The sequence below is a fragment of the Pinus tabuliformis genome, chromosome 1_1, assembly GCF_031772625.1.
Source record: "Pinus tabuliformis cultivar Carrire ecotype Pingquan chromosome 1_1, CPIR1, whole genome shotgun sequence".
NCBI classification, from domain to species: Eukaryota; Viridiplantae; Streptophyta; class Pinopsida; order Pinales; family Pinaceae; genus Pinus; species Pinus tabuliformis.
In genome coordinates, this window is record NC_142297.1 from 22,943,745 (window position 1) to 23,015,833 (window position 72,089).

Sequence of the window (72,089 nt, forward strand, 5' to 3'; positions counted from 1 at the left end):
AATATTAGCTTATAACATGAGAAAATGGCATTAAACTATCTAGCTCTAAACTAATGAATAGCAAGTAAACTCATTTATAAACATAACACTTTGCCAATTAGCTTGAAGATCAATCATCAACTAAAGGCTCTAGAAATATTAGCTTATAACATGAGAAAATGACATTAAACTATCTAACTCTAAACTAATGAACAACAAGTAAACTCATTTATAAACATAACACTTCGCCAATTAGCTTGAAGATCAATCATCAACTAAAGGCTCCAGAAATATTAGCTTATAACATGAGTGACTATATTAAGAAAGAAAAGGTACTGAACAACAAGAAAATCTCATTCATAAACTCCATATTTCACCAATTAGTTTGAGGGTAAACCATCAACTAAAGGTTACGGAAACATGCACTTATGTAATGAGTGACTATCCTAAAAAACATAAAACAACTTGAATTTGAAAACTAAAGAACAACAGAAGAAGTGAGTCTAAAAATGTTACTTGATACAATTTCAAAACTACAACTAACAAGATCGATCATAATCAGATTTAAAGTACTACTGCTACTCTGAAATGCATCAATCATGGTTAGTAAAAACAAGTGACAAGCTGTAATATATATACAATGTTAAAATGATTATGGACATAAACAAAACACAAGAAATATACAGCTGAATGAAAGAAAACACAAATATAAATACACAAAAATGAAAAAGGAACCTCAACCACGCAGGGGCCCTCTACACGGCCTTGGACTAGCAATGCAAATTTACTTCACACGCTCAGGTAGCCATATAAGAAAACAGAGTTTTTGTATTATAAAAACAAAGGACTGTATGTCTCTTGATTACAAATGGAAATCACACTACTTTAGCAGTAAAAAACATTAACTAATTCTGTGTTTCAAAGCTGGAATTTATAAGAAAAATTCATAAATGTTTCTTAGAGGAAAATCTTCTACAGCAAACACATGAACGGGTCATGCATCCAGGAATTTAGTCTCCAGTTGGCATAAACAGTAAATCTCTGAATATGGATGTTGGATATGGTTATGCAGGTGGAAAAATGAATCCTTAGCTTTAGGAACATGCCTTGGACTCATTTGCGTGCCAAAACAGAGTTCTAGCTGTTGTAGGACTTCTCCATTGACTCACTTTTGACTGGGGTCTGATCAAATGAATATGACTCTATCCATGTGTTGATATTTCTTGAGCTACCCATGTGGCTCGTTCCTCTTCTCGACACCTGTAACCTGCAAAAGTATGAAGATTGTTGCGGAACTACCAGTTAGCCATGGAAAGTGGCTACATTCCGTAGCTGAGAAACAAAACTCTATCCAAATAACACACTGTTACAAAACCAGCTCAATAAAATATAGAAAAGATAGATCAATGCCTTAGAATTCAGCCTCTTCGAGGAGGAAACCTCCTTTACATTACATAAATGAATAATTCTTGGATGTTTCAAACGGCAAAACCTCCTTTCTATATATAGGAGTCTAAGGAGTCACAATATAACCCAGCCGACCTAGCAATAATAATATAAAGCCACAAAAATAACAATAGAGGGATTCTGTGGGGCACAGTAATAAAAATATGGGGACAATAGGGGTGTTACACTAAAAAATGTCACCATGACTATTTACAGTTAGTATGGCTCAATCAACAGTCATGCTACCCTCTTAGGCAAGTCTTATGCCTCTGCTATCCATCTCAAACTCAAAGAAGAGAGAAAGTCTTGTAAAAAACGTGTTTATCTCTGGGGACGCAGGTTCTCTCAAGCCTTACCTGCGGGGACGCTCACGATGTTCACAAAGGCTGCGTCCTTAGACGCTCTGTATGTTAAGGGACAGGTGCGTCCTTCTGTAAAAGGAAAAATGTGCGAGTTTCATCTTAAAAAAGTTACTTGTGGTTACTTCTAGAACTTTCTAGAGGTCGGTTTGATGAAATGGATGCGCCTCCAGTTGGTTCATGTATCCCTATTAAGGAGGAACTTATCCCATCAATAAGGGAGCTATCCCACCCAAAGAGGGGGATTATCCCATTGATGGTGGACCTGAATAACCTCTTTACAACACTATAAATAAAGGCATTGGGCCAGAAGGAGGAGAGGTTGAAGCTATACATTTTCTTTGGGTAAATGCTGCAGGAATTAGGACTCCCATTTAGAACCTTGTGAGGAGAGATTGTCTTTGCTTGATTCTACTTGGAAGTGGGTGAGCTTTGTCAAAGTAGAGGAAAACCCTTGATGGACCCTGGGAGGAACTTTCACAACACCAAGGCCAGGTTGTAAGAGTTTCTTTGTTTCGTTATTAATACAAACTGGTTCATTTTTCTCAATAGCTTGTGTTAATGAGTTATTTCATGTGTTCCTTGGTCTTCATGTTGAATATATGTTTTATTATATGAGATGCAAGTGCTTGGTAATTGTTTGATTGTTTGTGGTTGCAGGAATTGATGTGAAGGAGGAGCTCATCCGGATCGGCAAGGACGGACTACATCAACAGCATTTTGGAATAAGGTAAGCCTAAACACTTGTAGTTTTCATGTTTTAAAAGGTGTATTTAGAGAAAGATCGCTCCATTTTGCCTTGTTTGTCGCTAGAGAGTTTAGACTCCTAGGGAGGTCAGTTGTGTCTGCACAAACGACTTTTCCGCCACGACAAATTGGCGACTCCGCTGGGGAATCCATTAATGTGAAAGTCTTTTCCTTTGTGTGAACTTTGCTCTGAGAAAATCATTTTTATTTTTTGGTTTTTGACTGTGAGAATTAGTATTTGGGTGGCTTAGCTTTAGATTTAGTTAGATTTGGTTTTTCTTAACTTTTCCAGAAGGACGCACCCTCTGAGTACTGCACAGTGCGTCTTTGGACGCACTGTTGCTGTTTGCACAGAGCGGGCCCGCGCCTGTTCTAACGGGTTGCCTGCGTCTTCCTGTAAAAATTTAGGAAAACTCCATTTTTGCTTTAATTGCTTTTAGATTTTGTTTTTTCTTAGTGTTTTCTGCCCAGATCCTTTAGTACCCTGTCAAAAATTTTCACCTGAACTCGTTTCATTGGCATTCCTGCTTTTAGCTTTCATCAATTGGGTGTTTTGAGTCTCTTTTTTGAGAAATTCTTAATTTGATTTCCTTTGGTCATTACTTGGAGGTTTCTCTCAGTCTTTTCACAATTTTGCATCTTTTTGCTTTTGTTTTTGCAAAAAAAAATTCCCCCTCATTCGTCGGGGGGGGCTAAATTGTGTATGAGTGTTAATCGCCTTTGAGTGTTTTTATGTTTTGATCTTTGGAACTCTCACCCAATTTTCTCAATTTGCACTTGATTAGTTCTTAGATCACATTAGAATCGTCTTGTGTTTGAGAATTCTTTTGCATAGATCACATTTGCACAATTAGAATTCTCATTTTCAGAATATTATTGAAAAATGTGCATAGATTACGTTTCCATACTTTTCGAGTGAATTGTGCTTAGATTACAATTGCATAGTTTACATTCTGAAAAATCTATTGTAGATTTAGATCAGCTTTCTTTGATTTGAATTTACACAAAAAATAAAAATAAAAAATGGTTTGGAATTGATTTGCATTAGTTTTTCTTGATAAAATTAGTGCATCAATTTTTTGCATTGTCGGAAGTGAATGGAAACTCTCTCCTTACTTTAGTTAGGATTCATCGAATTGAAAAGATTACATTATCATATTCGGTTGCATTCAGTTGAGTCGGGTCATAACACCATTGGTTTCATCTCCATTTACCCCTTTGAGTAATAACAGCCTTAATAACACAGCGCTTAATTAAAATTCATCTAGTACTTTTTACATTTCTAGGGCTCTGATACACCAATATAGCTTAGGCTAGTGTCTTGGAGTAGGTGAGTACTTAACTCTCCAAGACAGTAAAACCAAACAAGTAGCTGATCTTGAGTTAGAATCAAATCCAATTGTTACATTTACACTCTGGGAAAGCTCCTCTTAAAGGAGAAGCACGAGCTCGTGTCCGAACCAGTGAGGGGATCAATCCTCCCTCGTTGGGAACGATGCCAGACAGTACGTATTACAAACGGTAAACCTCGGATTAACCATTGTCGAGGAGCCAGGGGTCACTTATCGGTAAACCTTGGATTATTGTCAAGGAGCCGGTAAGGGGATTGAGCTTGTTACTCTGCCCTTGCGTGCTGTCGGAGTTTAGACTGTTCCCCCAGGTGTACTTGTGGCCATTGGTAACCTTAGTGACCGTAATCTCTATGATTCTACCCAAGGTGACGGTGGAGGGAAGATCCCACTGTACCTGGAGCAGACGTCGGTTATACTCACTTGGATTTTCCGGGGGATTCACTTCACTTCGAGACGGTTAAAGTGGAGGAACTTGTGCCGGTCTATTCATTAAGCAGGTTGTCGGGGTAACTGTTCCACCCACCACTTCTGTACTGAATTCGGCGATGTTGGGCTTCATCACCAACTAGTGTTTTCGGTCCGGAAGGCTACTGTTTGTGTATGGTTTGACTCCTAGATTTGATAGCGCGTGTTAATTTGTTTGTTTTTACTTTTAGAGACCATAGGTGTGAATTGTGAATTTTAGTTGTTAAGTGTGAATTGTGAATTGTTAATTTTAGTTTTAAATTGTTAATAAAATTCACTGAAGTTGAATATAATGGCAAATGTTCCAGAATTTATCAACCTAGGAACCCCTCCTAATGAGAATCCTAGTACTTTTCCTTACTTTGGAAATGTTGGTCCTCCTTATATGGCTACTTTGTCATTACCTGGATTTACAATAGGTTTACCGATATGGTTATTTTCAACTTCGTTGGCCCAAAATACTCCAATTGTTCCATCTCAACCAGATGCTTCACCTCAACAGAGTTCACCATCTCAACATCACCAACCTTCTGTTGACCCTTTACCTTCTTCGCCTAATTTTTCTTCCTCCATTTCTTCCTCTTCGCCTGGTAAAAGCCTTGATGCTAGTAACCAGGAGGCTAAGAAGAAGAAGAAAGGGAAGAAGAAGAAGAAGAAGAAGAAGTAAGATAAGAAAGAAGTCAACCAACCAACCATGGCTGTAAGTGTTAGTTGTGTTGAGGAAAATTCCGACATGCACCGTAAACCCAAATACCCTTGCAGGCTTTGTAAGGGTGACCACTTCCTTGTCAATTGTCCTGGTATTCCAAAGGTCCTGGAAGTATGGTCAGAAAAATTTCATCAACTTTCTATTGATCCATCAACCACTGATAGTCAGGTTCCTGGGAAAAAGGGTAAAGTTAGGTTTCCTTGTAAGTTATGCAAAGGAAGTCATCAAACTCACATTTTCCCTCACATGGATGAAGCCTCAACATTGTTGGAAAGCCTTACTGTTCCACAGCAAGAATTTCCAACTGGTTACCGTAAACTTTCTCCCAACCTACCGTCAACTGACGGAGTGATTGATCAAAATTCAAGTACGGTCGATCACACTCTTCCATTGGAGAGTGAAACTCATGTCACTCAGGTTGATGATCAATTAGTTGATCAAGTGGTCGATTCAATTTCACATTCGGTCGATCCCACTTTCCCTTTAGAGAGTGAACTTCATACCGCTCAGGTTCTTCTTGTTACATCAGATTCTTCTATGCCGGGGGGCATTTCACCTGTTCATACAGAACCCCCTCCAAGTACTGAAGTCTTTTCCTTTGATTGGAATAGACTAACAGAACCTCGTCTTCCTTCCTCCATCCCTTTCCAAATCATTGTCAAGGCTGGTGGTAGGGACATACATCGTACTCAGGTAGATGAAGGTGCTTCTGTTAGTATTTTATCCTCAACTGTTTGGAAAGCTTTGGGTTCCCCTCAGCTTGCGCCTATTACGCAGAATATGAAAGCTTTTAACAGAACCATCAGTGAACCTTTAGGGATCCTTCCTAAGTTTTCAATTACCTTGGAAGGTAAAACTGTCTGTATTGATCTTATGGTAGTTCGAGGTCCCTTGGATTTCAATTTACTCCTTGGGCGAGACTATGTTTATGCAATGAAAGTTGTCGTATCGACACTCTTTCGCGTGATGTCTTTCCCTCACAATGGAAATATTGTGACTGTAGACCAGCTTTCGTTCCCTAGTCTTGCCTCAACTACCAATAATATGACACCCCTAAATGTTCCTGATTCTAAAGTGGTATCTACCCTGCCACGGGTTAATTATGTGGCAACTGGTCCCATGTTTTCAGTTACCGATGTAAGTGAGCCATCTTGCTTTGATTTAGATCCGGTAATTGACATGGAAAACTCTATGGGATTACTTGAACACGATGTTCTTATCCCTTTTGAGTCCCTTGACATGTGTTCCTTCCAGAGAACTAATCTTCCTTCTGATGAAGACCTCTTGGAAGCCATGATCAAGGTGTGTCCATTGACATGTCTTTCTTCCAGTTAGAAGCCATGCTCAGTGTGTCCGAGGAAAGTTCCTTTTACTGTGTCAACCTCGTTAAAAAATGAATCAGTTGATGAGGATATTTCTTTTACTGAGTCAACCTCATTAAAAAATGAATCAGGTAGGTTTTAGGATATGTAGGTAGATTGTAGAAAGTAAGTGTGTGCGAGGACAGTTCCTGTTACTGAGTCAACCTCGTTAAAAAATGAATCAGGTACGAGGATAGTTCCTGTTACTGAGTCAACCTCGTTAAAAAATGAATCAGGTATGAGGAAAGTTCCTTTTACTATGTCAACCTCGTTAAAAAAGGAATCAGTGTGTCCGAGGAAAGTTCCTTTTACTATGTCAACCTCGTTAAAAAATGAATCAGTTGATGAGGATAGTTCTTTTACTGAGTCAACCTCATTAAAAAATGAATCAGGTAGGTTTTAGGATATGTAGGTAGATTGTAGAAAGTAAGTGTGTGCGAGGACAGTTCCTGTTACTGAGTCAACCTCGTTAAAAAATGAATCAGGTACGAGGATAGTTCCTGTTACTGAGTCAACCTTGTTAAAAAATGAATCAGGTATGAGGATAGTTCTTTTCTTGTGTCAACCTCCTTAAAAATGAAACAACTCCCTTTTCAAGTTAAATATTGAAAGTAAACCTTCATTTCATCCAGCCGATTGAATGCAATGAAGCCTGGGGGGCATGTACCTCACTTTGCATCATTATGTTGGGGGCATGCGAACGTTTTGAGCATAGTTCCTTATCTTGTGTCAAGCTCGTTAAAAAATTAAACAATGAGTCTTGAGCATAGTTCCTTGTCTTGTGTCAAGCTCTTTAAAAAATGAAACAAGGGTAGGTTAAGTAGGTAGATTGTAGTGAGTAATCATGAGCATAGTTCCTTGTCTTGTGTCAAGCTCATTAAAAAATGAATCAAGGATTTTAGAGCACAGTTCCTTGTCTTGTGTCAAGCTCGTTAAAAAATGAATCAAGGTTTTTAGAATAGAGTTTTTCTTAGGTAGATTGTAGAGTAGTTATGAGCATAGTTCCTTATCTTGTGTCAAGCTCGTTTAAAAAATGAAACAAGGGTTTGAGGATAGTTCTTTTCTTGTGTCAACCTCACTAAAAAATGAAACAACTCCCACAATTCTTTCCAAGATCTTGAAGGTAAAGCTTCATCCCATTCACCTCATTGAATGCAATGAAGCTTGGGGGGCATGTACCTCGTTTTGCGTCATTATGCTGGGGGCATGTGAACTTATAACAAGCATAGTTTTTCGTTTCAAGCTTGCGTAAACATGAAACCGAATCCGAGCATAGTTCTTTTTCTATGTCAAGCTCGTTAAAAAATGAAACAAATCCTCCTCTACTTGAGTCGAGAGTTTGACTAGATCTCACATGTTATGTTGTATATTTAAGTTAGTTATTTCAGTGTTTTGCATAATTTTCTTACAGTTTTAGGTCAAGTCTTTCAAATGATCTCGTTCATGAACCTTCATTTCATCCAACTGGTTGAATGAAATGAAGCTGGGGGGCATGCGCTCTAGAAGTTATGCTTAGGGGGCATCAAGCACAGTTTTCTCTCTGTTTCAAGCTTGTGTAAAAATGAAACTACTTTGAAGCATAGTTTTTATCTGTTTCAAGCTTTTGTAAAAATGAAACTTATCTCGAGTCAATTTTAGTTATTTTCAAGACTCGTTAAACTCATGAAAATCCCGAGATTATTTTGCCATATTTCATTCTCGTAAAACAAATGAAAATGCTGAGTTCTTTCCGTCTTTTCCTGCTCGTAAATTAAATTGAAAGTCGGCCATATGAGTACATTTTTATCATTTTTTCGAACTCATTAAAATTTATGAAAAAGTGAAAACCATGAGTACATTTTTATCCCTTTTTCGAACTCGTTAAAACTTACGAAAAAGTGAAACCTTGCAGTCATCTTTTAAGCCCTTTTCTGACTCCTAAAATATGAAAAGATTGCCGAGCATTTCTTTTACACTCGTTAAAACGGAATTAAAAGACGGTCCCCTTTTAGCTCTTTTCTGACCGCAAAATCAGGAAAAGATTGCCGGGCTTTTGTCGTTTCAAACTCGATAAGGAAATAAAACGACGTGTCCTTGATCACTTTTGACTTTTCAGGTCAACGACACTATTATGAAAGTACTCCTTGGTCGCAAGATCAAGCGGTTCCCCCAGGTATTATTTTATACTTTTTCGGGCTTGAGGGACACAAATGTACGAAAAAGTTCAACGTGGAGTCTCCTCTAGTTTTTTCAGACTCTCTAAAATTGAAAAACGCCGAGTTTCTCCTGTACTGGGCTCGTTAAACTTTTACAGTAGAGGACCTGTTCCATTACAAACAGGAACGAACCACTCCTTCCTAGGGTTCGAATCAAAACTAGGTTGGACTCATCCGAAGGATGAGCTTATAATCAAGCATATGTTATCCTCCTCAAGCTTGTTAAAAATAAAGAGGTACTTGCCAGAAATGGTGGGGGAAAAGAGAGAAGAATGAACCTATTTGTCACCTTTTGTCTCAGAAGAAACTTTATTACCACTCTTGAACACGACACTTTTCATTCACCTGGGTTGGGAAATCTTTTACCTCACAGTTGATCAAACCACTTTGAAAGTCTTTAACCGGGTTCCGGGGATTAACTTTGAGTTATTCATCACCAAGCCATCTGTCGTGTCGTTATGTGTTCAAGAGGTCTGCGAGCAAAACTTTCATCTGCAAAATACATGTCATCCATTTGACCATCCCTGAGTCAGTCCTTACAGCAACATTTCTTCAACTTGAACAATGATTTCGTGTTGCGGGCTTGCCTGCAACGGGTCGCTTTCTATCGACATCAGCACATTATCTAGAAAGATGACTTAGGAATCGACAGTACCTTGAAGTCTGCATGCATCAATGGCAGGTTTCTCGCCTTTGACGTCAGTTTACATCATTGACTTTCGATCAAAGGATTCTGTGAAGTGTTCGACATCAAAACATCTATTCACATTTCACGGGTTGTGCTTGGTACTTTGAGAACCATTGACATTACTGGTGATCTCTCTCACGCTTGTTAACAGTTTACATCATCGACTGGTAATCAAGTGGTTTCTACCATGTTCGACATCAAATCATTTAATCACATGGCTAGAATCGTACCAATTCGGGAAGTAGAAGTGAAGACCCTGGATCTAGTTTCTACCATCCAGGCTGCGAGGAGTTTTGTATTCATTATCTATGTAGACTAATCATAAACAGATGGCTGCGTCCATACTGTGTCTACAAAAGTCTATAAAAATGATGTACTGCAAGATCATTACTGTATCAGAGTAGTTAGTCCATTAGTTAAAGTTTTGAATCTGAGTATGGGAATGCCTACCTCAGTGATGATATAATCTTATACATGTATTTTGTGTTGAAAATTGCAGGTTCCAACCAGGTCATCCACAAGACAATCCTTGAAATGATAAAGCGCTTCACCCTTCCTAGAATTACAAAACCCTAATCTATTCCAGGCTTCGCACTTTAGGGGGCAATCTGTTACACTAAAAAATGTCACCATGACTATTTACAGTTAGTATGGCTCAATCAATAGTCATGCTACCCTCTTAGGCAAGTCTTATGCCTCTGCTATCCATCTTAAACTCAAAGAAGAGAGAAAGTCTTGTAAAAAACGTGTTTATCTCTGGGGACGCAGGTTCTCTCAAGCCTTACCTGCGGGGACGCTCACAATGTTCACAAAGGCTGCGTCCTTGGACGCTCTGTATGTTAAGGGACAGGTGCGTCCTTCTGTAAAAGGCAAAATGCGCGAGTTTCATCTTTAAAAAGTTACTTGTGGTTACTTCTAGAACTTTCTAGAGGTCGGTTTGATGAAATGGATGCGCCTCCAGTTGGTTCATGTATCCCTATTAAGGAGGAACTTATCCCATCAATAAGGGAGCTATCCCACCCAAAGAGGGGGATTATCCCATTGATGGTGGACCTGAATAACCTCTTTACAGCACTATAAATAAAGGCATTGGGCCAGAAGGAGGAGAGGTTGAAGCTATACATTTTCTTTGGGTAAATGCTGCAGGAATTAGGACTCCCATTTAGAACCTTGTGAGGAGAGATTGTCTTTGCTTGATTCTACTTGGAAGTGGGTGAGCTTTGTCAAAGTAGAGGAAAACCCTTGATGGACCCTAGGAGGAACTTGCACAACACCAAGGCCAGGTTGTAAGAGTTTCTTTGTTTCGTTATTAATACAAACTGGTTCATTTTTCTCAATAGCTTGTGTTAATGAGTTATTTCATGTGTTCCTTGGTCTGCATGTTGAATATATGTTTTATTATATGAGATGCAAGTGCTTGGTAATTGTTTGATTGTTTGTGGTTGCAGGAATTGATGCGAAGGAGGAGCTCATCCGGATCGGCAAGGACGGACTACATCAACAGCATTTTTGAATAAGGTAAGCCTAAACACTTGTAGTTTTCATGTTTTAAAAGGTGTATTTAGAGAAAGATCGCTCCATTTTGTCTTGTTTGTCACTAGAGAGTTTAGACTCCTAGGGAGGTCAGTTGTGTCTGCACAAACGACTTTTCCGCCACGACAAATTACTCTATTCTAAAAACCTTGATTCATTTTTTAACGAGCTTGACACAAGACAAGGAACTGTGCTCTAAAATCCTTGATTCATTTTTTAATGAGCTTGACACAAGACAAGGAACTATGCTCATGATTACTCACTACAATCTACCTACTTAACCTACCCTTGTTTCATTTTTTAAAGAGCTTGACACAAGACAAGGAACTATGCTCAAGACTCATTGTTTCATTTTTTAACGAGCTTGACACAAGATAAGGAACTATGCTCAAAACATTCGCATGCCCCCAGCATAATGATGCAAAGTGAGGTACATGCCCCCCAGGCTTCATTGCATTCAACCGGCTGGATGAAATGAAGGTTTACTTTCAATATTTAACTTGAAAAGGGAGTTGTTTCATTTTTAAGGAGGTTGACACAAGAAAAGAACTATCCTCATACCTGATTCATTTTTTAACGAGGTTGACTTAGTAACAGGAACTATCCTCGTACCTGATTCATTTTTTAACGAGGTTGACTAGTACCTCGTTTTGCGTCATTATGCTGGGGGCATGTGAACTTATAACAAGCATAGTTTTTCGTTTCAAGCTTGCGTAAACATGAAACCGAATCCGAGCATAGTTCTTTTTCTGTGTCAAGCTCGTTAAAAAATGAAACAAATCCTCCTCTACTTGAGTCGAGAGTTTGACTAGATCTCACATGTTATGTTGTATATTTAGGTTAGTTATTTCAGTGTTTTGCATAATTTTCTTACAGTTTTAGGTCAAGTCTTTCAAATGATCTCGTTCATGAACCTTCATTTCATCCAACTGGTTGAATGAAATGAAGCTGGGGGGCATGCGCTCTAGAAGTTATGCTTAGGGGGCATCAAGCACAGTTTTCTCTCTGTTTCAAGCTTGTGTAAAAATGAAACTACTTTGAAGCATAGTTTTTATCTGTTTCAAGCTTTTGTAAAAATGAAACCTATCTCGAGTCAATTTTAGTTATTTTCAAGACTCGTTAAACTCATGAAAATCCTGAGATTATTTTGCCATCTTTCATTCTCGTAAAACAAATTAAAATGCCGAGTTCTTTCCGTCTTTTCCTGCTCGTAAATTAAATTGAAAGTCAGCCATATGAGTACATTTTTATCATTTTTTCGAACTCATTAAAATTTATGAAAAAGTGAAAACCATGAGTACATTTTTATCCCTTTTTCGAACTCGTTAAAACTTACGAAAAAGTGAAACCTTGCAGTCATCTTTTAAGCCCTTTTCTGACTCCTAAAATATGAAAAGATTTCCGAGCATTTCTTTTACACTCGTTAAAACGGAATTAAAAGACGGTCCCCTTTTAGCTCTTTTCTGACCGCAAAATCAGGAAAATATTGCCGGGTTTTTGTCGTTTCAAACTCGATAAGGAAATAAAACGACGTGTCCTTGATTGCTTTTTACTTTTCAGGTCAACGACACTATTATGAAAGTACTCCTTGGTCGCAAGATCAAGCGGTTCCCCCAGGTATTATTTTATACTTTTTCGGGCTTGAGGGACACAAATGTACAAAAAAGTTCAACGTGGAGTCTCCTTTAGTTTTTTCAGACTCTCTAAAATTGAAAAACGCCAAGTTTCTCCTGTACTGGGCTCGTTAAACTTTTACAGTAGAGGACCTGTTCCATTACAAACAGGAATGAACCACTCCTTCCTAGGGTTCGAATCAAAACTAGGTTGGACTCATCCGAAGGATGAGCTTATAATCAAGCATATGTTATCCTCCTCAAGCTTGTTAAAAATAAAGAGGTACTTGCCAGAAATGGTGGGGGAAAAGAGAGAAGAATGAACCTATTTGTCACCTTTTGTCTCAGAAGAAACTTTATTACCACTCTTGAACACGACACTTTTCATTCACCTGGGTTGGGAAATCTTTTACCGCACAGTTGATCAAACCACTTTGAAAGTCTTTAACCGGGTTCCGGGGATTAACTTTGAGTTATTCGTCACCAAGCCATCTGTCGTGTCGTTATGTGTTCAAGAGGTCTGCGAGCAAAACTTTCATCTGCAAAATACTTGTCATCCATTTGACCATCCCTGAGTCAGTCCTTACAGCAACATTTCTTCAACTTGAACAATGATTTCGTGTTGCGGGCTTGCCTGCAACGGGTCGCTTTCTATCGACATCAGCACATTATCTAGAAAGATGACTTAGGAATTGACAGTACCTTGAAGTCTGCATGCATCAATGGCAGGTTTCTCGCCTTTGACGTCAGTTTACATCATTGACTTTCGATCAAAGGATTCCGTGAAGTGTTCGACATCAAAACATCTATTCACATTTCACGGGTTGTGCTTGGTACTTTGAGAACCATTGACATTACTGGTGGTCTCTCTCACGCTTGTTAACAGTTTACATCATCGACTGGTAATCAAGTGGTTTCTACCATGTTCGACATCAAATCATTTAATCACATGGCTAGAATCGTACCAATTCGGGAAGTAGAAGTGAAGACCCTGGATCTAGTTTCTACCATCCAGGCTGCGAGGAGTTTTGTATTCATTATCTATGTAGACTAATCATAAACAGATGGCTGCGTCCATACTGTGTCTACAAAAGTCTATAAAAATGATGTACTGAAAGATCATTCCTGTATCAGAGTAGTTAGTCCATTAGTTAAAGTTTTGAATCTGAGTATGGGAATGCCTACCTCAGTGATGATATAATCTTATACATGTATTTTGTGTTGAAAATTGCAGGTTCCAACCAGGTCATCCACAAGACAATCCTTGAAATGATAAAGCGCTTCACCCTTCCTAGAATTACAAAACCCTAATCTATTCCAGGCTTCGCACTTTAGGGGGCAATCTGTTACACTAAAAAATGTCACCATGACTATTTACAGTTAGTATGGCTCAATCAACAGTCATGCTACCCTCTTAGGCAAGTCTTATGCCTCTGCTATCCATCTCAAACTCAAAGAAGAGAGAAAGTCTTGTAAAAAACGTGTTTATCTCTAGGGACGCAGGTTCTCTCAAGCCTTACCTGCGGGGACGCTCACAATGTTCACAAAGGCTGCGTCCTTGGACGCTCTGTATGTTAAGGGACAGGTGCGTCCTTCTGTAAAAGGCAAAATGCGCGAGTTTCATCTTAAAAAAGTTACTTGTGGTTACTTCTAGAACTTTCTAGAGGTCGGTTTGATGAAATGGATGCGCCTCCAATTGGTTCATGTATCCCTATTAAGGAGGAACTTATCCCATCAACAAGGGAGCTATCCCACCCAAAGAGGGGGATTATCCCATTGATGGTGGACCTGAATAACCTCTTTACAGCACTATAAATAAAGGCATTGGGCCAAAAGGAGGAGAGGTTGAAGCTATACATTTTCTTTGGGTAAATGCTGCAGGAATTAGGACTCCCATTTAGAACCTTGTGAGGAGAGATTGTCTTTGCTTGATTCTACTTGGAAGTGGGTGAGCTTTGTCAAAGTAGAGGAAAACCCTTGATGGACCCTGGGAGGAACTTGCACAACACCAAGGCCAGGTTGTAAGAGTTTCTTTGTTTCGTTATTAATACAAACTGGTTCATTTTTCTTAATAGCTTGTGTTAATGAGTTATTTCATGTGTTCCTTGGTCTGCATGTTGAATATATGTTTTATTATATGAGATGCAAGTGCTTGGTAATTGTTTGATTGTTTGTGGTTGCAGGAATTGATGTGAAGGAGGAGCTCATCCGGATCGGCAAGGACGGACTACATCAACAGCATTTTGGAATAAGGTAAGCCTAAACACTTGTAGTTTTCATGTTTTAAAAGGTGTATTTAGAGAAAGATCGCTCCATTTTGTCTTGTTTGTCGCTAGAGAGTTTAGACTCCTAGGGAGGACAGTTGTGTCCGCACAAATGACTTTTCCGCCACAACAATATTAATAAGGGATACAACTACAATAGTAATGGGGTAATCACTAGTATTATAGGGACCTATCATGACCCTCTCCTTCAAAAAAGTGTTGTCCTCAATGCTTGAGTAGTTCTGGATGCTTCTGTATAAAATTCTCATCCTCCCATGTGGAATCTTCAGCAGATAAGTTCTTCCACTTGATGAGATACTTCGAGATTGATCGATTTCGTAGCTGCCGAGTTCTTGTTTCTGTGACTGCTTCTAGTTCCAATATAATTTTTCCTTCCTCGTCAAGTTCTGGCAATATTGTTTGAACTGGGAGCTTGTCGCCTATAACCTTCTTTAAACATGAAACATGGAAAACTGGGTGCACTCGAGACGTTGTAGGAAGCTCCAATTTGTATGCCATAGTACCAATCTTTTGCAACCCCTTGTATGGACCATTATACTTTGGTGATACTTTATTATCCTTCTTAGCTTGCTTGAGGGACATTTGTTTATATGTTTGTACCCTTAGGAATACCCAATCGCCTACATCAAAACTTCTTTCACTGTAATGTTGATCTGCCTGTTGTTTCATTTTATTCTGTGCCAACACGAGGTTATCCTTTAAGAGTTGGAGGACTTGTTGTTGATGTTTAATGTGATGTTCCACTACTTGAACCTTAGAATTTTCTCTTAAATATGATGTGATGGATGGTGGTTGATATCCATAAAGTGCCATAAATGGGGTCATTTTTGTTGCTGTATGGAAGGAAGTGTTATACCACCATTCAGCCAGAGGCAACCATTTGACCCATTGTGTTTGTTTATCAGATACAAAGCAACAAAAATATCCTTCCAAACATTTGTTTACTATCTCAGTTTGCCCATCAGATTGAGGATGATAAGATGAGCTATGAGCTAACTGAGTACCAAGACAAGAAAATAATTATGTCCAAAAATTTCCAGTGAAAATTGGATCTCTGTCACTTACAATAATCTTTGGGTTTCCATGTAGCTTTTGAATTGTTTCCATAAATGCAGTAGAAACTGTATTGGCTTTCAATGGATGTGATAATGCACAAAAGTTTGCATACTTGGTAAGTCCGTTAACTACCACCATGATGACACTCTTTCCCTCAAACATGGGTAAACCTATGATAAAATCCATTGAAACCTCCTCCCAATGTTGGCTTGGAATGGATAAAGGTTGTAATAGACCCGCGGTCTTAATTGTTTCAACTTTATTTTGTTGGCAAACCAAACATTACGCCACAAACTTTTGAATATCTGATTTAAGGCCATCCCAAAAAGATTCCTTCTTAACCCTGTGGTAAGTTTTTAAAAATCCTGAGTGCCCTCCTAAGGGAGAAGTGTGCAATTCCATAAGAATCTTTTGTTTGAGTTGCGAATTCTTACAGAGGTATAAGCGATCTTTGTACCATAACGAATCATTTTGCCAGCTAAATGTATCATATGTACTGGAATCTTGTTGTAACTTTCAAATAAGTGCCCACACTTCTTCATCATTCTTCCACTCCTCCCTTTCTTCATTTATCCAATCTGGCTAGATAATAGAAATTGCGCACAACAACGCTTCCACGTCCTCGTCCTTTCTTGAGAGTGCATCTGCCACCACATTTTGCTTCCCTTTTTTGTAGATGATTTCAAAGTCATAACCCAACATCTTTGTGACCCATTTTTGTTGCTCTTCAGAGGATAATCTTTGTTCTAAAAAGTATTTAAGGCTATCATGATCCGTTTTTACCTTGAAGTGTCTTCCCATTAGGTAGGGTAGCCATTTCTTAAGTGCATGTAGTATTACCAACATTTCTTTCTCATAAATAGCTTTGTGTAAAAACTTTCCCTTGATTGGGTGGCTTTCAAAAGCAATGGGTCTTTCATCTTGCATTAAAACAGCACCAATTCCATTTCCAAAGCATCACATTCCACAATAAAGGTTTTTGTGAAGTCTGGTGTAGCTAAGACTGGTGCTTGGCACATTTCCTCTTTAAGATGTTCGAAGGCCTTTGTTGCTTCTCGAGTCCATGAAAATGCATCTTTCTTCAATAATGTTGTTAGAGGTGCTGCTATTCTCCCATAATTCTTAACAAACTTGCGATAATACCCTGTCAACCCAAGAAATCCTCGCAGATGCTTTATGGATGTGGGGATTTTCCATTCCTTAATGGCTTTAATTTTGCTAGGGTCTACCTTAACTCCTTCATGAGATACAATATGACCCAGATATTCCACCTCTTGTACTCCAAAGAAACATTTGTATCTTTTCGCATATAATTGTTTCTCCTCCAATAGTTGTAGCACCCTGTCAACATGTTCAACATGATCCTTCCAAGACTTGCTGTAGATTAGTATATCATCAAAAAATACTAACACAAATTTTCTAAGGAAGGGTTTGAAAATGGAATTCATCAAACCTTGAAATGTAGAAGGTGCATTGGTAAGGCCAAAAGGCATGACCAAAAATTCATAATGACCCTCATGAGTTCTAAATTTTGTTTTTGGAATGTCTTCAGTCTTCATTCTGATTTGATGATATCCTGAACGAAGATCCAACTTGGTGAAGTAAATTGATCCATGCAATTCATCCAATAATTCATCAATGACAGGAATGGGAAACTTATCTTTAATAGTGAGCTTGTTGAGCTCCCTATAATCCAGACACATGCACCATGATCCATCCTTCTTGTGCACCAATACTACTGGAGCAGAGAAAGAACTTTGACTATGTTGAATTATACCAGCCTCTAGCATTTCTGCAACCATACGTTCAATTTCACTCTTTTGGGCATAGGGATATCTGTACGGCCTGATGTTTGGAGGAACACTTCCTAGGATTAGATGAATAGCATGATCACGATCATGAATAGGTGGAAGACCTTTGGGAGTCTCAAATACCTTGGAGTGATTGTCCAAGACTTGGAGATCTGGAGAAATAGACGATTCCGATGTGGAAACATCTAGTGAACATAATTGTACAATTACACCTCTTTGTTCCTTTTCTAGAAGCTTTGTCATACCGTTAGAGCTGATTATCCTTCCCGATTTCCCTGCAATACCCCTTAATTCAACTTCCTTTCCTTCCACAGAAAATTTCATGAAAAGTTCTTGAAAATTAAAAGCTATTGTACCCAAGGATTGTAGCCATTAGACTCCTAGTACAACATCAACACCTCCCATTGGAATGGAAAGCATTAGGCTAGTCAATACGTATTCTCCCATGGATAGCTTGATATTATGGCACTTTCCAGAGCAATTTATTGTTCCTCCATTTTCAATCATTACTTGACACTCTGATGCTGGATATAGGAAGCAATTCAATTCTTTTGCTACCTTACAATGAATAAAATTGTGGGTACTTCCTGAATCAATCAACACTATTGCCTTTTTCTTCTTGATTTGTCCTTCTATCTTGATGGTTTGAGGAGTGTTAATTCCAGCCAATGCATTACAAGATATGTTCGGATTCATTTCTTCTTTATCTAGGCTTTGTTCTTGGAGTATATCCTCTTCATTTGACCTTTCTTGCTCCTTTTCTTCTTCCTCTTCACAATCTATGTAGAATAATTTCTTCTCAGCACACTTATGACCTTTAGTGTATTTGCTATCACAACTGTAACAAAGCCCTTTTGCTCTTTTTTCTTCCAATTGTTGTGGTGTCAACCTTATAGGTTGTGGAAGTCTAGGGGTAACAACACTTCCATCTTTATAGTTGTGACCGGTATGCTTCCTGGTTGCCAGAATTTTTCTTTCCATTTTTCTTGCTAACCTGAATGCCTTCTCTAATGAATCAGGTTCCCAAAGGCGACATCATGTTGGATATTATCCTTTAAAGTCCCTATGAACACATCAATCCTATGCTCCTCTGGAATATTTTTTACCCTTATGTTCAATTTTTGGAACTCCTCAATGTGCTCCATTATTGAACCCTTTTGTTTGAGACTTATCAATTGGCTAAAAAAAGTGTTGCTTTTTGTATCCTCATAATGTGCTGTCAATTCTTCCGTAAAAATTGCCCAAGTGATAATTTGTTTAGGAAAGCAAAGCCATTGATACCATACAAACTGATTTGGTTCCAAATATAAAGTTGCAATACGTACCTTTTTTGTGTTTTGCACATTATTGAGATCGAAAAATTGCTCCATCTGTAATATCCATGTTGCAGGATCCTTGCCATCAAACTTCCTCATATCGATTTTTGAAATATGGTGGGTCTTCGATCCAACATTAGAGTCTATGGAATCATGATTAACATTTATTTTGTTCTCATCGTGAGTTTCCTTTACTACCCTTTGACCATTAGTGACCATTTCTTGTAGCAACTTATTCATATTTATCTTCAATTCTTCCATGTCTGTCTTCAAATCTATCTTCAAATCATCCATCTTAGCTTCCACATCATTCATCTTAGCTTCTACGCCTTTCTTTAAACAATCCATCTTAGCTTCTACGCCTTTCTTTAAACCATCCATCCTAGCTTCTACATCTTTCTTCAAACCATCCATCTTAGATTCTGTTCCTTTTTGTGCAAGTGACACTTGTTGCACTTGGTCTCATAATTTTGATATATCATGTTGCATTTCTTCCTCTTCTTCATGAGTCATGCTAGAGCTTTCAGGTTGCCTACTAGGTTTTTGCATTTTCTTTCCTCGGGGCATAAATTACTAATAATAATGCTTTACTATGCCCTTTGAATTCCTTCAAACTAATTTTTCAAACCAAGCTTATGCAAAAATTTTAAAAAAACTACACACCTTTTTTCACTTTGTAGGAGCCTGATATTGAATCTGACGTATCTCTGTAATTTCATATCATCCAGTTTTGAAATTGTGACCTTTAGTATTCCTCTACGTCCTCTTTCCAATGCCACTAGTCTGATCCAAATTTGATTCTCCAAGAAAGAGTTATGCACAATCTCCCACAGTGACTTGATTATAGACTAGTTCAGTAGAGCGAACTTGTACAACGTTCCATGAGTCACTGTTTTGACTTTTGGCTCTGAAAAATATATACAAGAAACTATAGTCCGTCCTATTTCTGTAAATTCTTACAAAATTTCAATCCATTGCTCAGAAAGAAAGTTATGACAATTTTCCCCAGGTCACTTGTTTGGAATGTAATTCAGGAGTCTCCAAAAGACCAACTTCCTCAGATCATATCTCCGCAAATATAGTGCGAAAAGCTCTGAAATTTGGACTTGAGGTTCAACGCGATCTCTTCTCAAATGGTTTTTTTTTTTATCTTCTGAAACATCGTAGAAAAAATAATAAATAAATAAATTAAATTAAATTAAAAAAAATTAAAAAATTAAAAAAAAAAAAAAAAAATTATAGTGAAAATGCCACGATGACCTGTTTGGAACAGCGAAACCCTAGAATCCAAAGATTTGATACCAAATGTTATGAAACCAGCTCAAGAAAAGATAGAAAAGATAGATCAATGCCTTAGAATTCAGCCTCTTCGAGGGGGCAACCTCCTTTACATTACACAAATGAATAATTCTTGGGTGTTTCAAATGACAAAACCTCCTTTCTATATATAGGAGTCTAAGGAGTCACAATATAACCCAGCCGACCTAACAATAATAATATAAAGCCACAAAAATAACAATAGAGGGATTATGTGGGGCACAGTAATAAGAATATGGGGACAATAGGGGCACAACAATATTAATAAGGGATACAACTACAATAGTAATGGGGTACTCACTAGTATTATAGGGACCTATCACACACATAATAATATAATTTTAAAATCACTAAAATGTACTCCTGGAATCAACATGCAATGACTTTTGATGGTTTAGGATGCACTGGCATGGGAAAATAGAGGAAGAAGGGTGAAGAAATTGCTTGAAAAAGAGGCAGTTTTGGGGCTCAACATACCCCCACTGTGAAGTTGTTGCATGTCCTCATGCAACCAAAATTGTAACAATCCTTCTTCTACTGCATCTACTCTGAAACCTCTGCTAGAACATCCAACCTTTTCTTGTTTTTCCTTGCTGCCACTACCATTCTAGGCTTTCTCATAAGGAATCTATATTTAAGGTTGATGAGGGCCCTGCTTAGCTTCCTATTTTTCTTCTTCAATTTTATGTTTTTCTTATGCCACAGACCCAAATGAAGAATGGCATTATCATGAATGATTCTGTCTGGCATGTTTTGTTCCTTCAAAGTTTCATTTTCCTTCTGAATATGCCTACTTAAGACCTCTAATTCATAGATTTCTTGCTTTAGTGAGTGAATCAGAGTTTCCTGTGATGTAGCTGGTTGATTAGATGAAGTCCCCTAATCTGTTGTTGTGTTCTTCTACTCCAATGATTCAATATAATCATAGATCTACTACTGAGCTTGGTCAATCTCTGGAGATGCTTTTCTTGGACTACTTTCAAAGTCTTGTTGAGGAGAAGGAGAATATTGTGGACTTTTCTCAAATGAGGTGTTATCTGGTGATTGAGTTGGAATCTTCCCTCCCAAGTCTATGAATTGGGCTTCTTTTGTCTATGTTTTCTTCGTTTTGCTTTTAAGTCTAGAGCTTCTTCTTAGACTTTGTGAGCCTATGTCCTCTTCTCCTATAACCTGTCTTCTTTTCCCTTTTCTTTTTCTTTCTTGGACTATTCTTTAATGTGGACTAACTTTTTAGAGAGAAATTATTCCTCTTCTGATGAAGGCTCAAGATTTTGATAGATTTCCTCAACTTTCCTTTTTATTTTTTCCTCTCTGTTTTGTTTGCTTCATGACCTCAGTTAGAGATTCGGAGAGAGGTTCTTCCTCACTGTTTTCTTTTGTTGAATTAATAGGAGTATTTTGGATTGCAAGAGTTGTTCTCCTCCTCCTACTCTTCTTTACTGAGCTCCCTTCAGGTAACTCAGGAGGATCTTGGAAAATGTTTCTGATCAGGAAGTTTTCCCATGTGTCTCCTATATCCTTCAAATGATTTTCAACTAAGATTTTTATGAGACCATGGTGGTAAAGGTGAGGTTCTATATCTTCTATTTTCTTTTGCACAGTGGTGGACATCTTTCTTAAGCTATTTAACAGAAAGCAAGGGAGATTTATGGTCCCATTTTCCAAAAATTTCATCAACAACCTTATGTGATACATGTACATTGAACCATATCTACCTTCACATGTGATAAATTTATGAATAACCAAGAGAAAACTAGTCCATTTATCCTTTAATGTTGAGATAGGAATTCCTCTTTTGAAAATTGAGATATCCATACCTGGGTTCCAGAGAATAACTTTCCATGCCTCATCATTGAATTCCTTATTTTTGAACCACCTTTCTCCATATTTTGGAAGTTCGGTTGCAGCTGCAATGGAAGATTTAGTCACTGAGAACCTTATATCACCAATTTCTACTTCTACCCCATCAAAAGACCTTGCAAATGTTTTGGTGACTTCTTTGTGATGGCCATTGAATTTCTTGATAAACTTCAGCCAGCTAGCCTTCTTCAATGTCCCCTTCAACTGAGGGTATCCCTCCATAAACTTGACTCCTATGGGCTCTGATCTTACAATGAGACCCATTATGCTTTTCTTCACTATGTAGGAACTCTATAAATGGTGATTATATGGGAACAGAGCAGACGGGAATGGAAGAAAACTGTAGAGAAAATCGATGGATATGGAGCTGGGAAAATAATGGATATGAAGCTGAATTATGGAGGGTTACGAAGTAGGAAGACCGTATGCACAGGAACTGTAAGGACTAGTGCATACGTAGACTGTGTGGAGGCAGAGTATTACTCATGCATAGAACTGAAAACTGAATGAAGTCTGAGTGCTTTGCATTCATAAGAAGGTTGCGGGAGTAAGAAAATGAAAAACTCGGTGGGTGAAAGAGCCATATTCAACTGAGTTACACTCACATAATTAGCCGTTTAAATAGGTGGAGTAAGAAAGTACAGTAAAGTACGAGTTAAAGTCGGAGGCAAATCATGAGACCGTTAAGCATTAAATTGGAAGGCATGGTGGAGTTATGACAACAATCAAATCGCATTATGACATGTTAAGGAGTAGTGATTATTCAAATTATACAACTTATGCTTTTATAGTGCTATTTGAAATAGGTTTTATTCTCACCTTTGGAACCATACCTTTTCCATTTGCTAACCTTTGATTGTTTGCCTTTGTAGGTGCTTAGGTGTTGTTGTGTCTTCAAAAGATTTCTCCTTCAATACCTGCATCTGACCTTTTATTTTTATTTTTGGCTACTGATCCAACTGTTACTATAGAGTCGGAATAGGATTAGCTGTGGAATCAGAATAGTTGTGGAATCAGATCAGTTGCGGAATTAGATCAGCTGCGGAATTTGAAAAAAACTGTGGAATATAACACAGTGAATGAAATATGACTTGATGAATGAATGGAAATAGGAAGTGACTGTATGGATGAAATATGGTAGAATGGAGATGAAAAGTGGATATGAAAAATACTGAAGAAAAGATTATTGATGGAATGTGGTGGTGAAAGGGAGTGAAATTTGTAGAAATGAAATGGAATGGAATAAAACAAACCATGAATAGAATGAAGGACCTTCTCTCTTCTTCTTCTTTTTCTGGAAAATATAGGGTGTCAGAGTCTTCTGATTTTCACCCTGTATTTTATGTATAAGGATTCCAACCAGTGATTGGCTTTCAAGCTTATACATTATTATTATTATTATTATTATTATTATTATTATTATTATTGAATTGATGAAAATAACAAAGACTAAGTTGGTGGAGAAGAATGATTCTTCTTCACAAACTTCATTTTTAGAATTATTTTGAAAGATATTGATAAACTCCTCCTTTGAGATTGGCTTTTGATAAATCTTCAACCTATGACCATTCGCAAGGAGAGGAGTTTGATGTTCATATATCGTTTTGATTCTTACTACTCCATTACTGAAAACTTTTTCATTCTCATATGGCCCAAACCAATGAGTTTGAAATTTACCTTGAAAATCCTTGAACTTAGAATCAAATAGCAATGCCCAATCTCCTTCTTGAAACCTTTTTTCCTTGATGTACTTGTCATGCCACTTAGCTCTTTATTGCTGAACTAGACCAATCCTTTGAACTGCTTCTTGTCTGATTTCATCAAGTTCATTCAACTGCTCTAGTTTATGCTTTTGAGCTTCTGATAGATCCATTCCCAACTTAACTGCCATCTTGAAAGTTTTAACTTGGAACTCAATGGAGAATAGAACTTTCTTTCCATAAACAAGTTCATAAGATGTATGTCCCATTGTATTCCACCATGTAGTTCTGTAGGCCCATAAGGCTTCAAGAAGCCTTTCTGCCCAATCTCTTCTATGTAGATACACAGTCTTGGTGATGATTCCTTCAATTAATTTATTTGTAGATTCCACTTGACCATTTGCTTGTGGATGATAGGGAGTGGATTTCCTATGCTTGATCTTGTACTCTTCCATAAGCCTCTCCGTCATTTTGGATGTGAATTGAGGTCCTTGATCTATCACAATTTCTCTTGGAACACCAAAGTGAGTAAAAATATCCTCAAAAAGAAAATTAACTATTGTCTTTTCGTTAGCAAAAAGTAATTCTCTAGCTTCTACCCATTTTGTGACATAATCAGTACATACAAATATATACCTTTTTTTGCTTGGATGGAGGATTAATAGGTCCAATAAAGTCTAAAGCCCATATTTCAAAGTGTTTGATGAGTACCTGAGGTTGTAATGACATCTCATTTGAGGGAGCAGGTTTTCATACCCTTTGGTAGCTGTCACACCTTCTAACATATTCTTTTTCATATTTGAAGATGGATGGCCAATAATATCCTAAAGAAAAGATTTTATAGCTTGTCCTCCTATCAGCAAACTGTCCACCACATGGCTCATCATGACATTCTTTAAGAATATTAGGCATTTCATCTTCCCTGACACATCTTCTGATCACAAAATCTGGCCCTGTTTTGTACAATTCGTTAGAGATCCATGAATATCTTGAACTATTTTAAATAATCCTTCTTTTCTCTCTAGGAAATAAATGTGAAGGTAACTTCCTTGTAACCAAATAGTTAGCAACATCTACAAACCAAGGAGTTTGATTAGTTACTGCAAATAAGTATTCATCAAGAAACTTATCCTCAACCGGAGATTCTTCTTTGATATTCTGAATCCTGGACAAGAAATCAGCAACTGTGTTTTGTTTTCCAGGTCTATCTAACACAGTGATATTGAATTTTTGCAAAAGTAAAAGCCATCTTGTAACTTTTCCATTAGTAATAGGTTTATTCATCAAATATCTAATTGTAGAGTGATCAGAATGAACAAATGTTTCATAGCCTGTTATATAATGTCTAAACTTGTTAATCGCATGAACAATAGTTAAGAACTCTTTTTCAGTCATAGTATAATTCAACTCAGTGGGAGTCAAATTCTTGCTTGTATAATAAATGGCATAAGGAATCAAGTCTTTTTGTCCCAGTACAGCTCCTAGAGCTGTATCTAAAGCATCTGTAGAAATATGGAAAGGAAGTTTCTAGTTTGGTCCTCTTACGATAGGTGCTTTAGATATTTTTTTTTTCAAGGCTTCAAATGCTAATTGGCAATCAGGATTCCACTTGAATTCACAACCTTTTGTAAGAAATTTGAAGAGTGGAGATGCTATTTTAATAAAGTTTTCTATGAATCTTTTGTAATATCCTATAAATCCTAGAAAACTTCTAACATCTTTTTGGAAATTTGGAATTGGTAACTTAGAGATGACTTCAACTTTAGATTTGTCTACTTTAATCCCATCTCCTGAAATGTGATGTCCTAAAACAATACCTTCCGTAAACATCATAAAGAATTTTTCATGGCTTAATGAAAAGTTTGTTTCTTTACATCTTTTAAGGACTTTTTCCAAATTTTCCAAGGCTTCTTCAAATGTGTTACCATAGACTATAAAATCATCCATATATACCTCTACACAATCATGTATTAGATTAGAAAAAATTCCTAGTACTGCTCTTTGGAATGTTGCGGGTGCATTACATAATCCAAAAGGAAGCACTCAGAAGGAAAAATTCCCCATGGGAAAGTAAATGTGGTCATATCTTGATCTTCAGGTGCTACCTGAATTTCATTATAACCACTAAAACCATCGAAAAATGAAAAAGTACTTTTTACCTGCTAATGTATCTAATACCTTATCTATAAAGGGCAAGGGAAAGTGATCCTTCAAGGTTGCTTTACTTCATTCTCTATAATCAATGCACACCCTTCATTTAGCATTCTTTTTAGGCACTATTACCAAGGGAGAAACCCATTAGCTATCTGAGATTGGGTAAATGAAGTTTACATTGAGTAGCTTTTGGAGCTCTTCTTTATCTCCCTAAGATTTGGATTCATCCTTCTCTGACGTTGTCTGATTAATCTACTATTTTCCTCAATATAGATATGATGGATACAAGTCTTAGGGTCAATACCTTTCATATCAGTATACTCCCATGCAAATGCAGCAGAATGTTTTTGTAAGATTTTGGTTAGCTCTCCTTGTTGTAATTTCTCCAGGCTTTTGTTTATATTCAATGTTCTACCTGGAACAATTTCAATTGCAAAGCTGCCAAACTCTTCCATAGAATAAAGAGATATCTGCTTAGATGACAAGTATTTAATATTAGAATTTAACTGAAATTGTGCATGATCATATTCTGAAATTGTTTCAAAATTTTCTAATGTGTTCAAAATTTGACCATCCTCACTAATTTTTGATATAGTAAAGATAGGTTGTATAACATCTTCATCATCAACCCATTCCTTGTCATCTGTTTCTGTAATTGCTTTTGCTAGAGGATAAAAATTATATTTCTTTGTTGAACTACCATAAAAAATGTACATGTCACCAGATCTACAACTAATAAAAGCATCAGTTGTGGCCAACCAAGGTCTTCTCAAGATAAGTGGGTGTCCTCCTAGATTATTCTTGGGAGTTAAAATCATGAAATCCACAGGATATTCCCAAGAATCTAAGGACACTAAAATGTCTTCTAGCACACCATTTAGTTTGATTACTAATCTATCTGCAAGTTGCAATAAGGTAGGTGTGTAAAGAAGATTAGCAAGTTTAAGTTGTTCCATAGTCTGTCTACTCATAATGGTTATGGTTGCTCCTAAGTCAATCAATGTATTTGGAATTTCAATCCCATTTATGTGTGTCTTGACAATTGTACTTCTTGGATCCACATATTTCTACATGGTAATCTTTCCCATCATGATATCTACTATTTTTCCTACCAGGTGAATTCTTTTTGTGTCTCTTGGTTTTCTACCTTGTCTTTTGATACTTAGCTCCTTTATTGTTTTTGCTAGAATAGGAATTTCTCTAATGGCTTGTGACAAGAGAATCTTGATACGTACATTCTTTAATTCATCTAGGAAATCATAATTGGGCAACAAGGTCTGTTTTCCCACTCCTCTATCAATTTGTAATCTTTCAGGAAAAGGAGGTGTGGAAGTAGATGCAGGTTTCTCAACTATAGGAGTTATGTTTATTGATTCTTTTTATTTTTCTTTTTGAATGTTTTGGTTTTGAAGGGATGTCCCCTCAAAACTTTTATTGACTTTCAGAGAGTCCTTCTCAGAAGCATCTTGCTCTTGAATATCTATAGAAGGTTTTTCCTTTTCTAAAATCCTACCAGATCTAAGTTGAACATCATTAAGATCTAGAGGAATAGTCATGTAAGTAGGAAATTGTTGTCCTTCTACCATATAAGCATTCTGAGGGCTTTTATTATTAGGGTTTGGTAATGGTTGGGCTGGTAGTTGATTTGGCTTTTGTTGAAATGGAAGTAAGAGTTGAGGATTTTGACTTTGTTGAGGAGGTTGTTGTTGTGGAAATGGCAATGAAAGGTGAGGGCTTTGATTTGGAAGTTGTGGTTGTTGATATTGTTGTTGATTTTGTGGGGGAGGATAGCTCTGATAAGATGGAGGATATTCATAATATTGAGAAACTCTCCCACAAGGATTTTGTACCCCTTGTGCCCATGGTTGAGATTAATACTAATTTTGAGGTTGAGGCCAAGATTGTTGCCAAGAATTCCAGTTTGGTGGGGGCTGAAAATTCATTGGATTGTTAAATCCTTGATTTTGTGGCCCTTGCCAAGGTTTTCTTGCAACAAAACAAAGAGGTTCTATAGGATTTGGGACTAATTCCTCTTGAAAGACAACCTTAATACCTGGGATTGAAGGAAAATCCCTGGTTTCATGACTTTCTGAACAAATCATACAAGTTTCTACAATTTTTGCATCTAAGGGGCATTCTCTTAGAGCATGTTTCTTTTTTCATTTTGGACAAAATATAGCTAAAGCATCAGCTACAATTTTCTGCTTGTTTTGGATTTTGAGGGTGTCTAGCTACTCACTAAGGCACCCTAAAATATTAGTTTGAACTCATCAAGCATATTTCCAATTTTTTCCCTACTTACAGTTCCAATTGCAGACTTGTTTGCTCTAATAAGAGAAGGATCTCTAGGTCCTTTTCTAGTTTTAGATTTCCCTCTTGAGAGATGGACACATAGTTTTGCTATGTCGCTCAATGGAAGTTGAGATATCTCTCCCTTCCCCGTCATGTTTAAGATATCTATCCATTCATCTCTAATGACTTTCAACAAAAGAGCTTTCAAGGTATCTTCATCTAAATTGTTCATTTTTTCTTTTTTCAAATTGTAGTTAAATCTCTCAAGAAAATCCTCTAAGTTTTCGTCTTCCTTTTGCATCATTTTGAATACCTCATATCATTCCAAGTCCTAATGGATTGAGTGACTAATCCCATAAACCAGTTCAGAGAAGCCCCTTTTAGTGTTGAAGGGAATAATTTGAGTTTTTGAGAGTCTTCCAAATAGTCATAAGTTTAGCATAAGACTTCAAACTCAAACAAAAATGTTTCAGGATCCTCATTTCTCAACCCATAAAAGTTTGGGAGGACAGATGGTGAAATGTTTTTCATTGTTGTATGTGTTTCCTCGTCTACTATAGGGAATCCAAGTGAGTTATATCCTTCCCTATTTCCTCTACCTCTTCCATTGTTACCTATTCCTCCTCCATTGTTTCCTCTACCTCTACCTCTACCCCCTCCTCCAAATAGTGAAAATTCTCCATCTTGCTCTTCTTCTGCCATGATAGTTTCCTCGGAATCTTTTGGTTCTTCTATCATTGGCTGATGTGAGAGAGTTTCTATTTCTTCTTCTTCTCTAGGTATTCCTACTTCTTCAACCACAATAGGCTCCCCTATAGAGGTGAAAAAGGGTTCCTCTCCTAGATCTGGTTTAGTAGATGAAGTGGGAGAATCTTCTAATTGAGTTACTACCCCTTGAATTCCATGAATCCTAAGGTTGGGAGTATGAGTCTGGGATGGAGGTGTGTCCTTTCTAATCCTTGGTGGAGTAGTTGGAGTTGTGAAAATCGAACTTCTACCCTTAGCTACAAATCTACCCCTAGAATCTCCTTCTCTATGCATGTCATTTTTAATTTTTTTAGTTGGAATAACAATTCTCTTTCTGATCCTCTAGATCACACAAAGTGTAAGAGGAGAGCATACTCAAGAAACTATTAAAAAAAAATATGAATGTAAGAGATAGGCTACCTAGTTACACTTCCCTGGCAATGGCAACAAAATGTTTAGTCAATTTAGTGTCCTAAATTGCTACATAAATTATCAATCCGGGTGTCGTAAACTAATGAAGTGTAGTGCACTATATGTGCTAGATAACACTTTCTTACCTCACTATTTTCAAGTTTATGTTGTTTTTGGGTTTTGTTCTTTTGACCACCTAGAGTTCTACAATATAATTGAAATCATAATCTACCGCTGAAGTGAGAGTCTAAAAGTGCTTTTTAGGTCAAGTTTGGAAGTGGAGTCTTCAAAACAAGAAGACGAAAACAAAGCTTATTTTATTGCTATTGTAATGGTTTCCAAAATATGAGCTTAAAAGACTCTTAAAACGGCTATCTACAAAATTAAAACTTGAATGAGAAAATGGAAGTGCAACTATCTATATCAAACTAAGAATGAAGTACTGGAAGCAAAACTACTTCTGCTGTCTATTCTACTTGCAAAATTAAAGTCTAATTAACTACTGTAATTAAACTAAAGGCAAAAATAAAACTAAAACTAACTTCAAAGCAAGTAATCTCATTTGTAAACATAACACTTTGCCAATTAGCTTGAAGATCAATTATCAACTAAAGGCTCCGGAAATATGAGCTTATAACATGAGAAAATGACATTAAACTATCTAACTCTAAACTAATGAACAGCAAGTAAACTCATTTATAAACATAACACTTCACCAATTAGCTTGAAGATCAATCATCAACTAAAGGCTTCGGAAATATTAGCTTATAACATGAGGAAAATGACATTAAACTATCTAACTCTAAACTAACGAACAACAAGTAAACTCATTTATAAACATAACACTTCGCCAATCAACCTGAAGATCAATCATCAACTAAAGGCTCCAAAAATATTAGCTTACAACATGAGAAAATGACATTAAACTATCTAACTCTAAACTAATGAACAACAAATAAACTCATTTAGAAACATAACACTTCGCCAATTAGCTTGAAGATAAATCATCAACTAAAGGCTCCAGAAATATTAGCTTATAACATGAGTGACTATATTAAGAAAGAAAAGGTACTAGACAGTACGAAAATCTCATTCATAAACTCCATATTTCACCAATTAGTTTGAGGGTGAACCATCAACTAAAGGTTATGGAAACATGCACTTATGTAATGAGTGACTATCCTAAAAAAACATAAAACAACTTGAACTTGAAAACTAAAGAACAGTAGAAGAAGTGAGTCTAAAAATGCTACTTGATACAATTTCAAAACTACAACTAAGAAGCTCGAGCATAAACAAATTTAAAGAACTACTGCTACTTTGAAATGCACCTATCAGGGTTAGTAAAAACAAGTGACAAGCTATATGATATATACAATGTTAAAATGATTATGGACAAAAAGGGAACCTCAACCATGCAGGGGCCCTCTACATGGCCTTGGACTAGCAACGCAAATTTACTTCACACGCTCAGGTAGCCATATAAGAAAACAAAGTTTTTGTATATAAAAACAGAGGACTATATGTCTCTTGATTACAAATGGAAATCACACTACTTCAGCAGTAAAAACATTAACTAGTTCTATGTTTCAACACTAGAATTTATAAGAAAAATTCATAATTGTTTCTAAGAGGAAAATCTTCTACAACAGACACGTGAACAGGTCGTGCATCCGGGAATTTAGTCTCCAGTTGGCATAAACAGTAAATCTCTGAATATGGATGTTGGATATGGTTATGCAGGTGGCAAAATGAATCCTTAGCTTCAGGAACATGCCTCGGACTCATTTGCGTGCCAAAACAGAGTTCTAGCTGCTGTAGGACTTCTCCGTTGACTCCCCTTTGACTGGGGTCTTTTCCCTCGAATCTGATAAAATGAATAGGACTCTATCCATGTGTTGGAATTTCCTGAGCTACCCATGTGGCTCGTTCCTCTTCTCGACACCTGTAACCTACAAAAGTATGAAGATGGTTGTGGAATTGCCAATTAGCTGCAGAAAGTGGCTACATTCCATAGCTGAGAAACAAAACCCTATCCAAATAACACACATAATAATATAATTTGAAAATCACTAAAATGTACTCCTAGAATCAACATGCAATGACTTTTGATGGTTTAGGATGCACTGGCATGGGAAAATAGAGGAAGAAGGGTGAAGAAATTGGTTGAAAAATAGGCGGTTTTTAGGCTCAACATGGAGCTCGATCAATGAAGATGGAGCTTGTTCAATGAAGATGGAGCTTGTCCGATAAAGAGTGAGTTTGTTCAGTAAAGAATGATATTTTTCAATAAAGACAAAGTTTGTTTGGTAAATGTGGAGCTTATTTAGTAAAGATGAAGTTGGAAACATTACCTATGAAGAATAACCAAACGATACAAAGAGTAACCATAAAGACAAGTATCAATTCAAAGAATTTTCTCTTGAAATTGTAGTTTAATTTGATTTAAAAATTTATGATTAGTATCATAATTATTGTATCCTTATGATGTAGGTGAGCTATTGAACTATCCATCACAGAGATATGGTGATTATCACAAGTAATATTAGATGAGTATCAATATGGTAATATCAAAGTGGTGCAACTAAATCATAGTGGAGTTGAAGACCTTAGTCAATATGCCATTGTGGTGACACTGAAACCTTGTGATATGCATTGATCACCACTAGGTATGTTGTGACAAAGGTGTTTTGTTATTGGAGCAATCCAAATGGATGCCTTGTCTATGAGACTTCATTAAGAACATTCTTATTTTAGGAAGCCTTGCCAAGGAATAGATCACCTGAGGGACTAGGGAGGTATGGAAGGGGATGCTTGAACTTGGAAGGTATATGAATGCATGAAAGATGAAACTTGGGTGAACTGACTTTCAAAGAATCATGATCAATACTCATTGGAATTTTAAATGCACTAGGTGTGTTACACTAATCCTAACTTAAACAATAACATAACAACTTATAGATCTAATCATAAATATAGAGATGTAGCAGAAAAACACTTCATTTCATTCATAGAAAAATACTGAACTATGTTTACAAACAGAATGAAAATAAGATAGATTGGGCGATGGTATCTTATCTCTAAGAAGATGGGGTAGCTACATGCCTCTGAACTATGTTACAATGAGGCTCAAGGGCCTATTTATTATTGGAAAACATGATAAAACCCTAAACAATCAAAACCCTAACCCCAGGATATGTAACACCAAGAGTTTGTGGGCCCCGTTTGGGTTAATTGGGTAGCCAACTTCACGGGGTCATAACTTGGTCATATTATCTCTGTTTGGCACATACGATACTTTGTTGGAAAGGTTGCTCCAATTACTACATGTTTCACCATAGACCCAAGCCTATGGCTATTAGCTTTCCACGAACCCCAAAAAATAATCGTTTAGGGGGTCAAAACTGCTCTGAAAGTTCAGGACCCGAAAAACTACTAAAAATAGTAAATACTAAAATGAAAAATGAAACTGACTGGGGGGTTCGGTCATATAGGTGAGTGGCTACAAATATACACCTAGATCATTCCTACACCCTTAGGAAGCAATCGTCTCCATTGTGTGCAAAGCCTCCATAAGGTGAGGAAATTTATGTTGAACCTGGTCCCTAATGAAGGAGTTGACCTGCTTTGACAACTCGATATAGATGTACCCTCTATTGGTGAGTGTTCTTCATCTGTGTTTCCAAGATTTGATCTATTGTGTCTTATTCTATTCATCCTGGGCAGAGCTTTATTGGTGTGATATATTCTGCAATGTCAGAAGTGTCCAACAACTATGGAAAGTATGGTAGAAGGAGGTCTACATTGAACCTGGATGCAAACCAAGGAACGGTGGGATGTTGATCTCAAAGGGATTGTCATCAATGGCCTTGGTGATGGTGTATGGCCATTATCAAAGTGGGAAAAGCTTTCAATGGGTCCAGAAAGGCCCTCCTTCTACAAATGTAGCCAAACTTTGTCGCCCACCTAGAACTTGTGTGACACTCGATGTTGATCATGGTGTTGCTTGTACTTAGCATTAGCTCTCTCCAATATATCATGGACCTAATGGTGGATGTGTTGAATGCGCTCAATGAAGCTATTATCCCTTTCAACTTCGAGCTGAACATGAGTCAAATCTACCTGAGTGGCTGCAAATAGTACGACCACATCAATGGGGCATAATGGTTGAAATCCAAACCCTACCTAAAAGGGGTTGTGGCATCTTGAGATGTGGAGAGCTCTATTGCAGTTGTGTTAGAAATAGGGGAGACTTTCATCCCACGTGCATGGATACTTTGAGTTTTACATGTGCAGAATGTGTACAATCATCCTATTGACAACCTCCATTTGTCCATTAGTTTGGAGATGGAAAGTTGTGGACTTAGTAATTTTTGTATCTAGCATCGACCAGAGACTTCACCAAAATGCACATAGGAATCTTTTATCTCGATTTGAGACAATGGGTTGTGGTATCCCAAAGTGTACCCACACTTGCTCAAAGAAGATCTTAACAGTGGCCTTTGCTGTGATACTCTTCTTGTAGGCCACCATGATGACCATTTTATAGAATTTGTTGATGACCATGAAAATGAAATCGTTGTCGTGCTTGGTAGAAGGAAGGCCCGACATGTAATCCATGGAGACAGATTGCTAAGGCTGACTAGGAGTAGGTAGAGGAGTATATAGGCATGCCTTCTTAATGGGTGGTTTGGCAATGACATAGGCAGTGCAGGATCTAATGTACTTCCCAACATCCTGACTAAGTTTCCACCAATAAAAATACCTCTACAATACCGCCATTATTTCCTATACTTTGAAATGTGTTAGAGTCGGTCTAGTCAGCCCTCCGTCAGGGATCAAAACTCTTTATGCATTTCATTTTAGGTGTCCCACTTCATCCACTCAGCTGCATTCTGCTAGGGGCATGCCATATATCTGACGAAGAAGGTCATGATAGTTTATTTTCCCTCATGTCTGGTTCCTGTTGGCTCAGGTATTTTGTCGGTAATCACTAGAGTCCATGACAGTCAAGGTCTGGTCCTTTACGGGACCAAGGTCATTTTTTAGGTTTGGGTCTAGGAATCCATCGATTTGGTCTTGGAAAACATGTCTAGTAAAGCCATGCAGGCCAGATTGAGGCCCTTACACAGCTATGGTTTAAAGAGTTTCATCGTCAAGTGAAAAGACTTCAGCTCTTCTCCAGAACTCCGCTTCGAAAGAAAAGTGAAAAGATGTCATTTATGGTAAAATTTTCCAAAAATGCACAAGTTGGGTTTTCAAATGCAGTCATGGTTTCCATGGCCAAATGACCAGTCACACAATCCCCGCAAGGAAATGCCGAAAATTTCATTAGAAGAGCCAAATTTTCAAAGAAAAAGGTGAAAATCAGGGTGTTAAAGTCAATGAAAAAGGTGCAAACACAAACATTAGAAAGTGGGTTTTCAAATAAAGTAAAATTTAAACTCATCTCCCCCCAAGCCTGTATATACTTCTTGTGGCCCAAAAACAAAACCATTGTGCTTTTGCAAGCTTGGGAGAGACATTGCAAAGGTAAGGGAGGCGAATTTGGAGAGTTTGGGTGAGTGAGGGCCGGTTTCGAGGAGCGTGGCGCATACACCAGGGAGCACGATGCACACAGAGGGCGCGGCGCACTGGCAGCCAGCCTGCAGTGTAAAAGATACAAAGGCGTGACACACACCCAGCGCGCGACGCACTGGGCTTGGCGCGCGACGCACATAGCCAGGGGGCTTAAAAACACTGCAAATTGTTTCATATCTCGGTGGAGGCTAGCAAACAAGAGGTAGGCTCAATTGAAACCTCTTCTCTGTCAATTTGGTCAATGCTTTGGTGTTTCTAAGATGTTGAATGATATCCAAAAGCACAATGGCCATCCATGAAAACAATCATCAAGCAAAAACGATAAATGGGGTTGCAAGTTTGCGATGATGCCACCAAGGTTCTGCTCCCCTCCCCTTGTCCCCTCACTCCTCATCATTCTCACCTCCATTCCACCTTGTTTCCTAATAAAACCACTCTAAAACTGCCACTAAAACCCTACTCCCATTTTTCCAAGAAAATTTGTGTAATATTACAGTGCGTGGTGCACACACGAGGTAGCGCAGCGCACTCAGGGCGTGCAGCGCACTGGGAGCCCAGCCACAGTGTTAATGTAACACTGGTGCAGCGCACTAGGCAAAGCACGTAGCGCACAGATCTGTGAGCCTAAAAAACCACCAAATCGCCCAAATTTTTATGAATGGCCCTCAAAATTGGAGAGGTAGCCCTAATACCTTCACCATTGACATTTAATTCAAAGAGAAATATGATTTTGGTGACCATAAATCAAATGCAAAATTTTTTGAAAAAGCAAAACAAAGATGACACAAAAAGGGTCAAAAAAGCTAGGGTTTTGCTACAGTGACATTATTGCTAAAGCATGCTCCTACCCTACCCCTATCAAACTAATCCATCTATAGCATTTTCCCCTAATAATCACCCTAACTCCATTGTGATCATATCCATTTGTTCCCTTTATTCCTATGGCTCAAAACCCAAACCCTACCTCAATACATATCCAAACCCTATCCCATCAAAACTATACCCAAAACACTCCCAAATCCCTGACAAATTTCTCCTTTTAAACCCCTATTCCCCTTTCATCATTCCCCTCCTAACACTCCCTGTTTTATTGTCCCCTTGGTAACAGATTCTCAGGGAAACCACCAGTTTCATTAGATTCAGAGGGCAGCAAAAGAAAACTCAGGGTACACACAACAGTAATGGCATCAGGAGTTTCATCAGATTATGAGGGGGATACACACATTGAAACATATTCAGGAGAGAGGGCCCATAGGAGACATCACCGCAGTGGCAGACATCTCAGAGATGAGCCAAACACCCTCACAGAGCTACAGGCATGTCCACTTGCCATGTCTTGTTTCCAGCACTTGGCATGTTATGAATTTTGCCAAAGGGTGGCAAATGTTAGAGTACATCATGAGTTGGCCCGCCTTTTTGCACTACATCTATTGGGAGGTCAATCCATATTGGCTGGGGTCACTTTCACCTTGACACTGGAGACCATATCAGTGGCGACAGGGATACCAAACATTGGGGAACAGTGGCATAAGAAAAAGAAGGTGGAGAGGCATCATTATGAGCCCTACATCAAGAACAGTTGTTTGAGCCAGCTCACTGGAGTCTTTCGTTCATATTTTTGAGGGATGAGTACGCCCCACTCATGGGATTGATCATGAAATATTTCAGTTGTGAGGGAAGGTTTTCCTACCTATATGCATATCACATCAGGTTGCTCATGCACTTCACCAGGGTGCGGATGATGAACCTCCCATTTTTCATGTGCAACAACATAGAGAAGATGAAGAACTTTATGTAGCACAAGGCCCCGCAACAGCTGCTGAACAGTGTATATCATTTTGCTCTCATCAGGATTTTGGTGGACCATCAGTTGGGGTTACAGGGTATTGCTTGGGAGGACTTCATCTCCCGTGATTTCTTCAATGCTCCACCAGTGGTATCAAAGGCAGAGCATGAGGTGGGGGGCCCTTCACATTAGTTTGAGCGCCACGAGGCTGCCACCATGCCAGTGTATATTTCATATCAGAGGAGCAGTAGACCATTGTTTGCGGTAGCAAAGCGAGTGTTATCTCCACCCGGGGTGGAAGGGGCCTCGCTTCCGACATCAGCACCACAGGGATAGAGCAGAGGCAAAGAGCCATTGCACGATGAGGGGCCTTCGGGAGTGCCATCAGGTGAAAGAGAGACCGAGTTTGTTCTCCTCCACGATGATGACACCGACAGAGAGCCGACAAATGAGGAGCTTAGAGAAGTAATCCAGGAACAACAGGCAGAGATTGAGGCCTTGTCCCTTGACTTGGAGAGGGCCAAGTGGAACATGAAGTACCTGGAACAGAGGAACAAGTAGCTAGAGGACCAGCAGGCGATCATGGAGCTGCGAGACATTCGTGAGCATCGCCAAGCTGCTCAAAGGACAAGGATTGAGCTCACTTCCTTGGAACAAGAGATAAATGAAGATCGGGAGGCCAACCTCGAGAGGACCAATATGCATCTAGAGAGGCTGCTAGACAAAGTAGACAAGGACCTTGCGCTGCTGAGGCATATGGCATTTCACTACCGGGCACGAAACATGAGCACCAAGGCTCGAGTAAAGAGCTTGAAGGCTAAGTTGAGGAAAGCAACAAGGAGAGAAAAAGAGGCTAAGGAGAAAGATAGACTTAGAATCTTGGCTGAAGCTTCCTTGGCTCAAGATTTCACCCCTTAGGGAACCTCCAGTCCAAATTTCAGCAAATTTGGAGAAATTTTGAGCAAATTTTGATTTTTTGGGCAAAAAACAGGAAATTCCTCCCTGTGCGTCGTGCCACTGGCGCGACTCTAAACATCTAGGGCTCCAATCAAGGAATCGTTTGCATTTTTGGATTTAGCATCAAAAATCACGACTACTTGTGTCCAGGCAAGAAACTTTGAGAAGATCTGGGCCTCCTAAAGGTCAATAAACACCCAAAAATGGCCTCTCTGCCACTTTTTTGACACACAGAAAGCAGTCTTGGGAGAATGAAGTTTTGGAGGGGAAAATGAGCTCCAAATTCAAAAATTCCAATTGGGTTGGAGAGTAGACAGGACAAGCTTTCCAACAAGCCCACTTGGGCACATTTTGGACACCTGAAAGTGCCCCAAAACAGGCTCCAAAGTGGCGCAACGCACAGAGAATTTGGCGTGGCGCACAGGGGAAAAAGTGCCAGTTTGCTCCCGTTTCACGAAATTTCGGTCCGCGACTTCTCCAAGTGGGCCCGGTCATCTACAATTTGGTCTTTTAGCACCCAAGGCAGCATTTAAATAGCATTTTCTCCATATTTGCATCCATCCAAGTGGCAGAGGAATACAAAGGGTCACCCAAGCCAAATGTCATGCTTGAGAACGTTGCACCTGTAGCTGATGGTTGGCTCTCTAGCTCCATTTTGTAATCATTCGAGTAACTCCCCAACCCTTGGGAATTCTATCTCTTCCTCACTCATTCTATATATTGTGAGCAAGCTATTTGCAAAGGGTTGGTTGGCTCATAACTTCTAGGAGACTATGGGAGAGAAACTTTGTTTCTCCACTGTGTAATTTTGACAGAGAATTAATGAAAGGCGGCGACTCTGTTTCATGAGATTCTTGTGGTTGTGAGTGTAGCAAATGTGTTCTTATGTTTCATATGTATTCTGTTATGTTCCATATTTCATTTCATGCTTCCTTTCAGTGAATTTTTCTGAGTGAGATTAGGTAGAATTCAATTTTTATTGCTCTACCTATGAGAAATTTCATGTACAGTGTTATTTCTTCTGTTGAAAAGGATTCATACCATTATGCCCTTTTCACTTTCTTCAGCAATCTGTTCATGCCGCGGTGACTCAAAACTAAATTGCTACATTTTCCGCCTACCTTGCCTCACAGAATAATCTATGCCTTTGTATTAAGTTCTTTGTTCATTGCTGAGCGCCAGTCCCATACATCCCAGAAGCTCGGACATTCATTAAAATTTGTTCAGAAATCCCCATTCACTTACTAGCCTAAGGTAAATATTGCATTTCAAGTTGCCTCAGATCATTTCCAAGCATTTATTCAGTGAACATGACTCGGAGAGAGCCCTCTCCTATTCTGGTAGGGCTAGCTACCAGACTGAGCGTGGTTTGTGGTTACCCTAATTTTTGCCCTCCTTTAGCCTAGGGCAGATTTAGGTGATAACATAGTGGTGACTCCACTGGGGATGATATCAAACTAAAATCAAATCCCCTTGTTTCATCATAATTCTAGGCTTCCGGATGATGAGCTTAGGATTGGATAGGCTGATTAAATTGGCTGTGTCTCGTGATTTTTCTCAATAGCACGCTGGCTTCAAGACGATATACCAGAGCCAATCCAGACCCGGATCCTCCTCAAATCTACGAAAATCCCAATTTGATTCCAAAACTCCTTCGTCAAGAAAGTGCCATACCTCCCGTGTTCAAATCCCATTCTTGTCCCGACATTTTTGAGTATCTTGAAGAACTTGAGTTTGACGAAAGGTTTGAGATATCCTTGTTTGAGTCTAAGTCTGAAAGGGTTTCCGACTATACTGTTCCCAATCCGCAATTCCTTGTAGACCTAGAAATAGAAAGAGCTAACCGATTGATAGAAAATTATATTGTGGAACAGCCTCTAACTCCAATTGTTATTCCCCCGCAAACTGCACACACTCCTCCAACACCCCCAAGGTTGAATCCACCGAGAGCGATGGCTGCCCATTTCGCACCCCTTGTTCTGCCCCAAGTTTTAGACGATATGCCCTCAGATTATCAAAGTAAAATCCCATTTTTTGATGGCACTCCATATGGCATCACTGCTCAACAACATGTAGAAAAAATGGCAGACTTTTATGAACTGCACGAGATTGATGAGGAAAATGTTGCAATGAAACTCTTTGTGCAGACATTCGCGGGTGATGTAAGGAAATGGTTTAGAGGATTGGCAACAGCGAGTATCAATACCTTGGCTGAACTGTAGAGACAATTTTTGAATCGGTGGGAAGTGAAGAAGAATCCTCTCCAAATTCTGGCCGAATATGAACAAATCAAAATGCTGGCGAGTCGGTTCAAGATTACTGTGTTAGATTTAATGCAGTCTATAACGAAATTCCAGATCATCTGAAACCACCTATAGGACTAGCCATAATGAAGCTTCCAGATGGTTTCGATGCTAATATGGCATACCAATTAAGAGAGAGATAACCAGCTACCATGGAAGATATGCAGAAAATAGTAGTCAGCGTTGAAGCAAACCTACTGTCAAGAAGAGCTAGAGCGAAAGCAGAGAAGAAAACTACGATGAAAGAAGAATCTTCTTCAATGGATCAACTGCTCAAAAAAGTAGAACAAATGCTTGAAAGGGTAAAACTTGACAAGCCTGAGACACAAGTTAGGAATCCTAACTTCCGTGGCCAGCAACAGCCACAATATAGGATTAGATAGAAAGATCAAAGAAACCAAGAGCATGTTGCACAACAGCTGGTACAAACACCTTTGCAGCAGAATTTTGTACATGGACCTGAATCAGATGAGGATGGAAATGTAATAGGCGAAGAGAACCACCTTTTCACTCTAGATGAGCTACCTACTTACATCACCGAAGAAGAAGAATGTGCAGTGAACTCAGCTACACACCAAGACACGGATTTTATTCTAGCTAGTGACACGGTTTTGGAAGAAGAATCAGAAGAATATCAAAGGGGTTATATGAATGCTCTGTCCGCACAGTAGCAGAGATATTCACTTAGAAATAGAGATGTGCCAGCCAAACCAATTCAGAAAAGGAAGGAGGTTGAAGCAGCAAAAAATGACTCATCAGCCACACAGAGAAAAGGAAAGGAGGCAATTGGTCCGGAGAGCAGCAAATCCAAATCAGCAGAACAACCACAGTAGCCAGCTATGTCCAAGGAAAAGGAAAGGAAGGAGATCCCAGTCAAAGAGGTAGAAAAGACTCCCACCTTTAGCCTAGAGAATGAGATTTCTAAGTTAAAGGTATCCATCCCCTTGACTGAGATAATGAAGAACAACAGTTATAGAGGACAGATTTCTAAGATGTTGAATTTAGATCCAATGTCTGACATGGTGAATGTGGAGGATGATCAACCTGAAATGATTTTTGGACCGGCAACAAATGGTGAGTCTCATGATAGCGATGTGCCTCCATTTTATATCAGTTTGAGATTGCATGATTTTGTGTTGCATAATGCCATGTTCGATTCTGGAGCTTCTCACAATCTCATGCCCAAGGCTATCATGGATAAGCTTGGTCTGGACATCACCCGGCAATATCATGATCTCTATTCATTCGATTCCAGCAGAGTAAGATGTATAGGGCTCATCAAAGACTTAGTTGTGAGTTTGGACCAGCTTCCTATGAAAAATGGTTTGATGGATGTAGTGGTCGCAGACATTCCTCCGAGGTTTGGCACGCTGCTTTCAAGGTCTTGGATAGCAAAACTAAAGGGGACACTACAACTCGATTTCTCCTATGCAACAATCCTGGTGTTTGGACAGATGAGGAAGTTATACCGAGAGAAAAAAATGAAATATATGATCACAAGCAAGGAGAAACCTGTAAATCATCCTATAAATTATGTACATACAGATTTAGAGTCTTTTGTTTTTTTTTTCAGATAGTTTAAATGAGATAGATAGTCAGATAATAGAAGCAGATGACATTCCAGAAATAACAGAAAATTTCAGAGAAATATTGAAGAAATAAAGACAAGAAAAGCAGCAAAAAATTGGGCAATCAGCTGAAAATAACGGACAGCAAGCAATCAAGGAACAACAAACAGATTTCCAGCACTTGCAAGAAGAGGAAGAAGTCTTATGGACCATGTATTTCGATGGAGTTGTAGGATGATGGTGTTGGGATAGGAATTTGGGTACGCAGTCCTTTCTCTATTCCAAACAAAGTGCCCAACAACGTGAGGGTTTGCTCTTACAAGCTGGCCTTTGAATGTTCAAATAATGAAGCAGAGTATGAAGCTCTGATTGCTGGTCTCAAAATTCTTAGAAAGCTGAATGCAAAAAGGATTTCAGTGTATGGCGACTCTGAATTGGTGATAAAACAGGTCAGAGGTGAGTATCAAGCGAAACATCCTAGGATGCGGGCATATCGCAATGCAGTTTTGGACATCTTAAAGTTATTTTCAGAATACACCTTGACATGTGTGCCTCATATGCAAAATAGTATTACTGATGCTCTTGCCAAGGCAGTAAGCAGTCTGAAAATTCCCATGAACTCCAGCAATAAATTTGAAATCCATGTCAAGCATCATCCAACCATTCCAGACAATTAGCGATATTGGCAATTCTTTCAAGATGATGAGGATATTAAGGATTTTCTGCTCAACAAAGACAAATTCAAAGAGACCTCAATTGATATGGAAAACGATGAAGACAAAGGGAATGGTTTAGATGAAGCACAGATCAACGAAATGGACGTATTGCAGCTGAAAAAAATGTGATTCCTAAAGGCCTAATACCTCTAGAAGAGCTTTTCGATCAAGATGATGTAGCCCGTAAGCCAACATTGCAGCCAACAGAGAAGGGAGTAGAAGAGGTTAACATAGGAATAGCTGCCACCCCTAAGATGGTAAAATTGTCTAAAGCATTTCCGCCAAAGACCAAAGACAAATACATCAGTTTGATGGCCTCATTTACAGATGTGTTTGCTTGGGATTATTCAGATTTAAAGACCTATGATACAAATATTATTCAGCACACAATACCGATCAAGCCCAATCAAAAACCATTCAGACAGAAGCTGAGAAGGATAAATCCAAAGTTGCTGCCATCAATCGAAAAGGAGGTAAACAGGTTGTATGAATCAGTTATCATTGTGCCTATCATATTTTCAGATTGGATATCTAATTTAGTGCCTGTACGCAAGAAGACCGGTGAGATCCGTCTATGCATTGATTTCAGAAATTTAAACAAAGTATCATTGAAGGAAAACTACCCACTGCCCAAGATGGACCATATACTTCAACGAGTTGTGGGGGCATCTCGTATGTCACTACTTTATGGTTATTCTGGATATAACCAAATTTCTATCCATGAAGATGATAGAGACAAGACAACGTTCACCACTCCATGGGGAACCTTTCATTATGCCAAAATTCCCTTCGGTTTGAAGAATGCAGGTGCCACATTTCAGCGGGCAATGGATTTAGTTTTTGCGAATGAAAAAGATGTGTTTTTGGTAGTGTATTTGGATGACTTGACGGTGCTTTCAAAATCTGATGAAGAACATATGCACCACCTAAAAATTGTCTTCCAAAAATGCAGAAAATATGGTTTATCATTGAATCCAAAGAAGAGCTTGTTCACCATGGAGGAAGGTAAATTACTTGGGCATATTATTTCAAAAGATGGCATTCATATTGATCCAGCACATGTGCAAGCCATTCAACAAATTGATCTGCCCAGGAACAAAAAGGAGATACAATCTTTCAATGGTAAGATGAATTTTCTGCGTCGTTTCGTGCCTAATCTTGCAGAACATTTGAAAGAAATGACCAACATGCTCAAGAAGGACAGCCAGGTGAAATGGACAGAAGAGGCTGTAAAATCTTTTAACTTGGTCAAATTGGCCCTTTCTTCAGCTCCAGTTCTAGTCAGCCCGGACTATACTCAGGATTTTATATTGTTTTCATTTGCTTCTAAACACACTATGGCAGCGGTATTATTGCAGAAGAGGGATGATCATGAAAGACCCATTGCATTCTTCAGCAGGGCTATAAGAGATGCAACTTTAAAGTACAACATCATTGAGAAACAAGCCCTAGCATTAGTGAAGGCACTGAAATATTTCTGAGTGTATATCCTACACTCTCACATTCTGGCCTATGTTCCTTATACTACTGTAAAAGATGTTTTAGTACAGACTAATCCAGAAGGGAGAAGAGGCAAATGGATTGCAGCTTTGTTAGAATATGATGTAGAAATAAAGCCCACAAAGCTGGTCAAAGGACAAGGGTTGGCGAAACTGATGGCTGAATCAAACTTGCACGCATTGGATATAAATCTGATCGCTACCATGTCAGATGAGAATGAGGAAGGGATGTCAGTTCAGGTATCTGAAATGTTTGCTTTGTCCCCATGGTACTCTGATATAATATATGTGCTAAAAAATCTGTCACCACCGCCCGGCATGACTAAAAACAAGGCAAGAACACTCAAAATGAAGGCGGCCAAGTTTTGTATTTTGAATTTTTCATTGTATTGGAAGGATCCCAGTGGCATTTTGCTAAACTTCTTGGTGGAAGAGGAGGCGAAGAAAGTCATGGAGGATTTTCATGGAGGAGAGTGTGGTGGTCACCTCTTTTGGAAATCAATAGCGAACAAAATTTTGAGAACAGGGTACTATTGGCCTACTTTGTTTGCTGATGTGCATAAGATGGTCAAGCATTGTCATAAATGTCATATTTTTTAAGGGAAACAGAAATTACAACCTTTTCCACTTAAGCCTATTGAGGTGAGCGCTCCTTTCCAGCACTGGGGATTAGACTTCATTGGAGAAATTCATCCCGCTTCTTCCGAATAGCATAGATGGATCCTCACGGCGTCAAACTACTTTACAAAATGGATTGAGGCAGCTCCTACCAGACAAGCAACAGACACGGTAATTATCTCCTTTCTCGAAAATAACATATTGTCTCGATTCGGTTGTCCAAACAAATTGATCACTGATAATGCAGCAGCTTTTAAGTCAAGGAGGATGGTAGAATTTTGTCATAAGTATCATATCACTTTGGGTCATTCAACTGCCTATCATCTGCAAGGCAATAGATTGGCGGAATCTTCGAATAAATCTTTGGTCAACATCATCAAGAAGTTGCTGGAATTAAACAAAAAGAGTTGGAACAAGAGGTTGGTTCATGCACTTTGGGTGGATCGGATCACTCAGAAAAAATCTATTGGTATGTCACCGTTTGAGCTGGTTTATGGAGTAGACACAGTATTTCCCGTTTCTCTTGCATCCCCGGTGGTCAAACTTCTTCAGGAGGCCGGTAGTGAGGAAGATCCCATGCAGAGAAGGCTGAATCAAATGATCCACTTGCAGCAAACAAGAGAGGAAGTTTTCAGGAACACATCCAAACTGCAGGAAAAGATAAAGAAGATTTATGACAGAAAAGCGAAAGCAGACAAATTTCAGGTGGATGATGTGGTGCTGAAGTGGGATGCAAGGAATGAAGAGAAAGGCAAGCACAGAAAGTTCGAAAATATTTGGAAAGGACCTTTCAAAATTGCAGCATATAGGGGTCAGAATGCTTTTCTTCTGAAGGAAATGAACGGGGAAGATTGTCCTGGAGGGCCAATCAATGGTCAGCTGCTCAAGTGGTACCACTATTGAGATAGCAACACTGCTTCCACTGTCATTGTAAATACCATTTTTATTTCAGTTTGGTTTCAGTCTGTAAAGTTAGTTTTCAAGTTATTTCAATGTCAAGTTTGAGTTAGTTTCTTAGTTATTCCAGTTTCATAAATTAGTCAGAGTCCTGTACTGTTTATCGTAATTATGACTCCATAGCCTAATGGAAAATAGGCACTGTCTAGCTCTTCCAGAGATCTGCTATTCTTGGCACCTCCAAGGAGCTACCATCCCCCATTGGAGCCAATGTTAGAGTCGGTCTGGTCAGCCCTCCATCAGGGATCAAAACTCTTTATGCATTTCATTTTAGGTGTCCCGCTTCATCCACTCAGCTGCATTCCGTTAGGGGCATGCCATAAATCTGACGGAGAAGGTCATGATAGTTATTTTTCCCTCATGTCTGGTTCCTGCTGGCTCAGGTCTTTTGTCGATAATCACTAGAGTCCATGACAATCAAGGTCTGGTCCTTTATGGGACCAAGGTCATTTTTTAGGTTTGGGTCTAGGAATCCATCGATTTGGTCTTGGAAAACATGTCCAGTAAAGCCATGTAGGCTAGATTGAGGCCCTTACATAGCTATGGTTCAAAGAGTTTCATCGTCAAGTGAAAAGACTTCAGCTCTTCTCCAGAACTCTGCTTCGAAAGAAAAGTCAAAAGAGGTCATTTATGGTAAAATTTTCCAAAAATGCACAAGTTGGGTTTTCAAATGCAGTCATGGTTTCCATGGTCAAATGACCAATCACACAGTCCCCACAAGGAAATGCCGAAAATTCATTAGAAGAGCCAAAAATTAAAAGAAAAAAGGTGAAAATCAAGGTGTTAAAGTCAATGAAAAAGGTGCAAACACAAACATTAGAAAGTGGGTTTTCAAATAAAGGAAAAATTAAACTCATCTCCCCCCAAGCCTATATATACTTGTTGTGGCCCAAAAACAAAACCATTGTGCTTTTGCAAGCTTGGGAGAGACATTGCAAAGGTAAGGGAGGCGAATTTGGAGAGTTTGGGTGAGTGAGGGCCGGTTTCGAGGAGCGTGGCGCATACACCAGGGAGCGCGAAACACACATACGGTGCGGCGCACTGGTAGCTAGCCTACAATGTAAAATATACAAAGGCGCGACGCACACCAAGCGCATGGCACACTGGGCTTGGCGCGCGACGCACACAGCCAGGGGTCTGAAAAACATTGCAAATTGTTTCATATCTCGGTGGAGGCTAGCAAACAAGAGGTAGGCTCAATACAAACCTCTTCTCTATCAATTTGGCCAATGCTTTGGTGTTTCTAAGATGTTGAATGATATCCAAAAGCACAATGGCCATCCATGAAAACAATCATCAAGCAAAAACGATAAATGGGGTTGCAATTTTGCGATGATGCCACCAACGTTCTGCTACCCTCCCCTTGTCCCCTCACTCCTCATCATTCTCACCTCCATTCCACCTTGTTTCCTAAGAAAACCACCACTAAAACCCTACTCCCATTTTTCCAAGAAAATTTGTGTAATATTATAGTGCGCGGCGCACACACAAGGTGGCGCAGCGCACTCGAAGCCTGACCATAGTGTTAATGTAACACTGGCACAGTGCATACCCGGCGCACGGTGCACTGGGCAAAGCGCGCGGCGCACTGGGCAAAGTGCGTAGCGCACAGACCTGTGAGCCTAAAAACCCACCAAATTGCCCAAATTTTTATGATTGGCCCTCAAAATTGGAGAGGTAGCCCTAATACCTTCACCATTGACATTTAATTCAAAGAGAAATATGATTTTGGTGACCATAAATCAAATGCAAAATTTTTAAAAAAAGCAAAACAAAGATGACACAAAAAGGGTCAAAAGAGCTAGGGTTTTGCTACAATGACATTATTGCTAAAGAATGCTCCTACCCTACCCCTATCAAACTAATCCCTCTATAGCATTTTCCCCTAATAATCACCCTAGCTCTACTGTGATCATATCCATTTGTTCCCTTTATTCCTATGGCTCAATACCCAAACCCTACCTCAATACATATCCAAACCCTATCCCATCAAAACTATACCCAAAACACTCCCAAATCCCTGACAAATTTCTCCTTTTAAACCCATATTCCCCTTTCATCATTCACCTCCTAACACTCCCTGTTTTATTGTCCCCTTGCTGACAGATTCTCAGGGCAACCACCAGTTTCATTAGATTCAGAGGGCAGCAAAAGAAAACTCAGGGTACACACAGCAGTAATGGCATCAGGAGTTTCATCAGATTATGAGGGGGATACACACAGTGACACATCTTCAGGAGAGAGGACCCATAGGAGACATCACCGCAGTGGGAGACATCTCAGAGATGAGCCAAACACCCTCATAGAGCTATAGGCATGTCCACTTTCCATGTCTTGTTTCTAGCACTTGGCATGTTATGAATTTTGCCAAAGGGTGGCAAATGTAAGAATACATCATGAGTTGGCCTGCCTTTTTGCACTACATCTACAAGGAGGTCAATCCATATTGGTTGGGGTCACTTTCACCTTGACACCAGAGACCATATCAGTGGCGACAGGGATACCAAACATTAGGGAACAGTGGCATAAGAAAAAGAAGGTGGAGAGGCATCATTATGAGCCCTACATCAAGAACAGTTGTTTGAGCTAACTCACTAGAGTCTTTCGTTCGGATTTTTGAGGGATGAGTATGCCCCACTCATGAGATTGATCATGAAATATTTCAGTTGTGAGGGAAGGATTTCCCACCTCTATGCATATCACATCAGGTTGATCATGCACTTCACTAGGGTGCGGATGATGAACCTCCCATTTTTCATGTGCAACAACATAGAGAAGATGAAGAACTTTATGCATCACAAGACCCTGCGACAGCAGCTGAACAGTGTATATCATTTTGCTCTCATCAGGATTTTAGTGGACCATCAGTTGGGGTTACAGGGTATTGCTTGGGAGGACTTCATCTCCCATGATTTCTTCAGCGCTCCACCAGTGGTATCAGAGGCATAGCATGAGTTGGGGGGCCCCTCACATCAGTTTGAGCACCACGAGGCTGCCACCATGCCAGTGTATATTTCATATCAGAGGGGCAGTAGACCATTGTTTGTGGCAGCAAAGCGAGTGTTATCTCCACCCGAGGTGGAAGGGGCCTCGCTTCTGACATCAGCACCACAGGGACAGAGCAGGGGCAAAGAGCCATTGCATGATGAGGGGCCTTCGGGAGTGCCATCAGGTGAAAGAGAGACCAAGTTTGTTCTCCTCCACGATGATGACACCGACACAGAGCTGCCAAATGATGAGCTTACAGAAGTAATCCAGGAACAGCAGGCAGAGATTGAGGCCTTGTCCCTTGACTTGGAGAGGTCCAAGTGGAACATGAAGTACCTGGAACAGAGGAACAAATAGCTAGAGGACTAGCAGGTGATCATGGAGCTGCGAGACATTCGTGAGCATCGCCAAGCTGCTCAAAGGACAAGGATTGAGCTCACTTCCTTGGAACAAGAGATAAATGAAGATCGGGAGGCCAACCGCGAGAGGACCAATATGCATCTGGAGAGGTTGCTAGATAAAGTATACAAGGACCTTGCGCTGCTGAGGCATATGGCATTTCACTACCGGGCACAAAACATGAGCGCCAAGGCCCGAGTAAAGAGCTTGAAGGCTAAATTGAGGAAAGCAACAAGGAGAGCAAAAGAGGCTAAGAAGCAAGATAGACTTAGAATATTGGCTGAAGCTTCCTTGGCTCAACATGTCACCCCTTAGGGAACCTCCAGTCCAAATTTCAGCAAATTTGGAGAAATTTTGAGCAAATTTTGATTTTTTGGGCAAAAACCAGGAAATTCCTCCCTGTGCACCACGCCACTGGCGCGACTCTGAAAATCTAGGGCTCCAATCGAGGAATGGTTTGAATTTTTGGATTCAGTATCGAAAATCACGATTACTGGTGTCCGGGCAAGAAATTTTGAGAAGATCTAGGCCTCCTAAAGGTCAAAAAACACCCAAAAATGGCCTCTCTGCCATTTTTTTGACACACAGAAAGTAGTCTTGGGAGAATGAATTTTTGGAGGGGAAAATGAGCTCCAAATTCAAAAATTCCAGTTGGGTTGTAATGTAGATAGGATAGGCTTTCCAACCAGCCCACTTGGGTACATTTTTGACACCTGCAAGTACCCAAAAATAGGCTCCAAAGTGGCACGACGCACAGAGAATTTGGCACGGCGCACAGGGGAAAAAGTGCCAGTTTGCTCCCGTTTCACGAAATTTTGGTTCGCGACTTCTCCAAGTCTGCCCCATCATCTACACTTCGTTTTTTTGGCACCCAAGGCAGCATTTAAATAGCTTTTTCTCCAGATTGGCATCCATCCAAGTGGCAGAGGAATACAAAGGGTCACCCAACCCAAATGTCATGGTTGAGAACGTTGCACCTGTAGCTGATGGTTGGCTCTCCAGCTCCATTTTGTAATCATTCGAGTAACTCCCCAACCCTTGGGAGTTCTATCTCTTCCTCACTCATTCTATATATTGTGAGCAAGCTATTTGCAAAGGGTTGGTTGGCTCATAACTTCTGGGAGACTGTGGGAGAGAAACTCTATTTCTCCACTGTGTAATTTTGACAGAGAATTAATGAAAGGAATCGGCTCTGTTTCATGAGATTCTTGTGGTTGTGAGTGTAGCAAATGTGTTCTTATGTTTCTATTCCATTTTTCATTTCATGCTTCCTTTCAGTGAAATTTTCTAAGTGACATTAGGTAGAATTCAATTTTTATTGCTCTACCTGTGAGAAAATTTCATGTACAGTGTCATTTCTTATGTTGAAAAGGATTCATACCATTATGCCCTTTTCACTTTTTTCAGCAATCTATTCATGCCGCGGTGGCTCAAAACTAAATTGCTACATTTTCTGCCTACCTTGCCTCATGGAATAATCTGTGTGTTAGGATATTCCGACACATAGGATATAGTTAAGTTCAACTTGGTCTAGTATAGAGTTAGGTTAGAGTTAGGTAAAGTGTGTTTCTTTACCGTTGTACATTTTGTAACTTACAATCCGACGGTCACGATATGTAGTGATCCGACGGTTCACTCTCACCTCGGTATTACCGACACTTGATCCGTGGCTTGACACCCGATTGGTCCATGAGTTCTATTTAAAGCGCATGGAGGGTCATTGTTCGGGTAATCCGTGCATGAGAGAAGCTTATGTAAATTTTCATTCTTTGATTAATAAATTGTCTGTACCCACGTTGGGACAGGCCGTGGACTGTTTCCCTCCTTGCACTCTGAGGGTTTTAACCACGTCAAAAATACTGGTGTATTGATTTGAGATCTGGTTGTGAGCGGTGTCCTTTTGGTATTCTTTCTGAGGAACTTACCCTGTAAATTCCTACATGGTATCAGAGCTATTTGAGGGCCGCGTCCGTTGGTGATCCAAATCTGAAGCCGGTAGAACTGCATGCGGCTGTCGTTTCCTAGATCTGCTGTTTCTGACTGCTTTCGGGCCGAGAGGACTGCTCTGTTGCGTTCGGAGCATCTGTTTCAGTGAGGAACCCCTTTCGTTTCACGCGAAAAGGTTTCCGGTAGCCCTAGCTGCGTCATTTTTCAGATCGGGAGGTATACAGTGTTTTTTTTTGCAGTTTACTGTCATTTTCTCTCTGCTTATTTCGGTTTCGGTTTATTTAGCCTTTTTTTTTCCCGGATCTATACCTTTCATTTCTGCGTATGCTCTTTGCCCTGCGACTCTGTGCGATCTGGGCAAATCAGAAACAGAAAGAAAGGATTTTTCTCATGCGTATGCTCTTTTCCCTGCACCTTAGTGTGATCTCGGAAAATCAGAAACATTGAGAAAAATATTTAGTTTTTCGGCTAAAAGCTAACTTTGAGATTTTTTTTTTAAATTTCTAGTTTTTTGGCTAAAGCTAACTTCGAGCCGTAAGGTTCGTTTTTCTTTGGATATTCGTGTTGGGTTTTGTGTTTTGTGTTTTGTAGGGGAAAAGAGTCTTCCCAAGGCAAGCACGCAAATCGAGGCCCCCCCCTCTCTCTCTCTCTCTCTCTCTCTCTCTCTCTCTCTCAAATATTTTGTATAGATCAATTGGTTCAAAGACCTTTTAAGAGAGTAGAGGTCTTGGGTTCAAGTCTCCATTTTGTGGGGGCGGATTTTTTCATTCCCGCACATTCGCGCACTTTGCCGGCAACGTCAACAATTTTTTTTCAAAAAGCCATAACTTCTTCATCCGGAAGCCTTTTTCAGAGCCGTTTTTTTTAAAACCGCCTATTTTTTCGAGATCTATCCATTGGACCACTTACTTTCAGCATCTTCAGCTTCAGTTGTTTTTCAAAAAATGGAAAGTCCATGCCAAGTCATTCTTGACAGCACTAACTACTTCCAATGGGTAGCCTACATGGGAGATTTACTTAGAAGTAAAGGTCTCTTCAGAATAGCCACAGACCAAGAGAAGAAACCCAAAGATGAAGACAAGGCTGAAAAATGGGAAAATAGACAAGATCAAGCACGTGGTTTGATAGGAATGTCTGTTTCTCCTGATCTTAGATTCCACATTGCAGAAATTGAAACTCCTCATGAAGCATTAGAAAAACTTGCTAAAGTTTTTGGGATTAAAAATGAAATTAGAGCCCATCAACTTGAAAATGAGTTGCTTACTTTGGATCCTAATAATTTTTCTTGCATTGAAGATTTCTTGTCCAAATTCAAGACCCTTAGATATCTCTTGGAAGGTGTTAAAGTTAAGAAAGAAGATGGTAACCTTATTTATTCCATCCTTACTAAGTTGGGACCAGCCTACTCTGTATTTGTTTCCACTTTCCATTCTACCAGGGAAGCTTTCATTTGTCAAGGCAAAGACTACAAGCCCCCTTCCTTTGACTCCTTTTGTGATTCCTTAATAAGAGAACAAGAAAAACTCTTACACCTTGGTCTTCTTAATCTTGGAAACTCTTCCACGAAAGCGTTAGCCGCCCAGCAGCAACCAAATTCAAAGAATCCTAAGAAGTCTTATCCTCAAAGGAATGGTCCTAAACCAACTCAGCCTCAAGATGAAAGATCATTTCAGCAAAATGATAAGACCAATAAAAACAAATGGAAGAAGACTGATAGACATTGTAACTTTTGTAATCGAGATGGCCACTTAGAATCTAAATGCTTTAAGAAGATGGAAGCCTTGGAAGCCGCAATGAAGAAACATAACATCCATCTGGAGCCTACTTCAACTTCAACTTCCGGAACGGCATTTTCTGCATGTCATCGTCAATCATCTCAGTCTGGTTATGCATTAAATGTATCTTCTTCTTCTTCTCATTCTCATGAGTGGCTCATTGATTCTGGAGCCTCTTGTCACATGGCCAAAAACCAAGCCATGTTTTCTTCTTTAAATGATTGTAACACCAAAAATATATATGTTGGTGATGATAGATCTCTTAATGTTGTAGGGACTGGAACTGTTCATCTAGACAATGGTCAGTTCAATGATGTATTATGTGTTCCAAACTTATCCTGCAACCTTCTATCTGTCTATCAGATAACTCATTCAGGTGAAGGTAAAATTGTTGAATTTTCACCTCATGATGTTGTAATCAAGGATCTAAAAGATCCTAAACAGATTCTAGCTACTGGTCTTGCTGATGATTCCAAAAGGTTGTATAAGTTTCACAACTTTGGGTCATCCCATCTTCCCTCAGTATTTGTTGCTCATAATGATGAAGTGAGCAAACTTTGGCATGAGCGATTTGGTCACTTAAACTATCGCTCCCTTCAGCATCTATGTAAAGAAAATATGGTGACAGGTCTTCCTATGGTATCTTGCAAAGATGGTGTTTGTTCCGGATGTGTACTCGGAAAACATCATCGGGACAGTTTTGACAAACGTGCCTCTTGGCACGCCTCAGCCCCTTTACAGCTTGTGCACAGTGATTTATGTGGTCCTCTTCCTGTTGCTTCATTCTCTGGCTGCAAGTACTTCTTAACTTTCATTGATGATTTCTCCAGACGCACTTGGGTATACTTCTTAAAACTCAAGAGCGAAGTATTTAACACCTTTTTGGCCTTCAAAGCATTTGTTGAAAAACAATCTGGACATCAAATTCTTAAGCTAAGAACTGATAATGGTGGAGAATATGTTAAAAACACATTCATCAACTTTTGCACCGAAAATGGAATTCAAATGCAACATACTGTTCCATACACTCCACAACAAAATGGTGTAGCTGAAAGGAAAAATCGCACCTTAAAGGAAATGGCTAATTGTATGCTGCAATCTAAAGGACTCAGTCTTAGTTTTTGGGCCGAAGCAATTAATTGTGCAAATTATATAATCAATCGCACTCCTACTAAGGTTCTAGAGAATATCACTCCAGAAGAAGCTTGGAGTTCCATTAAACCAGATGTAAGTCACTTTCGTGTGTTTGGAAGTGAAGCATGGGCCCATATTCCAGATGAAAAGCATAAAGCTTTAGAACCTAAGAGTGAGAAATGTACTTTTGTTGGATATTCTGAAGATGTAAAAGGTTATAGACTTATTCCATTTAAGTCCAAAAATGTTATCATTAGAAGAGATGTAAAATTTGATGAAAATAAATCGGCCTGCGAGCCTAGTCCGGCGGATGTGCCACCTCTTCCTATCTCTTCTATCTTTGAAAACATTTCTTCTTCTGATGATGAAAGCGAGGATGATAATCCTCCCCCACCTTCTCAGGATCCTCAACTTCCAAGATGGGTCCGTGCTACTCGGGATGCAGCAGGTGATCTTGCCGGTGATCCTACAGATCAGCGACGTACACGTTCTCAGTTTGAAAGAGCCTCTTCTTTACTGGCTCAAGCTCCAGTAAATCATGATCCTGACACTTTTGCAGAAGCTTCAGGCCATCCACATTGGGAAGCAGCTATGAATGAAGAATATCATTCATTGATGACAAATGATACATGGGATCTTGTTCCTCTACCAAAGGGACGCAAACTTGTTAGATGCAAATGGGTTTACAGAACCAAGTATGGACCAGATGGGAAAGTTGATAAACATAAAGCTCGTCTAGTTGCTAAGGGCTTTTCACAGGTTGAAGGCATTGACTACACTGAAACCTTCTCTCCAGTTGCCAAAATGAACTCTATCCGCCTTGTTCTTTCCCTTGCTGCCTCTTTAAAATGGGAAGTCCATCAAATGGATGTTAAATCTGCCTTCTTGCATGGGGACTTGCAGGAAGAAATCTATATGGAACAACCCATTGGCTTCATACAAACAGACTCCAGCCTCGTTTGTCGACTTAAGAAATCCCTTTATGGCCTCAAGCAAGCTCCTCGGGCTTGGTATGCCAAAATGGATAGCTTTCTTTTAGAATCTGGCTTTTCTAGGTGTCATTCTGACAATACTGTCTACACCAAGAAAGTGGGCAACTCTCTTATCATCCTTGTTCTTTATGTTGATGATCTTATTCTTACTGGTAGTGATCCCAACCTTATAAACCATGTGAAGTCCAGCCTTAAAAAGAAATTTGAAATGACAGACTTAGGACACTTACACTATTTTCTCGGTCTTCAAGTCTTGCAATCCAAGAGGGTATTTTCCTTTCCCAGTCCAAGTATGCTTGTGATATTCTTCGTCATTTTCACATGGAAGACTGTAAGCCAGCCCCTTCTCCCTTTCAGTCTGGAGTCAAACTTTCAGTCTCTTGTACTTCTCCTGAAGTTGATGCTACCTTATACCGTCAACTTGTCGGAAAACTCTTGTATTTAACCCATACTCGTCCTGATCTTTCCTTTGCTGTTGGCCTTGTTGCTCGTTTTATGCAAAACCCCCGTGAAAGTCATTGGAAAGCAGCTAAAAGAATACTTCGTTATGTTCGAGGTACAGTACAGTTTGGGATTCATTACAGTGCCAAAGCAGCTCCTCTGTTAGTTGGTTTCACTGATTCTGATTGGGCTGGTGACCTTGATGATCGGAAGTCTACTGCCGGTTATGTCTTCACTCTTGGTTCAGGACCTATTACATGGGCTTGTAAGAAACAGGCTGCCATTTCTCTTTCGTCAGCAGAAGCAGAGTATCGTGGTGCCGTGGAAGCTAGTAAGGAAGCCTTGTGGCTTCGTCAGATCCTATCAGAGTTTGGCTTTGAGCAGCAGCATCCAACCACACTTTGGTGTGATAATCAAAGTGCCATTCAGCTATGCAAAGATCCAGTCCAGCATCAGCGCAGCAAACACATTGAACTACACATGCACTTCATCAGAAAGCTCATTCATGACCATGTTCTTGAAGTGCAATATTGTCCAACAGATGATCAGGTTGCAGACATCTTCACAAAGGCTCTCACAGAGGCGAAGTTCACTAAACTTCGATATATGCTTGGAGTTCAGGAAGTTGTCACTAAGGGGGGATAGGCTCTAGTGCCTCCTTCCTTCTCCTATTGTGTCATATTTGTAAATCCTTCAATCCTATCCCAAGTTGTTCTTAAGGGGGGATGTTAGGATATTCCGACACATAGGATATAGTTAAGTTCAACTTGGTCTAGTATAGAGTTAGGTTAGAGTTAGGTAAAGTGTGTTTCTTTACCGTTGTACATTTTGTAACTTACAATCCGACGGTCACGATATGTAGTGATCCGACGGTTCACTCTCACCTCGGTATTACCGACACTTGATCCGTGGCTTGACACCCGATTGGTCCATGAGTTCTATTTAAAGCGCATGGAGGGTCATTGTTCGGGTAATCCGTGCATGAGAGAAGCTTATGTAAATTTTCATTCTTTGATTAATAAATTGTCTGTACCCACGTTGGGACAGGCCGTGGACTGTTTCCCTCCTTGCACTCTGAGGGTTTTAACCACGTCAAAAATACTGGTGTATTGATTTGAGATCTGGTTGTGAGCGGTGTCCTTTTGGTATTCTTTCTGAGGAACTTACCCTGTAAATTCCTACACTGTGCCTTTGTATTAAGTTCTCTATGCATTGCTGAGCGCCAGTCCCATACATCCCAGAAGCTCGGTCATTCATTAAAATTTGTTCACAAATCCCCATTCACTTACTAGCCTAAGGTAAATATTGCATTTCAAGTCACCTCAGATCATTTCCAAGCATTTATTCAGTGAACGTGACTCAGAGAGAGCCCTCTCCTGTTCTGGTAGGGCTAGCTACCAGACTGAGCGTGGTTTGTGGTTACCCTAATTTTTTCCCTCCTTCAGCCTAGGGAAGATTTAGGTGATAACAAAATGTCCAACAAATCGATTTTAGTGCACCTCCCAAATTATCTTGGCACTCTCACTTAAAGGAACACAAATGTGTTCCAAGTGGCATAACAATGCATCGTGAAGGTGAAAATTTGGAACTTACTTCCCTTCCAGGAGCGTTTGGTATATGCTACTGAATTTTGGATCGCTCTTGTAAAGATGTGGCCACTCCGATGTCTCGTGCCCACAGGAGTCGAGCACAGTGATCAGTGCCATGATCGGCGGTCGGCTGAGGAATTCAGCGACATTATTGGTGCTTCCCTTCTTATACTTAATGTTCAAATAGAATTGTTGTAGATAGGTGGACCACTTCTGATGGTGATCATTCTACAACTTCCCTTGTGTCTATATGAACTATAGAGGTCGATGGTTTGTGTGGATGATCATTTCCTTCCCCGGAATGTAATTCTTCCATTAACTGCAGGCCTACACAATAGAATAAATTTATTTGTCGTAAGTGGGGTACTTTCAAACTGTGCCTAAAAGTGTCTCATTGTGGTAAGCCACTTGATTCCCATGATGAGTAAAAACTGCACCAATAACATAGATAGAGGCATCTCTCTCAATCTCAAATGGTTGTTGCAAGTTTAGTAATGTGAGCATTGGTGCAGAACAAAGTTGATTCTTCAACTTGAAGAATGCTCATTTTTGGGTTTCTGACCAAAATAAATTTGCTTTCACTCCGCCCTTGGTGACTTGACTGAAAGGCTAAGTGATATCAGAGAAAACCCCAAAACGAACATACAATAGAAATTGGCAAGGCCTGAAAAGCTACGAAGTTCTGTTAGAGTGGTCGGGGCTGGCCAATCCTGAATTACTTGTATCTTGGATGGGTCCACATGTACACCCTGCTCATCAATGATGTACCCCAGATATTGAATCTGGGTCAGGATAAAGGTGCATTTCTTCAAGTTAGCACACAGCTTGTGTTTTCGCAGGGTTTGAAGGAACTGTCAATTATGGTGGAGGTGCTCTTCTTGACTCTCAAGATCAAGATGTCATCTAAATACACAACCATGAATCCATTGGTGAAGGGTCACAAGAAGTCATCCATCAGTCTCATGAAGGTTGCAGGGACGTTTGTCAATTCGAACAGCATGACCAACCATTTGAAAAGGCCCTCCTTGGATTTGAAGGCAGTCTTCCACACATCGAAGGGTTCGATATGCACCTAGTGATAACCTGACTTCAAGTAAATCTTGCTGAAATATTCGGCCTCCTTATGCTAGTCCAGAAGGTCATCAATCCATAGGATTGGGTACCTATTCCGAATAGTGATCTTATTCAGCACTCGATAGTCAATAAAGAGCCTCTAGGTGTTCGAAGTAATGCTTCCATGCTATGTATAGTTGTCACTGTGAGTCCCTAAGTGTCATTTTAGAAGGTGTTGATTCCTATGTAGTGAGTTCGAGTCATGATCTAGATGTGTCGAAGTCAGTGTGTTATGCCCTATATATGTGTGTGTGTGTGTGTGTGTGTGTGTGTGTGTGTGTGTGTGTGTGTGTGTGTGTAATTTTTGTGATGAATAATATCATACTGTGATTTGTGTTGTGCAATTGATCTATGTGCTTATCTCTCAGTTTCTAATATGGTCTCAAAGTTGGTACTGGCTTGACTCCCTCAAGGGAAGGCCAGAAAGATGTGAGAGATCTTGAGCGTTATTTTTTTGTACATAAATTAGTATAGGTGTGAGGATTGTTTTCTATTATTTTTTTTAGGTCTATTTGTGAGAGTTTATTTTTAGTTGTGCGAGAGGTTATTTTTAGTGAGCCCGTGTGTCAATCTGAATAGTTTCATAGCGTTGAGTATTTCCATAGTGTGATCTTTCTTCCATAGTAGGTTGATAAGCATTTTGTGAAGAGACATCCTCCAGGGTAGAGCTACCTTTTGGAAACTTATGGAAATTGCGTGGAGGACTGCATTTAAGCCACTGCCAAGTAAAGACAAGAATCCATATCTGTTGCCTACAGTCACCTGATAATAATGTGGGAGCAGTGGTCAAATATGCTCGCTGGAAACCTCCTCGATCAAGCATAGAGCAGAGAGGCAAGGTTTAGATTTGAAACAATGTCCTCGTCAACAACGTCATCTTTCAATCATCTTTTAGTAAAGCCTGTGTTGAATGATTCAGTTGATGACAACAAGAATCTAGTGGTTTTGTGTGCTTTTATTGTGTGAAAGTCACGTGGGTGTCCAGCCAAGCTTATGGACCTGCGTACAATTTTATGTGGATCATCAGTGTCGGATTTATTGAGCCATTGAACACAGAGATCTGAAGCAGATACCTTTCCTTCTGCGAAATCTAAAGAAGAGCTTTATAGAGATCATCTTGAATTGAGACCAGTAGTTTTCAATGTGAATCCCAAGGAAAATTCTTAACATGAACGTTGCAGTTGTAACCACTATCATTGGTTCATCTGCCATCATGTTTCTTAGCAACGAAAGTTTAGAATGCAAGTAGAGAAGGGGAATCATCTAGTTGGTTTTTGAGTTGTTGGAGTCCTTGATTTTGAATGGCATGTTCTCGAAGGCAATGGTGATTCCTATTAATGTTTACAATCACCTTATTTCAAACATAGATCTCGTGATTCTCATCGATATAGATCCAGATCGAATTGGTGAAGTTTGTGGTGAAGGAGTATGTATGTTACCCATGTTGCCCTTGTAGGAGAGACACAATGTTCCTTATTACAATTGAAGAGGGACCGCATAGGCCAATCCTCATACTCATAGTTGTATCTACATTACACATTGAATTGCACCAGAGATATTGGCTTTGCTATGCTCATGATTCCCTTCCAGGAGTCGAAACTGGATTTAATTTTGATGGTTGTCTCCATAATTCCCTAGGCTAGAGATTTCGGTGGTTCTCTCCAATGTTCATGTCTTTAGTTCCCTTTCCAAGATCAAGTTTTTTCAGTGTAGGATGCAATGTTGAGAGATGTGGATCTCTGGTTAGTTGTAGTGTTTTAATGTCCATGTTTGTGGTGTGATTTGAAGTGTGTTATTGTCCAAGTGTAATGTGAAAAATTAAATGAAGAAACAATTATAGAACAAATTAACATATTTTCAAATTGGTGGTTTTTTATGCATATGGTGACACAAGCACACATCACTAATTTGATTATGTATAATTTTTTATAAGTTGGAGGCACCGTGTGGAGCCAGGAACATAAGCATATAGGTTAATTTGATTATGTTTTTAAGATGTAATCTTGTATAATTTACTTCTGAATACATTTAGTACCCAGACAACCTTCCTAGATAACTGGGGAATACAACAGAAGACCATGTGTTCAATAGATGGAGGTGTGTCCATAGGATGGTTTAGTATCAAGAATGACCCGTCATACTCCGGGAGGTCGAGAAGTGTCAATTCTCCAAAGAATTTGAAAGATGGTGTGAACTGGTTATGCTTTAAATGGAGGTAAAGTGACATCTCAAAGACGTAGTGGTGAAGAAAGAGTGGTGTTTGCAAGATTCCAGAGTGGATGTGAGTTTTGATGAAGATCAATCAGACATATATCATATTGTTATTGTAATATTTGTTTTCCATGTAAGCATTAAGGGAGGGTGTTGGAATTCATGCTTCCATGTCATTTATAGTTGTCATTGTGAGTCCCTAGGTGTCAGTTTAAAAGGTGTTGATTCCTATGTAGTGAGTTGGAGTCATGGTCTAGATGTGTCAAAGTCAATGTGTTATGCCCTATATATATGTAATTTTTGTGATGAATATTATCATAGTGTGATTTGTGTTATGCAATTGATCTATGTGCTTATCTCTCAATTTCTAACACTAGGTCCCATCCTTCTTCTATACCAGTACAATTGAGCTCCCACAGGGTAATGAGCTTGGCCTGATGTTCCCTTTCTACAATATTTCCTGAATCTGCCTCTTAATCTCATCATTCTCCATAACAGGGCATCGATAGATCAATGCACTGGGTAGTGGCACGTCTAGGGTCAGATCGATGAAGTGCTTGACCTAATAGTGCAAAGGTACCCCTGTCGGTGAGGTGAAAATATCCATATACTCCTCCACAACCTTGTCTGTATGTTGCTTCTATGCAGAGGAGCTCTGCCTGGAAGCTGTGGCCACAACCTTCCTCTTGCCTTGGGGTCGAATCATAAGGAAAACAAATTTCCTGGTTTGGGAAATGATCTTACTGCATTACTTTGTAGTGATTAAAGAGATGGTGGTAGGTGGTGTTACCTACGATATCATGTACCACTTATTAGCCAAATTAATAATCATAGAGTGAGATCTAGACTCATATAAATCATGTTGCTTCCACGAGTATGGTTTTCCTAACGATACATCACAAACTTTAAGAGGAGGAAAATCACACAGTACCTCATCTGTGAAGGGCTTGATGTTGTAGGGAAGGTGACACTACTAGCTGGCACAAAGATCTCGTTATTGGTGAAGCCACCTGATGGTGTATGGTTATGGATGTGTTACAGCCTTTAAGCCCAGCCACTTCATGACATCTACTGAAATGAGGTTCTTTTGGCTCATGTTGTCGACAATGAACTACAGTGGAGAACCCTTCACCCACATCTGTGAGTGGAGGAGGCATTCCCCTTCCTCTGGATCGTCAGGATCAATTTTTTGGATCTTTGTTTTGGCCACAGTGGCACTAGGCTCTGCATCAATGATCTACTTCCCTTTGTCAGTTCCCTTATCGGGTTCTGATTTAGATTCAAAACCTGCATTTGATTCAGAAGCCTTCATCTCGACCACCAGTGACTTCTTGGCCTGACACTCACTTGTATTGTGAGTGGAGCTCTTACGGAACTCACACCATTTTCCCATGTCCTTATTCATATTCATGGTGTTTTTCTTTTCTTGCAGCTTCAGCAAGATGCCTTGGGTAGCCTCACCTTGGATTGCTCCTTTTTTCTGTGATTTGGGGGCACCTTTTCCTTCCTTTGGATTCACAAATCCAAAGTCTCACTTCTTCTGTTTAAACTTCTGCTCAATCTTGATAGCGTACCAATATGCCATGTGGAGCAAGGAAATGTCCAATAACTCCATCTTGTCCTGGATGTACTTGTGTAGACAACAACAGTACTTGAGCACCAAATGCTGCTCAGTATCCTCGATACCCAACTTCATGCGAAGGGTATGGAAAGTATTTGTGAACTCTGGCACATCTTGGTCCCTTCCCTGCCGTAGCGCGGTCCACTTTATGTATTTATATTCATAGCTTCCAACAGGGATATACTATTCCTTGATGGCATCTCAAAAAGAATTCCAAGTGGGTACAGCTGAAAACAACGAGGGTTCACTCTCGTCCTTTTGTTCATAGTAGGTTTCCCAATAGTCCTTGATGCATGGGGCGTCTTTGAGAAGTACAAAAGTAATCTTTTTTGGAATAGAAAAGTCATGAACTAAAAAATATCCTTCCAACAAATTTAACCATTTATCTATGGCATCTACATTTATCAGGCCTTCAAATATGGGAATATCGAAGTTAACTTGTACCTTAAAAGGAGTGGTGCCTCAAGAGTGGCCGTTGGATGAAGATGCATCGCCTGTGGGTAGTTGTCAAAGGATCCAGGTAAACTTATCCACCATTGCATCCCTTTGTCACTTGAGGGCTTCCTTGAGCAACATTTTGAAAGGATCTCTTGCCCCCTCATCTTTCTTTTCTTCAGCCATGGGAGGTTTTCGAGTTTTGCAAGGTTGATCTTGCAATGGTTTAACCAGATTGAGACCTAACTCCTTATACCATGACCTCGTTGGGGACATGAAAAGAAAAACAGAGAAAGAGAAGATCACTTAGATACCACTGATCTGAACTTAAAATCGAATGCAACAACTTATAGATATAATCATAAACATAGAGATGTAGTAGAAAAACACTTCATTTCATTAGTACAAAAATATTGAACTATGCTTACAAACAAAATTGAAATAAGATATCTCGGGCAATGGTAGCTTATCTCTAAGAAGAGATGCAGTGGCTACATGCCTCTGAACTATGTTACAACGAGGCTCAAGGGCCTATTTATTATTGGAAAACATGAGAAAACCCTAAACAACCAAAACCCTAACACCAAGAGTTTGTGGACCCCATTGGGTTAGTTAGGCAACCAAATTCCTGAGGTCATAACTTGGTCATATTATCTTTGTTTGGTGCATATGATAACTTGTTAGAAAGGTCTCTTTGAGTACTATAGGCTTGACCATAGGCCCTTGCCTATAGCTATGGGACTTCTGTGGACCCCAAATAAACGTCGTGTAGGGGGTCAAAACTGCTCTAGAAGTTCACGACCCAAAAAAATACTAAAAATAGTAAATATTGAAATGAACAATGAAACAGATGAAACTGACTGAGGGGATCTAGTTGGATTAGGTGGGTGGCCACCAATATCCACCTAGATCATCCAAGAAGCAATGAGTTGAATGTGTTCCATAAGGAATCCTTTAGCATAATGAACGAAATGGTTGGACATTACAATTTAGAACATGGAAGATGTCATTGATGTAAGAGATGTATTTATAAAGCTTAGATATTGTTTCTATTCTATATTTATAAGACACCAAGGATGGTGTATGTTTAAGCAGGTGGGTTTTGTAACACCCTTCCCATTACCCTTTTTTTTGTAATGTTAAAATTGTGGCTATATATTGCCAACATGGAGGCCATGGATGGTTGAGACATTATGGTGTCAACATAAAATAAATGTGAAATTTTAGCTAGCCTGAATAGAGGGACACACATATCTGATTCTCTAAGGGGTTTTCTATTGCATGCATATTGGTTGCTTGTAGCATGCTTGTTGGTTTCCTCTAATGTTCTTTTTGAGTGCTTATTGGGTAGACCCATACCGACAACATTTTATATCCTTAACATTTTCCTAACCAACTACCAACCTATGCTGACATGCATTAAAGGTTTCAGAGTCGGTAGTATGGGTTGATGGATGGTACCAATCTTGTTCCTCCTCATGAACAAAAGAAAGGGGACAAAATCCCAAGAATAGAGAGTGGAGAAGTGGAGATGGCACCCTCGCCCAAAGAGGGAGGATGTGGCGTAACAAACCAAACCACCACCTAAAAAATGAAAATATGTGACTGGACGAGGGAAATGCTAACTTTTTCTTGAATTTTGCAACATGACATAAGGGAAGTGCAACATATTTGGGGAACACAAGGAGAGAAGTAATGAGGGATGAGATCCCATGTAGATTCAGAGCAGTCGTAGAGAAGTGGAGGAGCTAATTGGGAGATGCTTTGTAGAGAAAGAGTAAGGAGGTGCTTGAGTTAAATTGGAAATTGAATTAGGCAGTGTTTAAGCTTGAGTGGCTAGTGAGAAGCTTAGTGGATTCAACCTCCTAGACTGAAAGGTAGTTGATATGTCAACTAGATAGTGGACTCCACCTCTGGAGTATATGGCCACACTTTGGTGTGATTCCCTTGAACATGAACCCCATCAAAATTTAGATCCGACTCAGGGGTGGTCAATTGCAAGAAAGATTGTAGCATAGTTGGTCTATTGTTGGGTGGAGAGTTGAATTGCCTCCAATTTCCAACCATCTAAATTCAACCAGAAAAGTATTTAATTATGTAGAATTGAATATCAGGCTATGGAAAGCATGTTTTGTTATTGAATTTGAATGTAGTCTTACATATAAATTGACTTAGATAGGTATCTAATTGTGCATACTTAAATCTCAGGCAATGACAACCTTGTTCTATTACTGATTGTGAATTTAATCTTACATAATCATGAGTAAAGGCTTGAAAGTTGTCCTAATATTCATCGTTAATTATCTTTGATACAATGGTTTTAATGACTAGTAACTCTATGGAGTTGCTACCATGCTTATGGATCATCAACTATTTTGTAGACAAGTGCCTACATAGCAGTATGGCTTGATCATACCTTGTGAAACCAGTTGAAAATCATAAATCTCTGTAGTATTTCCTTGATACTAATTGTCTGGATGATAGCTTTGAATACCCTCTCAAAATCCAATGTATTGAGAAAATCCATATCATAATCCTTAGAAACCTGATTCATGAGTTTGATTCACCTATTAGAGGTTATTGATTACCCTCAACTATCTCCTTTAGAAAAACTTGGTGTTTGGTCTAACACCCAAATCTATAGAGCAACTCCCAAATGTCCTAGTTTGTCTAGACTTACTACATTTTGGAGAAATCCAAGATTTGATCCTTTGAGGTGGTATGAGCTATCATAACCATATGCATGATCAAATGTTGATGGACCAAACCTTGACCTAAAAATGAGAAAAGCAGATAAATAACATAAATAACTTAGGATAGGACCTAGTAGACCTGACACTAAGTTGACATAGAAGTGCCATGTGGACACTACTCATCACCCACTACTGAATCTTGGAATTTATACACTAAAGTCGATATGAATTCAAAGCGACATGATGTGAGTCTATGTAGCCCATCGAGATTAGATCCTGGATAAAAAAATTATAATGGAGGAGCCTTGCAAAACTCTAGAAGGGAGGACTCAATGGGACCACATTGGATAGACATGGTAGGGACCACGTGGAGTCTTAACATTGCTCACTACCTGTCTCTAGGGAAATTTGGACCAGATGATCCTGTGAAGGCAGGCGGATAATAGGGATCAAGTCGATTTAGTTTTGATTACAAGGTAGAACCTTGTTGTTAGACCACCAACCACTACCACGACCATTGTGTCATTACAAAACAAAATCAGAAGTCAAAAAGTGGATGGCTAGTCCAATGTAACGCGGCATGTTGATCCTGCCCATATCGAGAATTAATCCCAAAATGTGTATAATAAAGAAAGCCCCACAAACACATAGCGGAAGGACCCTATGGGCCTCATGCCCGAGATGACATGGAAATAACCACATGGAGCCCACGTAAGTACCAGTGAAGAAGTGGACCCCCTATTGTTGACATGGCAATGCCATGTGGGTCACACCTAGATGCCACGTGGGTAACACGTGAGTGCCATGTGGCAGACCAATGTTGACATGGCCTAGTATGATAAGCTAAGCTTTAAAAAGGCATAACTCTTAATTGAGGAGTTAGATTGAGATAAAAGTTATGATGTTGGAATGCTCCGATGAGCAAAACAAAATGGCGGTATCAGATTTGAGATTTTAAGAAGTTGGAAAAATGAAGATTTTTGTGACCCCATTTTCATAATAGATATTGCAAGTCGTGTCAATTAGTGAGTAACACCTCCCACAACCTAACATAGTGCAATGGGGTGGGAGGGAGTGTTACAAAGTGGTATCAAAGCTAATTGTTAGGTTAGTGAGAAGGAAAAAATTTATTTGGGTAACCCATTACCTTTGTAAGTCAATGAGAGAATTGGGTATGTCACAGTTACTATAAGGTATGGACCACTTACCAGGTGAGTCCTTTCATCGAACCTACTAGAATTGGTGACAAGAAGCACCAAGGAACTCATAAATAAGGCCCAATTTCACCCTTTTAGAACTTGTTTTACATTTGCTCATCAAACTTATCATATGTGGTTTGGTTGTAAGTATTACGAAAATGAGAATATGATACACATAAACTATAATAACCTTAAATATAACAATGCATCCATTACTAAACAAACATCTATTAGTACTAGATATAGCAAAACCATGCAAACCATGCAACATGTACCCATACTTTAAAAACATGGAAAAATGATCCTTTACAAACTATATCATCATTTCCATCGAATTGCAATAACCACCACCCATATCATAACCATGCAATAATTTAAAATTCATAAGACACATTAACGACATCATAAATAAATCATGAATCACATATGAAGCGACATAGATGGACTATCAATAAACAGCCTTTAAGACCACCTTTACTATAGTGAACAATGTGAAAAATGTGTGGATTCCCTATATTGTTTGCTAGGGATTTGGATTAAATGGTCGTAGAGAGAGACTTCTTAAGGGAAAAATTGTTTTCGTGATAATTTCATTGTGATGATCAACAATTATATAGGCATTTGATAAAAACTGAATATATTAACTATAAACTAAATGGCTCTCCAGGTGAGATACCTACAGAGTGTACAAACACTCATACAAGCCCACTTGTTCCATTAAGTCAGATGAGCCTCAAATATGTAGGCTTTCACACTAACGAGATGGTTTCAACCACTCCCTAGATATTAGGATATGAGGTCTAAGATTAGAGTCTCAAACCTATCATCATCATAACAATAATCTAAGTTTAGCTTTCTCCATTACTTCCAACACTCCCCCTTAATGGAGAAATGGTACTAAACAATAACATATGCCTGTTAGTCTAGTCTTAGCTAGGATTACAATAGTACATAAAAACTTGGTAACAAAGGTTTTCATTTTGGTCTTTTTGCTTGAGATTCCATGCTTTTTCATCTTGAGTTGAGGCTTCATCTTCACTTTCCTTGCCATGAGGTAGTGATGTATCTTCACCTCATTTCTTCCCCAGTGATGGAAAACTTGAATTCTTATTCTCACCCTTCTCAAGATTATGACAGGCTGGAGAGGACAATTTTTCCTCTCACTATTTCTAGTGTCAACCATCTGAACGTTAGCTATGATGTCTTCATCATTCATTTATGTAACGTCTGCACACACAGAAATATTAATGAGATCATCACAATTTAACTTCTCTCCAACTTTGTCTTCTTCTGCCATGTCTTTGTAATCAGATTCATGTGGCTCATCCAATTGATCTTCAACACTTTGTTCCTCTTTACACCCTTCCTAAAGATCAACTCATGTGTCTTCAATCTCAAGATCTTGCACAATAGACTATGCCTCTTGATTCTCATGGTCATCAATAGAACCACATTGTTTTTCTAAAATTTCTTCTGACTCGAACATACTACTCATCTTAATGCCTCCAAATTCCCACATGAGAAAATCATCATCATCAGAATCAAAAATATCTAAAAATATAGAAATGTTGTTAAAGTCCAGCTTATCTCGCTTTATCTTGCTTCGAGATTTCTTTTTGACTCCACACGGTCCTCTAATGAGCTCCAACAACCCCATTACTGCACAAGCGGGAAACTTCTCCCTTTGGCAGCTCTTTAACTGTAGAACCTTGTATACTGTGGCTTATGTGCCATGCAGGTCTTAGTACCCTCAGCTCTGGCAACGAGCAACAAAATGACCTCTCACAAGATGGAAACACAATCAATATCTAATTATGATGTATGTAATTAGCAATTTATGATAACACATATTTCTGAAGATGGGTTCAAATTAGCAAGAACTTTCGCATTTTCATTGTGGCATATAATTGTTGGGCAGCGGATCCCCTCATAGTGGGTTTTTGGGGCTTAAAGCCCATGTTTTGGTCAATGTAATGTAAATAGCCCATGAAATGCGGGTGTGGAGCGTGAGAGTCTATGGTTGTCCGCCTAAAATAATGTAATTTAATGTAAAGTGTATTGGCCTACCCATGGTCCACGGACCGTGGGATTGTATAAATAGAGTGAAGCTCTGAGTGTAAGGGAAAATCTTAGTTTTTGGGAGATAATATGTTCTTTTGGATGATGAATTAGATCTGAGTCTATAATTCTGAGTCTTGGTTGTAATAGTAGGTAGAGGCTCCGCAGCTGAGTGTGTGGAGGCCTAGTAGAGTCTGTAGCTGTGTGTGTGGACCCCTGCAGCTAAGTGCACAGGACGGAGTTGGGATTGTACTTGGACAGAGAAGTAATAAAAGATAAGTTGATTCTGAAATATTGTGTGTTTATGCTTCTGTTATATTTATGCATCTCTTTATAGTTTATGTTTGCGTGCACTTGTTATGAATGTTGAATGATTAATGAGAATACTAGGCCCCCACAATTAAGTTAAGATCTATAATAATAGCATAGTAAGGATAAAGGATCTAGATAGCACCTCTCCGCACTCTTTATGGAGCTGCGCAGAAGCAGTTGCACCAGTTGTGAAGGACAGATGGCTGCGCGGAGAAGCGCAAGAGTGCAGGTTCGATTCGCGAACTTCCTAGATCTCATCAAGATATCCTTAAGGTGCAGAAACTTGGTTCCAACACCCTCCCATACTACCTTGGGTAAGACTTCAGTCCACACACCACGAACTATTGCCAAAAGGGCTAGTAGTTTCTGGATTTGTTTGGCTAAGTCACTTCTGAACTTGGGTCAAGCCCAAACAAGCCAACAAATGGTTCTATTGCTGGGACTAGGATCTGCCTAAGGGATGTTTGATGTCAAAACAGTCAATTTCCAGTTCTGGGACGCGGTGACATGCTTCCTCGATGATCTGCTCCAGCTGTTAATTCTATGCTACCACTTCATCGTGTTGGAGGCTCAGTTTCTCAAAGTTGATTCGCTGTTCACCGAGCATTTCAATTGCACGTCCTTCCCTAGAGCATAGCTCTTTCATCGCTCCGTCCTGCAACTGGTATAATATCTCTCACGGAAGGGCTGCCAAGTTTAGGCTAAGTCCCTTGATTTGACCTACCGCAGCTCTATCCTCCATGTTGTCTGTTGTCAGTGCTCCTGCTGGCAGTGCGACAATATTAGCCATCTTGGCCTGCAACAACTGCTCTGTTGCTGATGTACCCATAGCCCCATAGACGACTATTGTTCCTTCTTGTGGGCACCACACCAAGAGTCCCTGGAATTGTGCTCTAAATGCCCCTAACACATTCTATTGCTCCATCTGTTACACAGTAATTTGTCACTGTCTCCCTGTCAGTCTCCCTACTGTGTCAGGGGTTCAAAATAATCAAGCCCATGCTCTTTGAATTGGCCAAATGACCCACTTTGCCAAAGTTTATTTCATCAGCGCGACTGTTATTAAAATATCTGCACTGACTGGCGGCTGATAGTGTAACTGGTGCGCTGCCAGCGCAGAAGCACACGGGTTTTCTGCGCTGGTCGAATTCATAAGCCAGCGCACCCTATGCTTGTATTAAGTCGCGCTGACATAGCCTGCTCTGTTATTAGGATGTGATGTCAGCGCTCCAGTCCAGTTATGAACCCACGTTGATCCTGTTTGGGCGAATTTGTTCTAACAGCCAGCCTTCCAGATGCCTCCAGACCTGGTTGTTGGCCTTGTGAGTATCGCCCTTCCTTCTTTGGCATGTCTGTTTCGTCATTTGAGCCACCTTCCTTGGAGACAAGCTCATCATCCCACCATTCATGGAGATTCCTTCTCCTATTTATGCCTCTACCATTGCCATGAGCAACTAGTTTTTGGATAGTTTGGATTGTGTGGAGTTGATAGTGCTTGGATTGCTGCTAGTGTGCATTTGATAGGTAGTTGGTGTGACAAGTGTGGGATTGTTGTAAAGTTTAAGGAAGGTTGTAAGTGTGGCTTGTGTGAGAGAGAGTTTGTCTTGGGAAAACTATCTCTAAAGGTGAATGCTTAAGAGAATTTCTGGCTGGACCCTCTTGAGAAGGATTCGACGTCAGAACATTGGTTGTACTCTTCTCTGTTATTGATGATTAATAATAGATGACTACTATTATGGTTCCATTCTCATTTGTCCTTATAATGGTTAATGTGAATTACATCCTTTCTGACTGATGTATAATTGCTTTTATTAGATTTCACGCTTGTATTTGTATCTCTCTTCGTGTGTGTAGGTATCCGTTCACAAGGATCGTGAAGGATTGTGACCAGCCAAAGCGAAGGAGCAAGGACAGCATTTCTTCATCAAACATAAGCGTTGGACTCCAAGTAGGTCTTCTTTGCCTACCTTTTATTTGCAATTAGGAACTTGCGTAGTAGCATTGTGTGATTGTTACTAGACCCGGTCTGGGCTAGTAGGGATCGTCTCTGTCCGCAGAGAGGATTTACCTCCGTAACAATTTGGCGACTCCGCTGGGGAGCTGGCCTTTGTCCCTTTTCATTCATTCTTGTTTTGAGTTTGTTTGATTGCTCTCTCTTTGAAGTTTGGGGATTAGTCTGTTGTTTTTGGATTTCCTGGTTCAGTCTGGGAAGTGCTTTAATTGTTTAAAGAACCCTTGCCCTGGTTTGGGAGCTTTTAGCTTGATTCTCCTTGTTTTTTAGCCTCAGCGCGTTTTTAATTGAAACAGTCGCGCTGACATCGCTTGCCTGTTTCTTGGATCTTGCGGTCATCGCGTTTTCTCATTAAATAGTCGCGACGGTTCTGAAATCGAACCAGCGCGGATAACCCGTGTCCTTCCGCGCTGACAGCGCATTGTTGCTACGCGTGGTCTCTGATCAGCGCATAGTTGCTGTGTACCACCCGCGCTGACACCTGTAGAATTGAATTTTTTCAATTCTTCCTCCTGGGCCTGTTGGTTTGACTATTCCTTGTTCTTCTCACCTGGTTTATCACTTGTTTTTCATTGTCTGAATATTGAAGAACTTGCTTGGGAAGTCTTGTTGGGCGGATCTCGTTTTTGTGTCTTGTGACCTGGTTTTACCATCCCGTTTTCGCTGGATTGGCTTTGTTTAGTTGCTTGTTCACAAAGATTCACTTATTACTTGACTTTGCTTTTGCGGGAACTTTCCTTCTTGCTTGTTTTTCATTCCACCTTGTTAGGCTTAGATCACATAGCCTCTTCAAGCCTTTGTTTTCCTTTGATTTGGAGAACTGTTGTAGTGTTTTGGGATTTTTGTCGTGTTTTTCATTGAGTGATTTTATTCCTTTTTACTCGGTGTTGCTGTCTCTCAAAATTCATTTTAAATGCATTGTGCCATTGGAAAAGAAATCAAACTAGTATCTTTTGCATTCAATAGTTAATGGGAAAAAGAGCATTTTATTGATTTGTGTTCTCAAAAGAAAAGTTTTATTTCGTTGCCATTAGCTGCATTAGGTTGTTTGGTTGATTGTGTTCGTTTTGTTTGATTGAAAACTCTTAACCCTCTCATAGTTAGAATTCATCGAACGAAATGGTATCCTTTGGCATGTAGTTTGCATCTAAGCAATTGTGAGAGATCATACGGTAGGACCTGAAACCGAAACTTAAATCAAGATCAACCATAAAATAAACTGAATGAACTTAAAAACACATTGGAACATAACGCTCATATTGTAGAGGTCTAGGCTAGAGACGTGCTCCGGCGTCGTTAAACCTAGTCACTGTTGTTTCACATTACGGTTGGGTGATTCCTCCTCTTGTGACTCGATAGTGGTCTAGCACGGATTTGAGCTCCCACGTACCATCGCGTATATAAGGGAGACCCCACTAGGTTATCGACCTTGATCCCTAGGAACCCGAGTTTGCCGCCTTGTGAACCGTAACGCACCGAACACAGCATTCGGGAAGATTGACTGCAGTACGGGAAGTCCTTGGTTTTCATATGATTTCCAAGGTGTATAAGCAATTTTACGGATTGCCTGGTAAACCCTTTTCCTAGAAGTCTCCAGAGAAGTCACTTTTGATCCTTTTCGGACTCCCTAAAAGAAAAGGTGCCAGTGAGCGTCTTGTCACTTCATGCTCATTAAACATTCGAAGGAGACTAGAGTCATCTTTTGTCCTTTTCTTGACTCTTAAAACATGAAAAGGTCAAGTTGTGTCTGTGTGTCTTAAAATTCATTTGGCCACGATAACATTACCTGGT